This window comes from Mirounga leonina, unplaced genomic scaffold (genome assembly GCF_011800145.1).
Source record: "Mirounga leonina isolate KUSES-001 unplaced genomic scaffold, KU_Mleo_1.0 Mir_53, whole genome shotgun sequence".
NCBI lineage: Eukaryota > Metazoa > Chordata > Mammalia > Carnivora > Phocidae > Mirounga > Mirounga leonina.
Window position 1 is genome coordinate 2892203 of NW_023270807.1, and position 69572 is coordinate 2961774.

Sequence of the window (69572 nt, forward strand, 5' to 3'; positions counted from 1 at the left end):
CTTCTTTAGTGAATTTGGGGGAGTCCCTCAAAGCCCCCAAAGAGTTTCTTTCCTCTGCCAGCTGATGCCTAAAATTCATGGTCCGAGTGTCATCCTTTAGGCATCAGGACTTTAGGAGCCTGGGAAGGGAGGTGGCCCCAGTTTTGCTGACTTCAGTCCCCAGTGAATGTTCCATTCAACAAACAGGCCCCATGGAGACTGGGGACACAGAGGTGAGTGACATCCAGGCCCTGCCACTGAAGCACCCACAGCACTGGCTGAGCAGTCTTGGTACAGTGGGACTGAGACGGCCTGGAACTTGCTGGAAACACAGACTCCTGAGTTCCTGGGAGATTCTTATTTGGGTGGGGCCCTGTTAGCAAACTCCCGAGTGGTCCAGTGCAGACCATCTTTGAGAAACAGTGGCTGGGACAGAAGAAATACTGAAACCATTTAGAATAAGCTATGGCTGAAATTGTTCCAAAGTTGATGAATGCACCACAGCAGTATAAACACACGAGAAATCTCACCACAGCACAAGTTGTTAAAAAACAAAAGCCAAAAAACAAAAACACAGCAATCGAGGGAAACTCTTGGTTCCTGGGATTTAAGAGAAAGCTTTTGCAAGGTGGAAGGTGTTGGCAGAAAGTCCCAGAAGTGGGTGAGAAGGGCAAGATAGGGGGGAAGGTGAACCTAAGAGTTCAAAGAGAACTGTCAAGGCCCTCTTGGTTTGCAACCAGTTGGGCCTGGCATAGGGAAGGGGCCCACGCTCTGTTTTTCAGCGAGAGAAGGAACATAACCACAGGGGGGAGGTGGGGGGGAGGAAGAGGGAGAAGCAGACTCCCCACTGAGCAAGGAATCTGATGGGATTTGATCCCAGGACCCCAGGATCATGACCAGAGCTGAAGGCAGACGCTTGACGACTGAGCCACCCAGGCTCTGTTTTATAAGCTAATCCCTCTCCACCTGCCCCTTTGCTGGGAAGAGCCAGATTTGTATCCTATCCCAACCTAGTTCTCAGAGGTCTTTGGGCTGTTACTGCATAGCTGGATGCTGCTCTGACCTTGTCGTGCAAACAGCCAAAGGTATTTCCCAAGCCTGGGTACATGCAGGACTAGGAGCTGGCTGCCCCCGAGGAGACACAGAGGCACCAATGTCTACTCTCCGGGGACCTAGTTCTGATGCCTGGAACCTGGCTGACCCTCAAACTGAAATTGGCCTTGTGCCTTGTGCCCTATGAACTCCCAGAAAGCATTTACTCAGGTTTCTTTGCAGCTTTGCTCCCCTGTCCAGGCCCAACAGGCACAGATCAGAAATAATCATATCCCAAGAAACCAGTGTATCAGCCTAGTGGCCCTATGTGGGCAGGGGCAAAAAGAGGGGGAGACTGACTCAGGCATTTGGTGGATGAGGAGGGTATTGCTTAGGTCAACAGGAAACACACCCATGGGGAGATCTCTGGGACTAGAGAGAGGTGGCATTGAAGGCCAAATCCTGTGGCCTAAAAGAGGGATAACCCAGTGAGATTTGCATTGTTAGGAAGATCCTTGCCTACAGTATTCATTTTAGCTGATGTCTACCAGGCGCTTATTGGAAGCTCGACCATGTTCTAGATGTTTTATGTGTCTTCACTAATTTGATCTTCAAAAACAACCTAAGGAAATTGTAGCACAGAGAAGTCAAATGATCTGCCAAGCCAGCAAGTAGCAGAGCTCCGCCACCTTTCAGAAGTGAGCATAGGGAGACTGAAGATGTTGGTTGGTTGGGTGGCGAAGCTAGTGAGCATCAGCATGTAGCATCAGCACATTCTCCTGCCCTGGGGATTCTCATTTGAGCTTTTCCCCAGGTTTGAATGCTTAATTTACATATAGGACAGAAAATGAAAATTAAAAAATCAACCACTTGTCCAAAAATGTACAGTCAACCAGGATGAACATGAAGGCAATTTCAGCCTCTTGCCACCCCACTAAGTGATGGTTACCTACTGGCCTCGTGGTCTCACCTCCCACCACATCCTCTCTTGCCCCCTGCTTGGCTGCCCGACTCTTCCTACCACCAAACCTGGGGGTCCAAAAGTTCTCTGGACTTCCATGCTCTTCTCCCTTCTCTCCAATTATCAAAATCTTTCAAGACTCAGTCCAGATCTCACCTCTTGCAGAAAGCCCTCACAGACATCCCTGGTTGGAACAACTCTGTCCCTGGCCTGGGTGCAGAGATAGGATGTTCTTCCAGCATCGGCCATAATTCACTTGGCATTAGGTCACTTCTCAGTGGATCTGTCTCCCTGGCGACTTAAGCATAGAGATTGCTCAGTATGTAGCTGACACCTGCCTGTGTCATGGGCAGGAGGTCATGGTAAGCAGGTCATTAGAAGGTCTTGAGGACCTCTCTCTTCACTGACTTGAAAAAACTTAGGCTTGGAAATCCATATAAATTCCATGTAAAAGGCAAGAAGATAAAATGAAAATAGGATGTATGGGATTTTACTCTCAAAATATATTTTTAAAAATTTTTTTCTATGTCCTATGAAATAAAATAGTTTTGGCATAGCAGACATCTTACATGAATGAAGATAAGCCCTACTTCTTCATTTCATTAAATTTTAATGAGTTCATTCATTCATTCATTCATTCATCAAACATTAACTGAATCTGGTTGCTCAAAAGCTACATAAGTTAGATGGCAAATATTTAAGACAGTGAGTGAGGGAGTGTAGTGAAGGGCTGAACTGTACCGATTCTTCGGCTGAACTGGCTGTGCATAAATCCCGCTCTATCACTTATTAGGCATGCCACTTTATTTGTTTTTAATTTTTTAAAGATTTCATTTATTTTTGCAAAAGAGAGAGAGCATGTGCACAAGTGGGGGGGAGGGGCAGTAGGAGAAGTAGACTCCCCACTGAACAGAGAGCCCAGTGTGGACTCAGATCCCAGGACCCCAGGATCATGACCTATAAGCCAAAGGGAGACACTTAACCGACTGAGCCGCCCAGGAGCCCAGGCATTCCACTTTAGGTAAAGAAGTCACTTAAACTCTCTGTGTATCAGTTTTCCTGCCTATAAGATGGAAATGATAATTACAGTACCTATCAAGGTTGTAAGGATAAAATGAGCTAATATATATTAATAAATATAATTATCTGTTTACATGTAATATATAAATCAGTCAGAATTGTGCCTCCTATGTAGAAATGTTGGCTTTTAAGTCATTATTGTCAGCATTATGTTAAAATGTGGGTTTTTTGGTGGGGGTTTTTTTGTCTTTTTTTTTTTTTAGAGAGAGAATCTCAAGCAGGCTCCACGCCTAGTGTGGAGCCTGATGCAGGGCTTGATCCCATGACCTTGAGATCATGACCTGAGCCAAAATCAAAAGTCAGACGCTTAACTGACTGAGCCATCCAGGCCTCCCTAAAATGTGTTCTAATAGAGAATGAGAAAGACCCCCTCAGTCTAGAAAGATGAGGAGGTCCTTGCTAGGTCAAGGAGGGGATGGGCATTCCAGGCAACAGGAACAGCACATACAAAGTCTCAGATGCGTACACCAGCATAGCCGGTTAGGGGAACCGGGAGGCTGGGACCTAACGTGCAGTGGAGGGCAGGCTGAGAGATGCAGGGGTCATGCATGCTGTGCACGAATGTCAGGCCTTTAGACCTTTGTTCTGATGGTGATGGTGAACCAGCTGTGTGTTTGAGGCAGCTGGTTCTGGCAGCAGAGTGAGGGATGATATAAGGCTGGAGGTGGGACCCTCCCTCCCCCAACTAGAAGCCCCAGGAGGGAGGTGGTAAGAAATGCTGAAGCTGTGGTAGTGAGAAAGGAGAGAATGCATGAGAAGGATGGAACAAGAATCACCCTGGGGATGGGGGACTGACTGGATGGGGTAGGAGAGGACAGATCTGCGGCAGCCCCCCAGTTCCACTCTGGGTTGTTCCGCCCGCGTGGTGGTTCCATGAGACCCAGGCACACATGCACTCTTAGAAGACAGTTGCTGTGTCTTACTCATTTCTGTATCAACCCCTTCACCCTCCCCAGCCACCCCAGCACCGAGCCAGGCCCATGTTGTATGCTCAGTGACAGTAGCCAAATTGGGTGTCACGGAATCCAAGCTTGCTCCCTGCCCAACCCCTAGATTAGGTAATTGTGTCAAACGCAACCACTCCACCTCACCATTCTCTGGATTACTGCTGTGCTGCCCTGGGGGCGGCCAAGAGAAGCTCCCCTCTTCCACTTGAGGGGGCCAGCCTGCCTGGGACCCTGCTGTCAGCCCCAGAACTGCCACATCAACCTTGGGACTGGGCCCTCTGCAAAGCCTTCCTACCTCTCTGCAGGAAGAGACTATGAGCCTAAGGCTTCTGCAGCATCGGGTAGAATGGATGGAATGGAAGCAAGAGCCTGACAGTGGAAGCAGTGAGATCAGCCTCAGCCTCAAGTCTACCGGTCCCGCAAAACGATGGCTCCTTGGAGACATCTGTGCGCAGAAGTGATGGAAACCTTACCCCCCCATTCCCGTCAGCCAGCCAAGCGAGGTGCTGCCCAGAGCGAACCCACCACACCTCGGCTACCCATAGTAAGAGAAATTAAGACAAAAGAGCCTAGCTTGACATAAATCCGAGGCAGCCAGAAGCCAACAATGGAGCACTGTCCTCCCCCCACATTGCCTTGGAGGAGCCTCAGCTGGCAAGTATGAGCTAGCTCACCTGAGAGCTGAAGGTGGAGAAGAGCCCCACATCATGGGAGAGAGAGTGTGTGCACCCAAGGCGCATGTGGGCACCACTGCCTGCCCACGCACCCCCTCGTATCACCCGTGGACACACCCGTGTCTATGCACCGGGGCCCCTGTGTGCGGCTGCGTGTGCCCATGTGCGCATGCGCGATGAATGTGCACGCGTGCGCCGTGCCGCCCAAGGAAGGGGCCGGGGAGTAGGGGGTGCAGGGGGCTACGTCTTTGCAAAGTTGCTAGTCCGTCTGTGCGCAGGTAGGTAGGAGTGGGTTTGGGTGTGGTTGTGGGAACAAGAGCCGTATGTTTGTTGTGAGGGAGGATTTCTGCCCAGGTGTTTGTGAAGGAGGACGGGACAGATGAGGTGGGGCAGCCGTTCTTCCGGCAGAGGCCCTGGCTGTCCTCATTCTTCCTGGGGTCACCTCCCAGGGTGGCTACCTTTGCCGGAAGTGCCCCAGTTTCATGCCCCAGGTTGGGCTGATCTGCCTAGCAGGAAGGCACACTCTCTTTGAGGCCCTGAGGAAGGATAAGCTCCATCTCGGAAAGTTGAAAGGGGCACGTGGAAGCGGGGTTGGGGGGCAGCAAGGAATTCACCCCACTCCTGCAGGGGTGGCTGACAAAAACAGCTGCCTTCCTGGCGGCAGAGGCCCTGCCCTAGGACAGGAGAGTTGCAGCATGAGGGAGGCTCTGCCTGTTCTGGTAGCAGAGACATAGGGGAGACCACTCAATAGATCCCAAATGCTGTGGGGGACTTCAGGGTGCAGCGTGTGAATTAGGTCATAGATGACCGGGAGAATATCAGAGGACGGGAGGGGAAGGGAAAGGGGCATTCCAGGAGGCTGAGAAACCCCAGCAAAGGCACTGAGGTGCGGAAATGCAGGGTACATTCAAGAAAGTGAGAAAACAAGAGCTGAAGGAAATGTAAAGCTCCTCTGGAGGCTGCCTTCCTCCAGAACATGGAAGAAAACCCGGGGCCCAGAGAGAGGAAGTGCTTCTAAGACCTAGAAACAGAAATGAGGTCTTCTGACTTCCAGGTCAGTGCTCTTTCTGCTACTCCAGAAAGCTTGCGGGGAAGAAAGCCAGGGAGTCAGGCTGTTGATTTTGCTTCCTTCGCTTTCTCATCCCCAGTAGGGAGGCCCGAGTCAAGGGTCCATGTTCTTCACCTCCCTCTGTCAGCAGCTTGCTGTGTGATGTGGCACAAGTCACTTTGCCTCTCTGAGCCCTTCATCTCCAGGCAAGGTGGAAGGCCTTGCCTCACCTGGGAATGCTACCTTTCACTCCCTGTGAGCTGACATTTGTCTTAGTCATCCTCCTTTCTTCAGTGCCAAGCAGAAGCTCAAATAAGTGTTTTTAAATGAAGGGAAGAGGAACGACGAGCTCCATGACTCTGGTACCACCCTACCTTGAGAGCCTCAGCCTCTCCCCGGGCAGGACATAGGGTGAAGGAGGCCCAAATCAAAAAGACAGGGAAAGGGAAGGCAGGAGAGAAAAATAACGTAGCTGCACAGAGGCCCTGACTTCTCCCCGTCTCTGGGCAGATGCCCTTGAGAGCACCTTGGCCTTGAAGAAAACTGCTGTGGTGAGAGGGCTGGAGGAGGGGCAAGGACCTCACGCAGAACAAGGGGGGGGAATGGACCCAGGGGGAGCCTGGGCATGCCTCTCCCTCCCTCACTCCTGCTCTCCCCAGTCACTGCCTTTCTGCTCAGAGAAGTGTCCCCAGACCTCCTGTTCCGATCCTGAGAGGTTGGGCTGGCCCTCTCGTTTCTCATGCCAGTGATTCCTTAGTTTTTTCAAATAGAAATATCCCTTCTATTTTGAGACCCCCTTTTCATGTTAAAGATTGTATTGCCCGCTTCCTTCTTCTATGATAGCAGCTGTATTTCTTTCAACCTTGTAAAACACAAATGTGGGTGCATACACAAAACCATCCTATGGCGTAGAAATCAGATACAGGTGGCCCCCGGGGGTGGGGACTGGCTAGGAGGGGATCCCAGGGAGTATAGGGGTATGGAAAATGTTCAAAATCTTAATCTAGGTGACGGTTGCACAGGTCTATATACTTGTCAAAATTCATCAAGCTGTAAACTTAAGATTTGTGCTCTTACTGTATGTAGATTATACCTCAATAAAGTAATGCTAGCATCTAGAAGACACACATACTTGAGGTGCCTGGCTGGCTTAGTAGATCATGGGACTCTTGATCTCAGGGTGGTGAGTTCAAACCCCATGTTGGGTGTGGAGCCTACTTAAAAAAAATTTTTTTTTTAATTAAAAGACACTCATACAGAGAAATATATAGAACAGACATGCTCAGTTTAATGAATTATAAAGCAAGCACCCGTGTAAACACCACCCAGAATGCCTGGTGCCCCCATGTAGTCCACAGTGCTGCCTGGAACCAAGTGGCTCCCCTTGGGCCCCAGCACCCACAGACTGGGCACCTTGGCTGCAGACACCGTGCACTTCCTGCTCCCCAGATGTATAGGGACACAGACACAGAGATGGGTGGAACCCGTGGGCTTTGGAACCTAGAATTTCCCATCAGTACAACCCCAAGCTTGACTATAGCTCCTGTTCTGGTGAGCTGAAGGAACAGAAAACACACCCATTTCCCCTTTCTGGGAGGGGGGTTTCCGTACTGGCCTCCCCAGGCCAAGTCTTGGCTGGGGGGTGGGGGATGTCCCCAGTGAAAGTCAAGGAGAAATGTGCCTTCCCTGCATCCATGCTAAAAATAATCCCAGGCGGTGCTGTCGCCACTGAGCAGCAGGAAGGACAGAATCATGTTTTGCTTTAAACCTAGAAGCAGCTCAGCAGTTGGGGGCGAGGGAGGGGTGGGAGAGGGAGGCTGGGGATCTGAGAACCCTGGCAGTACTCTCCCCACCCCCACCTCCCAGCTGCAGCTGGTCCTCTCAGGGGTGCCTGGGAGGGGGGTGTGAGTATGAGTGTGAGTGTGTGTGTGTGTGTGTGTGTGCGCGCGCACGGTGACAGGGCCTCCCAGCAGAGCAGGAAGCTGGGGAAGGTTGGAGATGGGTGGGGAGGGGTCTCTTTCCTGCTAACTGGAGCGTGTAGGCTGGAAGGGCAGGAGTCCCGTACTCCACAGGGTCCCCACCTCCTCTGAGAAGAGCTCTGTCCCAGCAGCCCACACCTGGCTCCCTCTGCGGCCCCCTGTCCTCCTGCTGTGAGGCGCCTGCCCCTTGGGGGCTCCTGGCACACACAGGGCTGAAGACTGTCACTTCCCAGTCCCGGGCTCTGTCTGGCTTCTGCTCTGCCCAAAGAGATGGGGAGGTCCTCAAGGGCGGGTGTGGTCCAGTGGCGAGGAATTTCCCTGGAAACGGGAAGTACAAGATGTGTCAGTGTGGGATCCCAGCTCAAGGAGTAAGCGACTGAGCACAGGCAAGAGGCACCCCTGGCCACCCTCTCCTGCTCTCTCTCTCTTCCCACAGCTCCCCTGGCTGTCTCATGCATCAGAGGCTTCCCATGGCGACAGGACCATTCGGCAGGTGACCTCAGTTTCCCAAGGTAACAATAAAAAACTATCATGAATTGAATGAAATGAATGTGTGTCGTGTTCCTTGCATTGTACTGTCTTACATGGATTATCTTATTTAATCCTCTCAGCAAGCCTATGTTCTTGGAATTATTACTCTGCCTATTTACAGGTGATGACACTGAGGCTTATGGTGATGAAGTGCTTGTCCTAGGATCCCACTGGTAGTACATGGCAGAGACAGGGCTCAAAGTCATGATTTGGAACAGAGAATGTCCACGATGAATGTCCAGAGAACAATTAAACAAATTTTTGGAAATTGGACCTTCCCAAATAATTTAGGACACATGGTTGCTGTACTTGATACTTCGGTAGAAAACAACAACAACAACAACAACAACAGTGGCTTTAGAGCCAAAATTTTTACTACCAGTTATGATTTTGGCCAAGAAACTTAACCATTCTGAGCCTCAGTCTCCATCTCTACAAAATGGGTACAATAATCCTTGCATAGAATTGCTGTAGAGTAATGAATTTGAACCCAGCATTTTTTCTAAACCTGGAAAACGCCAAGCTCCTTACTGCCTCAGGGTCTTTGCATGTGCTGTTTCCTGTGCCTGGACTCTTCAGCCCCAGATGTTCACATCCCGGTTTGTTCTTGTCATCTCAGTTTCAGCTCAAATGTAACTTTCTTTAGCGCAGCCTTCCCTGACTACCCCATTACCCCCAACTGCAGCACTCTGTTTTTACAATCTGAAATTATCTTGCTAATTTATTTATTTTATTTGTTTATTTGTTTATGGCCTATCCTCCCTCTCCAACTGCCAAGGATATAAGTTTCTTGAGACCTGGGATCTCTGTAGGGTTTAAGGACCCATTCCCAATGCTCAAAGCAGCACCTGGCAAACATCAGAGCTTCCTAAATATTTATGAATGAATGAATGACCGTGCTTTAAAAACAGCATTATTTTCCAGTGTCTGACTCTCTCACAGGCCTCACTAAGCCAAAGGGCAGTAAATGTGGGTTAATGAGGGCTCGAGAGAGGGCTCTGGGCCTGGCCCAGGCCCAGCCCTGGAGCTCCCAGGCTGCAGGGAGCCATGAGGCTGCTTGGGCTTCCGGCTGCTCCAGGATAAAGGTCAGCTCTTTTGCTGGAACATGAGGTTCTGCACCATCTGGGCCTGCCTGTCTCTGGCCTCATCTCCCTGGGTTCCCCAGCCTGTGCTCCATGACCAAGCCAGACCAAACAACTCAAAAGTGCCCACTGGAGAACACAGGCTGCTTCACGCCAGTGTGTCTTTATAGACACCGTTCATTCTACCTGGAACACCCTGCACCCTGGCTCTGCCTGGCTAGCTCCTCTCAGGCTTGAAGACTAGCCTCCTCAGAAGAGTCCTCCCTGACCCCTCTGGCCAAACCCAGTCCCCAACTTCCCAGGGCACCGTAATGATCTTTTTTTGTGCCACTTCCCAAGAAGCCTGGAGATCTCTTGAGGGCAATGACCAGCTTTGGTGCCCCCCCAGGATGAAGCACAGTGCCTGGTGCACACAGTAGGTGATTAATAGATGCTCCGGCACAGCTTTTAGACTTTGGGTTCCCAGGAATTAATACAATTCCTGGAACACACAGTAGGTACTCATTAAGTACCCACTGAATGCATGAACCTTGGCAATCTGACACTGGCATGAGCTGGAGGCAAGGGGTGAGGTGGGCAGGTGAGGGTAGGAATGGAAGATGCTTCCTTGGAAACAAGTCGGTGTCAGAGGGGACCCTAGGACACTTCCCAGGAGAACGAACACGTAAACAGCAAAAATGAAGCGCAAACACGGATGGAGGCATATAAACAGGGCTCTCAGTGAGAAGGATGAGAGAGGAAGGATGAAAGAGGAAGAACTGGGCTCAGAGGGGACAAAATGTGCCCGTGAGAGCCGCAGAAGACAGGAAGCCAGAGACTGGGACAGGCCGACTCGCTACAGGATGTCTGGTGCCCCTGCTTCAGCCTCCAGGGGTAGATAAGGGTGGTGTAGGCCATGTGGTGCTGTGGTCCCTTCCTAGGGTGGTAGGGCTGGGTGAAAGGACACATGTCACAAGATTTTGGGGACATCTTGAGAAACTCTTCCTCTCTTAGCTCAGAAGAGGCCCTGTGTTATGAAACGCAGCACCCAAGATATCACAGTCACAAATCTAGCTTCTTGCTCTTGCGTGAGCAGCTGAGCTGCTCTTGCCTCAGTTTGCCCATCAGGAAAGCGAGTACTATTCTCCTTACTTTAGAAGAACGTTAAGATCACACTGAGTTAGGATATGTCGGTGAAACGTACACGGCCTGACACAAATCCCAGGGATTGACATAATGGTGGGGATTTCTCCCAAAGTCCTGCTGTGCAAGGGTCCTAAGAGAGGACCCTATGCTCACATGGTTCCATGTCACTGAGTGCCACAGATAGACCCGAGTTCAGAGACTCAGCCTCTGGTTTTTTTGTATTCGATGCCAGATCAATACAACAAGGCAAAGTTTATTCCCAGGTGAGGGGGTGAGTGGCAGCCTGAGAGACAACTGAGGATGCCCTCAGCCAGCAAACCTGACCATCCAGCTCCACCACTGAGTATCCTCCGGGGCCTCTACACTTCAGCCTGTCAAATGGGCTGAAAACAGTTTTCTGGCTGTCATATTATATACCTCAAGGCATGCATGGACTCCGAGGAGGCAAACTTCCTGGAATCATTTGAGGAGGAAGGGAATAAGACTCTGAGAAATGGAGGATTTACAATTTAGGTACAGGATCTAAGCAGTCTGGCAGAACATTGAGAAATGCTGGCATTGATGGTAGAGTTAAATGTGAGTCCCAGCTCTGTCACTTCTCTGAGGCTCAGTTTCCTTCAGTGTCAAAGGAGGCTAACAATAGCACCCACCCCCCTGAGTGGTTGCGAAGAATAAATGAGCTTGTGTGCATACAGCCTGAAGCCCAATACTTGGTCCCTGGTAGCAATCGATATTCGCTATTATTGTGAATAATAATATCACCACCTCCTGGGGGAGGAAGCCCTGATCAATCTCTGAACGTTGTTGAAGCTGCTCTGAGGAAGTTAAACTGGTCATGACTCAGAAAATCATTAAGTCACCAAGTGTCAAATTCCATTTTGCAGCTTCTATTAGGAATGTGTGATTCCGGGGGGGGGTTCCGATCCCCCACCCGCCCCACCTCTGCTGTGTTCTCTGTGACTGATGGGGGAGGATCACGGATTAACAGGTCTGCCAAGCTTTTGGGGAGGCAACATAAATAGAGCCTTCAGCTCACTTGTCCAGCCCAACTCAGGAATATTTTTGAAGTGTTTGGGGCAACAAGAGTGGCAAGGAGTAGAGGATCGACCTCAAGGGCCCAGAGAACCATCAGACCCAAATTGGAGGGTCCATGACCTTGGAGGCTATTGCAGGGCTGGGTGATGGGAGAGAGAAAGGGGACTGGGGGTTTTACCCTTTCGGAGTCCCAACTTTTCTCCTCCAGGGTGTTCTCTGCACCCCACTTGACTCAAGGTGGGGTGCAGGGCCCAGGTGGGAGGTGGGCAGATGAGGGCAGGAGTGACTGACTGACAGCGGGATGCCAAAGCTGAAGAAGGAAGTATAAATATAAAGCGGCCAGTGTAGGACTGGACAGAGGCCATATGAAACACACGCTACATTCCGGCCCCAGCGTAACAAACTGTACCAGGCTTTTGGAGAGCTGGGAGCACTGTGGAGGGGAGGGAAGGGAGCAGACGTTCCTTCGAGGTTGGCCCTGCCTCCTCCTCCCCCACTTCTCCCACAAGCTCGGGCACCACAGGGAAAGTCCCGATGTTCCTTTTGCAACCACAGGAAACCTACTATCCCTGCTCACACTCTGTACCCAGTGTTCCTCTCAGCAGCTCCAGACTGGGAGGGAGCTGTGCGTGGGGGAGGGAGAGAGGGCTGGCAGGGGGGTGGGGAATGTAGGCAGCCACAGCAGCCCAGGTAACATGAGGGAGGTGGCAAGCATCCCTTGGGACACTAACTCACAGAGTCCCAGTCTGTAAGCCCTGCAAGGAAGGGCCAGATGGGCAGTGAGGTGTAGGGAAGGAAGTGCCTTGCCCAAGATCACACGGCCAGTTGTTCACCAGGGTGGGACCAGAGTGCATCCAGAGCTGGGCAGCACTGGGTAGCTCTCTTGGGTGTACTGTGCAGGCGTGGCAGGCCAGGGAACAGGCAGTGCCCGGGAACCGAGGGTGGGGAGCCCAGATCCAAGGCTGCCTCTATGCTCTGGTTAGCTCTGGGCAGGTCTGACTTGGGCACCAGCCCCTCCACTCCTTCCAAACCTACCCTCCTCCCCCATCTAAATATTAGAGATAATGCATGGAAAGTGGCTAGCACGGAGGCTGGCTTTTGGTGATGTCAACTAGAATGAGTCACCTCCACGCCTCGTCTCTCCTCCTCCACACACACAGCTCAAGGCCTAGAACCTCCTGGGATCTCTCTCCCATATCACCACCTCCTTCCTGAGTCTCTATAGCTCTTAACGTTTGGTACTCACCACCTGCTGCCTTGGGTTATTATTTAACCTCACCTCACGAGCTGTGTGTTTGTCTCTTCAACTGGTCTGCAATCTGCCCAAGGGCAGGAAATCATTTCAATACACCCAACATTTACTGAACATCAACTCCAGTGCCAAGCCTGGCCTGTGGGGGATGAGCTCAAGTGATGGGGGGGAGGCCTCAAAGAGGCAGACTTTGTTTCTGCCTCAAGGACTTTTTAATCTGGTTAGAAGAACAGGATTAGTAAACAGATCACTAGAATATGAGACAGGCAACACGCTGTGCCCTGAGAAAGGTACAGACTGAATGTGCTGGGCATTGGGAGGGGAGAGGAATCAGATTTGGCTGGCGCTGTTTCAAGCAGGCTTTAGCAGTTGGAGCTTAAGAGATGGGTAGACTCGGAGGATGGGCGCTGGTGGCAGGAGAAATGGCACAGCACACTGTGGAGGTTGGAAGGTGGGAGATAAAGGGCTCTCAGAACTGTGTCTTCAACTTTCTAATGACGTCCTTAGCAGGACCCAACAGAGCCTTCCATATGGTAGGTGCTCAGGAGACAAGTCCTTTGTCCCCTCCTCGGTTTGGAGACGGTGGAACCTTCAGGAACTGCACTCAATGACGTCTTTCTCTAGACGGATGGGTAAAGAGAAAACATGGCTCTGAATAAATCCGGGTTTGGGGCTGGAACAAAGGGAGGGGTCACGTTCCAGTTTGGGGTCGTCTCCTCCACCCGGCCGTCCTGGGCTCTTCGTAGTCCTGGCGCCCCGCCAGGGGTTTCCCAAGCTATCCCAGAGGGCTGGGCTTGGTTCGCCAGCCCCTGGGAATCCCTGGAGTCTCCAGGCTGGTGTGAAGAGCGGTCCGGGAAGGGGGTCCGAGGCCCGTGGAGGCTCCTCCGGGGGATCGCTCGCATTGGCCCCCTCCAGCGGGCTTCCGTTGTCACGTGACTGCATCCCAGGTCTTCCAAGTGTGGGGCCGGCGCGTTCGCAGCTATCCTCCGGACTGGACCGAGCGGTATTGGGGCCGGGCGGCAGCCTGGGCGGCTCCGTCTCCCTCCGGGAGCTACCAACACCTGCCCCCCCACCCCGCCCCCGCCAGCTGTGGTGTTCGGGCCTCGCACACGCTTGGGCTTCCACAGCGGGGTGCAGGTGGGGGATGGAGAGGTCTGAGGGCTGTAAGGCTGGAGCCCGGGCTGGGCGGCGCCCCCCTCCCCCCGCCGGCCGGGCGCGCGTCTCCGGGGCTCCGCACCGGCCCCCGGCCGCCCCTAGTCCGGCCCCAGCGCGCACTCGCAGGGCTGCGGCGGCGGGGAGGCTGCGCGCCGAGCGCAAGCCGCGAGCACAAACAGGGCGAGGAGGCTGGTGTGAGCGCCTGGGCCCGGTGCCAGCGCGCCGGGGCTGGAACACAATGTCCCGAGCGGGCGGGCGAGCGGGGAGCGAGAACAGCCTGACTCAGCAGCTGGGTAAGTGGGTGTGCTCGCTCACCAGATCAACCGCTCTTGCAGCCTGCGGTCAGCGACGACCCAACTCTCGGAGGCTCCCTCGAGCGGGGTGGGGGGGGGTGGGGCGGGGACGGGGGACGGGAGGGGGGAAGGCGGGCGCACGACCGGCTCCCCTGTTCCCGCCCCTGCCTGCCGCGCGGGACCTCCACGTGGCCCGTTTGCGCATCCCTCTGCCTTCTCGCTCCTGCATTTCCAGCGTCGCACGGCCCCCAGCCCGAGCGGAGCAGGCCCGGCCCACCCGGGAGGGGCGCTGTCCTCCAGCCACTGGGCAGGTGTGGCCCGGCCTGCAGCTTCTGTGTACAAGTCCCGTTTCCCCCAAAGCCCACCACTCTGGGAGGCCTCTGGAGGTCTTGGTGTGGGGGATGTAACTCATCGCCACAGATGGGGGTAGAAATTTGTTCTAGGGTGGTGGGGAGCACAGGAAGAGGATGCTGAGAGAAATGGGATATAGGGCAAGAAGACCTCCCCCACCTCTGTCCTTGGCTAACCCAGAGTTTAGAGTCTCTTCCTGTCCCCTCCCCTCCCCTCCCCTCAAAACCACTAGGCCCCTGAAGATTTCCTCAGAGGGAGGGTGAAACAGGTGGGGAGGTGCTTTGAAGCCTGAGACCCTGCTTCTCTGCCTTACCCACCCTCCCACCCAAAGCCACAACAAAGACCCATGAATCCTGCCACCCAGCCACAAAATTTCTCCTTCCTCCTCTGTGCCTGCTGTCCTGGTGGGGCCACTTCGAGGCTGACAGCCCAGGGCAGGGAGCTCAGATGGCAGCTCAGAGCAGGACTCTTCCTGGAGGCGGAGACCTGTCCCACACCCTAGCCTCCTGGGGTGTCTGCTAGGTGCCCCAGGGGACACGCTGTGCCTGGAGTGTGCCAGGGCTGGCAGGGAGGGGCTCCGTCCTCTGCTGAGTTCCAGGAAAGCCCTGGCAGCCAGCGCAGGCCTGGGCTCCAGGGCCGTGGAGGGTGGGGCTGGGGGAGGGACCCCAGGCAGCTGACCTGCCTCACCTGGGCCTCATGCCCCTGGGCCATCTGACGGCATCTCTGGCATCCTCTGAGGAGATGGATGCTGATGCAGGCCTGGGCCATGGACCCCCTTCCCACACAGATAGTCATTTTCCCCATATATGTGCTCACCCAGCCAGTGCTCACCGAATCTCCCAGCCAGGAGGTAACTTAACTGTCATCAACTCCAACCTTCTACCTAATGTGTGAAATCTGTCCATGATATCCCAGGTCAGTCATTGTTCTGAAGCTTTCTGCATACCTACGGTGACAGGGACATTCTCACAAGGCAGCCCACTGCCCTTCTGGACTTCCCTATCTCCAAGTCCAGTCACCCATGGAACACCTGCCCTCACATGACCTGGAAGTGACTGAACTCGTCCTCATGTGGCTCACACCAGCTCTTCCCCATTGCCCACTATGACTCTCCCATCCCCCAAACTCACCACGAAGGTGGGTTAATTTTTAACTATTTTCTCTCCTTCACCATCCTATACCTGATCTACCAAATTCCTCCCTTTGTTGTTTTTATTACAAGATGTATTTATTGTTCCTTATTTTTCTCATTCGCCTCTTCTCTATCCCCATAGGTTCCACCTTTGGCTCAAATTCCCACAGCCTCTGCCACACCTTTCTGACCTACGTTTTTCCTTTCTCCTGCCTAGCCTACTGGACTAATGTTTCTCAAACGCTGTGTATTGTGTATGCTTTCAGCTTCAAGTTCCTCAACCAAGCACACTGGGTACACCAGCTGCTCAGCTGTGTGTTCCACATGAAGGGACCCGGACTCATTCATGGTGTGCCCAAATCACAGAGGCCAGCTCTGGGCCTGGTCCCTAGCAGAAGGGCAGCAGATGTTAGTCAAGTGACCAACCCACTTGGTTGTGCTTTCTCATCTTTCTCTCCTGACGCGGTCTCCCCATTCCCATTGAACCTGTTGGTTCCTGGTACTTGCTCAGGCCCTTTGGTTTTGAAAAGTCACAATTTTTTATCTACCAAATCTTCAGAGAGGGGTGGGGAAGGGAGAAGCTGACAGCCAAGTCAACGTCAAGGAGTCTGTGCCAAATGCCAACTGCAGAGACTTTGAGTGCAGAGTGGAATGAGTGCAGCTGCCCTGCTGGAAGCTTCCCTAAGAAATGAAACCCACAGAGGAGGGGGGAAGGCCGAAAGGTGAGTGGCCCAACCAGTGACTTCGGGTTTACAGAGGGATCTTTTCACAACTGGAGAGTCCAGCCTGCATAGCTCTGGTCCCTGGTCTGATGCCCTTAGATTGTTCTTTCTTGGCACTGCATTGTGCGTGCGCGCACATGCGCGTGCACACACACACAGTCCCCGTGATCCTGGCCCCAGCACTTCAAAATCTACCTCCTGCAGGAAGGCTCTGATAATTTCCACGCAATTTTGATCATTTTGTCAGCTTCCCTCTGAGCCTTAGGAGCTGCCTTCAATCTCTTCTCTATTCTGTTGCTTACTTATGTCCTGTAGTATTTTCAACCCCATAGATTATAAGCTCCTTCACGGCAGTGATAGAATCTCTCATTTGCTTATTTAATATAATCTATCTATTTTGAGAAGGAAGCATGAGGTAGGACACTCCAGCTTTGGAGGCCATGTAAACCTGAATCTGGATTCCAATACTTGGCTGTTTGGCCTTGGGCAAGTCTCTCAACCTCTCTGAGCCAGTTTCTTCATCTATAAAAGTCGCTAGTGATACTTACTTTGCAGAACGAGGTGCAAAGACTACACAGAGACTACAAAGGGGCAAGAAAGTGCCTGTTGCATAGTGATCAGACAATGGCTTATCTTCCTTCCCTGTATGGTTGGAGCCTTTCCTGTATTGGGGGACAAAGTTCCTTAACTAGTCCCCCCCCCATACTGGAACACTTCTAAGCGTGAAAAAGGATACTAGTAATCATTACACCGGTTCCACAGACGTGACCCGGAGCGAAAGGCCATCCTACCCTAACGCACAATGACGGGTGAGGGCAGGGTTCGGATCCCCAGCCGCCCTAGCCCAGCGCCTAAGCAGGGCGCCAAGCAGAGCTCAAGCTCAATGAGCGTTTGTTGAATGAGCAGTACCGGTCCTCCCCTCAGTTTCTTGCAGCAGCAGCGAGTGGAGAAACAGATTGAAAAGCCCGCCCCCGCCGCCTCCCCACCCCCACCCGGGTCCCAAAGCCTCGGGTAGCCTCCTTTCTCTAAGGTCTTCTCCAGCCCGCTTCCCCGCCCTCGGTTGCCTTGGAAACAGTGACGTGTGCGTGAGGGGCGTGACCTCTCTCCATCCTCTCCCGGAGTCCCTGGCCCCTTCCTACCCTGACCTGGGGAGAGGATGAGATTGGGGTCCTCGACCCTACCGTCCGCCTCCGGGCCTGGAGCTAACCACGCCCACATGGCCGCCCCCCTCCCGCAGGCGCGTGGCTCGCTCGAGGGCGGCCAGCCCACCCGGCGCCGCTGAACTGGCGGGGGTCCGGAGAATGCGGGCTTCAGCCTTTGGGATTTCCTTCCACCACTTCACCCCCGCCGGGCCAATGGATCCCGAGAACGCGGGCCGGCGCTGAGCCCAGGCCCGCCCCTTCCCGGGCAGCCCTAGGGCACGCTCCGCGTCTTGGGGGGTAGGCGGGAAGGGTGGGAGCCCAGAGGACGCCGGGGAGCCGCGGAGTGCGGCAGGGGAGGGGTTAAACAAGGTGCCGGCGCCGGGCGCGGCGGGAGTGGGGGAAGGGAGCGAAGGGAAAGTGAGAGCGGGGGCGGGGGCGGGGTGGGGGACGGGGACGGGAGCGAAAGAACATCCTGTGCCCGCCGCCGGATGCGCGCCTGGGGAGGAGGTAGTCCGGGGAGGGGGGGCAAGAGTGGGGGAGGCCCGGGGCGGGGAAAGGCGCGGCCTCCGCCCCCCCACCCGGCCCTCCTCTTCTGGGGGCGCCGCTCCCAGTGCTTCCGTCGCGTTTCTCCCCGTCCCCACGCCTTCGCTGGAGTAACGAGCTGCCAAGAGGCCCCCGAATCTGATTCCTAGGCCGGGGTAAGCGCCAGCTGGGGAGGGGACGGTCTCGGAGAGTGTGGGGTCCATGTCAGGGCACGGGCGGCACCCCCAGCCTTTCGCCTCTCTACTTTCTGGCTTTCTACCGGGGGTGGAGGGGGAGCTCGCAGGTATGGATTGCCCCCCCACACCCCCGTTCACCGAGAGTCACAACAGACGTTCTTTCCTTAGTCTGACAGCCGCACTTCCTGTAGGTGTCAATAGACCCGTATTCCGGAGGAGGAAACTGAGGCTCAGATTATGGAATTTGCCCAAATCCAAGCTCACAGGGACTCCAGTGAGCTTTTCACTATAGAGTACGCTAATTTCCCCTTGGCTTCTCCTGTGCATACAAGCGCCACCCCTCTCCAGAATCACCCACCATAATGGTCTAGCACTGTGTCTTGCACGGTAGGCCCCCAGTAGCATATTAGGCTTTTCTAATTAACTAGGCTGAAACACTCATTACCAGAGCTGGGAGTCTGAGGTTTCATTGGTGGGGAACGGGCTGGTAAGTATTTGGGGGGGAGGGCTTCAAAGAGGGCTCCAGAGTTGCTCGAGGCAATTAAGTGGATTAGGGTTGTGGAGAGGGATTAGTCTGAAGAAGAGCAGAGTGGGAGGGGTAGACCAGAAGAATAATATGTCTTTCGGATGTCACTGAGGCCCACCATCTGTGTACTCACTGTTTTCCCACACCCAACATTTTTGTCTAGGTGAAACCTGCTTGTAATAATTATTACAGTTGACATTTAATGGGCTCCGCATACTGGGTACTGTTTCAAGTACTTAATCTTCACAAACAACCCCATGAGGCAGACATTATTATTCCCATTTTACAGGTGTGGAAAGTCAAGTGCAAAGAGAGCACAAAGCTAAGTGGCTGAACTGGTTTTGAACCCCGGCAGTCTGGCGAGAGCCCACACTCTCCTTCACTAAAGTAAACCATGATGGGAATATCAGCTTTGAATGTAGAAAGCCAGTGCACTTGACAGAGGGGTGTGCGCTCGGACAACCCAGGTCTTTTTGCCTTGGTGAGGACAGGTAAGAAACTTGGAGGCTGACTGTGTGTATATGGAATCTCAGACTTCTCTCTAGTCAGTGATTCCAGATCTTTGGATTTGACAGACGAAACAAAGCAAGAAAACAAAAGCCACGTGCCTACAAAGTTGCAGCTTTAATTTATGCACCCTAAGAACACTCAGAACACAACTATCGTCTATTAGCACCATCATTTCATAAAAGCAAGTGCATTTGAATTCTCAAAATAAGAAACTGACCCCCGCCAGTTCATCTAAATCAAAAGCAGTCATTCCCGAGAAGGGACAGTCTTCACACCAACAAATGGACTTCCCTCTGTGTTTTTTACATTGTGCTGTGGACTAATGAAATATCACTCTGGGGATGGCCTCGGCCTCTTCATCCCTCTGCATCATTTGAGAGCAGAACCAAAAGAAGTGGGCTTTAGGTGTAGCAGGAAGGAGTTAGGTTAAAGCCAAGAAGGAACACTCATTTGGAAGCTTTTAAAGAACAGGTGAGCACTGCATTTGCTTAGGAAAAGAGGGTTGCAGAATCAAGTCCATGGACTGGAGAGGTCAGCAGCTATGGGTCCTACCCCAGGGAAGGGCGGGAACCTTGTTCTGAAGGACCTGTCCTCAGATCCACTAGGGTAGCCTTGGAACCTAAAGCGGTCCCATCAGGCAGCCATTTCCTGCCTGGAGTTCATGGGGCATCCATGGGCCTCTGTTACCCCTCCTTGCAGAGTCCATGTAGTCATCCACCTTGGGGCTGGGTTGAGTGCTACAAATGAGCTTGAGGAGGGCCGAGGACAGTGGAGAGGAAAGGAAAAGAACAGCCACCTGGGAGTGTTGCCTACAGCCTGGGGTGTGATGGGTGAAGGCTCTGAGCAGTCAGGCCTGGCTGGCTGCGGCAGCCTTGAGGATGCTATTTCCCTATCTCCCCGCCTCCTTCAAGCCCAGGTGTAGCCCATGACCTAGAACCTTCCAAGAGGAGCTCAAAGCCAGGCAGGTGAAGACCTGTTCTGGTGCAACGATGCTCCATGCTGGCTCTGGGCCTGAGCCTGGCTCAGGGCCTGTCACCTCCCTGTTCTGTACGAGGAGGCGAGGCCACAGGTATGGGGACAAGTGGGGAAGGAGAGAAAGAGAGAAGGGTTTGCTCTCACCTGCCCCATCCTATTGGGGGAGACCAAGTCCTCCAAAGGTGGACTCTCATGTTTCTGGGATGGTGGCATTTTCTGACTGCACAGGAGGCCTTCAGACCTCATCTCATCCTGTAGGGATGGCGTGGGGTGGGGTGCCGAGCACTGGGGTGCGGGGCACTGGACTGTGGTACTCCCAGATTTAGGCCCCCATCATGTAAAGGCATACATCTACCCAAATTGTAATCCTGGAGTTATAGAATGGTAAATGTGGATACCTCCAGGTTGCAAACAGTCACAGATTGTGACCCAGCAAGGGCAGTCGCTCCTCCAGGGTCACACTGGTTAAATGGGCCTGGAGCCCCCATAACCAGATTTCTCAAGTCCTCAAAGAATGACAGAAGTCATGATTTGAGCACCTACTAAGTGCAAGACTCTACTGGATGTTGGAGATGCAGAGAGAGCTGCCCTCAAGAGCTTCTGGCCAGACAGGTAGATCCTACCCACTACAGGGGAACTACAGTTTCTGGAAGGTGATGGGTTTGCCTGAGGACTGCAAAACTTCATAAAGTGCTCCCCTTGATGGACGGGGGTCCTGCCTGCAGAAACACCCTGAGGCCCAGCAGTGAATCTGTGGTGAAGAAATCAAAGATGGGAGGCCAGAGAGTGAGAGAATGGTATTGCCAATGGGCACATCCCGAACACCCCTCCCAGAAACTTCCAAAGGAACCAGCCCAGAAATCGGGCCTCTGCTGCCCTCTAATGGAGGAAATCAGCCTCTAGAGCTGCCTGCTGGGGCCCAACCAACCTGGCTTCCCTAAGGAAAAGGGGATGCGAAGGACCTTCCTGTCCCCCCCTCCAGACTTTTTATTCCCATAGTCTTGAGCTTCATTTCCGACAGCCTGTGAAGCTGAACCTTCTTCTCCCCTTCCCAGCACTCCTGGCTGCCCCGTTTCCTGATCACCGCCCTCTATCCCGTTTCCCTAGTTTCCTTTGTTGCCCAGGTTCTGATTCTGGTATCCTGGTTCCTGGCCCTGCCAGAGTTCTGGTTCCAGAAGGCCCTTGCCAGGTGCCTTGGGCCTAGCTCCCACCCGGGCGCAAGGCCACACTGAAGACATGGGTATGAGCATCCCCCAGTACCTGGGGCAAATGGACATCCGAAAAGGTGTAGTGGGCTTGGCCACAGGTGCTGGGTTCATCTACCTGCTCTACAAGGCCATCAGGGCTGGTATCAAATGCCAACCGCCCCTCTACACTGCCTCACCCATCTGCATCGCCCGTGAGTGTACGGGCCCTGGGGAGAGGGCTCTGCCCCAGGAGGCACCTGCTCCCGAGGCCTCCAGTGTGGGAGGGCCCAAAGGTGACTCCTCCAAGTTCCTCTGTCCTTCCTTCCTCTTCTCCATCTGCCTCAACCCACCATAGAGATGCTAGCTCAGAGTCCCCAGGGAGTAGCTGGCACTCGAGTGGATCCTCAGGACTCATTTGGCAGGTCTCCAGATTCTGCCTTCACTCTAGCTCCCAGGATGCCCCTGCTCGGAGGCTTGGCATTAGCAGTTCTCCCTAAGGGAACATTGGGCCACCTGCATGCCCAGAGCCTCCACTAGTCCACACGACAACTTTGTGCAAAGTAGAAAAAGGCACCCTTCTGCAAGATGAGTTATTGCCGTCTGTTGGGATATCACTGCCATGTACTGATTATGATGAGATAGGACACATGACTGCCGTAGGCCAGAAAATTGTTATAGTAAATATCCCAAACTAGGACACTTACGATCTGAATGATACCTCATTCGACATAGCACCCCTCCTGCCACACGCACGGCTCAGCTGTACTTGGTGGTCCTGCCTAGAGCAAGAAGGCCCCTTCAGAAAAGGCAAGGCAGCCCTGTCCCCAGGTCCCTCTCCCCAACTTCCCGACCCCATTCTCTGATCACTTCTGAGTCCACAGCCTGAACTGGGCTGGGGTGGCTGTCTAGGCCTGGCAGTCGAGCGAGAGCGGCACGGGCGGGACTCGGGTGAGCTCCGGAGGCTCCTCAACTCTTTGGAGCATAAACAGGATGAGTACGCCAAGAGCATGATCCTGCACAGTATCACGCGCTGTGTGTACTTGCTGGAGGCTGAGGTGAGCGGGAGACAGCCGGAGGTCCCTCCCAGCCAGCCCAATCCCTGGGGGCTACGCCTGATCCTTACCCCCTTGGCTGGCCAGACCCTGTCCTGGGACCTGTTTCTCTGGCTGATGGCGGGAGGGCTGGTGCTGAGGGGTCTTGGTGATACGGGGGGCAGTGGGTCCAGGACACCCGCTTCTCCTGCCTCTTGCGTCTCTCCTGGCCCACTCTAGGCCTCTTCTTGTACTACTGATGACATCAGCTTGGTGGGCTCCATGCTGGATGACAAGGACAACAGTGTCAAAATCCAAGCTCTGAACACACTTAAAGCTTTCTCTGGCATCAGAAAATTCAGGCTTAAAATCCAGGTGAGTGCAGAGGCAAGTGGTGGGGTAGAGCGCACAGGATGTCTGTAGTCCATGGGTTCTTTAATGGGCATAGGATAAATGGTCATGTTCCAGAAGTTGTTTGGGTCTGTGTTTGTAATCCAGAAATAATGCTTTTCCTTGTAATTAAGTGAGACCCTCCTCAAGGGTCACAAATCTTTGAATCTCAGGCTGAAACTGAACTGGGGTGCTAGGAGTATCTCTGAGCCCCAAACAGCAGAAAGCACTGAGGTTCTTTCTGATATCAACTAATTCTACATCACCAGTGGGGGTGTTCTACAGTTCAACTCAATTCTGACACTGTCTACCTAGGGTTAGTGCAGGTCCCACAGGTAAAGGACAAAGGACAGCCCCACAAGACACCCCCCCCTCCACTTCCCATGCCAGTCACAAGTGCCAGTACATTTGGCTATAAATTTGGACTTCCTCCTCTGGTTTGGTAATTCACTAGAATGATTCACAGAACTCAAGAAAACACTTTACTTACATTTACCAGTTTATTATGAAATACACAACTGAGGAGCAGTCAAATGGAAGAGTCATGTAGGGCAAAGTATGGGGGAAGGGTGCAAAGCTTCTGGGCCTTCTCTAGACAAGCCACCCTGTTAGCACCTTGATGTGTTCACCAACCCAGAAGTTTGCTGAGCCCTGTCGTTTAGGGGTATTTATGGAGGTTTCATTATGTAGGTGTGATTGATTAATCATTGGCCATTGGTGAGTGAACTCAATCTCTAACCCCTCCCTTCCTTCTTCAACCCTCTAATCATGGCTTGACCTTTCTGGCCATTAGCGCCCCCATCCGGAAGCTGTCTACCATCCACCAAGAGTCACCTAATCAGCATAAGCTCTGGGGTAACTGAGAGGAGCTTATTATGAATAACAAAGGGCCCTTCTATCAGGCAATTGCAAGGATTTTTAAAAAAAGATTTTATTTTAGAGAGAGACAGCACACAGGGAGGGGCAGTGGGAAGGAGAGGCAGAAAATCTCAAGCGGACTCTTGTGCTGAGCTCCTAAAATCCTGAGATGGGACCTGAGCCGAAACCGAGTTGGATGCCCAAACGACTATGCCACCCAGGCACCCCACAAATGCATGGATTTTAGGAGCTCTGTGCCTAGAACCAGGGACAAGGATCAGATATACCACGCCCCGTGCTGTGTTGGTCTGATACCTGGTGGCTGGGCCACTGATGCCTTCATTACCACCATGTAGAGAAAATATAAGCCACGAAATGTTCCCAGGCTTACCCATTTCCACACCCATCCTTTCCTGCTAATGCTATGGAAAAATGGCTTTCTTCCTGTCTAGGGTCAACGTTAGTCTCAGTCCTGGATCCCATCCCCTTTAATAGCCTCTCTCCTTAATTAGCCTCTTTGTCTGATATGGACTTCCCCCCACTCCTTCCCATTAGTATTCAACATGCTCTAATCCTTCCAATCTTAAAAAAGACCCCCCCTTCCTTCCTTGACTTCCAAATTTCTCTCTAGCAAATGGTCTCTCCTGAATTAAAAGTAAGTAAAATATTGAAAACTTACATTTTATATGTGTACAATGGAAAGAACTATAAAACAAAATGCATGGCTGAGAGGGGCGCCTGGGTGGCTCAGTTGGTTAAGCGACTGCCTTCGGCTCAGGACATGATCCCGGAGTCCTGGGATCGAGCCCCACATCGGGCTCCCCCTTCTCTGTGGGGAGCCTGCTTCTCTCTCTGCCTCTGCCTGCCACTCCCCCTGCTTGTGCTCATTCTCTCTCTCTCTGTCAAATAAATAAATAAAATCTTTAAAAAAAAATGCATGGCTGAGAAATAGAACGTGATCAACAGGTTGGATGTTCCCGATGCCCCTCCCCAATCCCAAACTCTCCCCCAAACAGAGGCAATTATTTCCTGCATGTTGTGCATCAATTCCTTGATTTTCTGTATAGTTTTGCCATATATTCAGGTATCATATTCCAGCAAGCCAAGGCAGATAATAAATGAATGGGCAAAATGTAATTTGGGATGTTTTTAAGCTCCATATATCTGGAAGTACGCAGTTTGTATTCTGTGGTTTGCCTTTTCCCCCCAACATTGAAAGATTCACCTTTATTGGTGTGGATAGCTCTGTTTCCTTATTTTCCACCGCTGTATAGTATTCTACTTCATGAATATCCTGCAATTTTATTTATCCATTTGCCCATGGGTAGGCCCTGAAATTGTTTCCACATTGTGCCATGAGTGTTCTTGTACACATCTCCGTTGAGGATATAAGAGACTCTCTAGGATCTGTATGCAGGAGTAGAATGGCTGGGTGAAAATGTATGCCCAACTTCTCAAGAAGGATTGTATCAATTTACAAGCTCTACCGGCTCTGCATGAGTGTTCCCGTTGCATTATATTTCCTCCCCCAAGCTTGGTATTTTCACACTTTGATTTTTTGCATCAAGCTTTTTTGGAGAGGGGCACCTGGCTGGCTCAGTCAGTAGAGCATGTGACTCTTGATCTCGGGGTCATGAGTTCAAGCCCCATGTTGAGTGTGAAGCCTACTTAAAAATAGAAAGGAAAAAAAAAACTTTTTTTGGGAAAAAAAGGTCTCTAGGTCTCCACTTGCTGGCCACCTCTACTTTATCCCTTAAGTCTCTGAGTTTCCATAAGTCTGTAAATCTCAAACATATCAGAATTGCCCACAGAGCTGGTTAAAAATGAAGATTCCAGGGCCCCACACCTAGAGAGTCTAGTTCAGCAGGGGAGCTATGTTTTTCACAAGCCTCCCAGGAGACTCTGATGCAGCTGGCCTGGGCAATACTTTCCCCAGGGTGTCCTGGGGACCTGATCCCTGTTCTCTCTCTGGGTAAAAGCAGCCACTCACTGGCCTCAGTTTTCATCTAGATGTGCTTTCCTGCATCTCTGTCCATAGCCTGGGAACTCCCCCAACCCCAGGGCCAATTGCCCCACTTAGATATCCTAGGGGCCCTCTAGCCCAGCATGTCCAAAATGGACCTACCTTGCCCCCATTCTCTAAGTCAGACCACTCTGTCCAAAGGGATCTGATCCCATCAACCCCTTGCTTGGTATTCCTCAGGGCTCTCAGCATAAAGTGCATGATCCTCCACCTCCTTGCCCCAGCCCTAGCCATTCACACTGTATGTTTCATGCTCTCCCACTCCCCGGCCCTTGCACCTGCTGTTCCCTCTGCCTGAAACACCACCCAGACTAACTCTAGAGAAAAATAAAGTAGGACCATAAGGAAGCTGGTATGGGGGTGGTGGTACAGTTTCAAAAGAGAAAATCTTTGGGACTTAGAGCTTGATGAAGAGTTCTTAGAAATAACACCAAAAGCATGATCTGTAAGAGAAAAAATGGATACATTGGACTTCATCAAAACTAAAGACATGCCTCGTGGAGGAACCTCTTAAGAGGATGAAAAGACAAGCTGCAGACAGGGAGAAAACATTTGCAAAGCACATATGTGACAAAGGACTCCTATCTAGGTCATATAAAGAGCTCTCAAGACTCCATATTTTTAAAAATCCAATTAGAAAATGGGCAAAAGACATAGAGATACAGCATTGAAGAAGATCTAAGAGTTGCAGATAAGCCCATGAAAAGATGTTTAACATCAGTAGGGATTAGGGAAATGCAAATTACCACCACAATGAGACAGCACTATACTCCTATTAAATAGTCCAAACTCAAAATTTGTGACAATACCAAATGCTGGTGAAGATAGAAATGGGCTCTCTCGTATGTTGCTGGTGGGAATATAAAATGGTACAGCACCCACTCCAGAAAATAGTTTGGCCGTTTCTTTAAAAAATGAACTATCAGGGTGCCTGGGTGGCTCAGTCAGTTGAGCATCCAACTCTTGATCTCAGTTCTGGTCTTGATCTTAGGGTCATGAGTTCAGGCCCCTGCATTGGGCTCCATGCTGGGCATGGAGCCTACTTAAAAAAAAATAAAAAATGAAAGATACATTTATCATACAACTCAACAGTTGCACTCTGAAGCATTTATCCTAGAGAAATGAAAACATATCTGCACAAAAGCCTGTATGCAATTGTTTGTAGCCATTTCACTTGTACTAGTCAAAAACTGGAAACAACCAAAATGTCTCTCAATAGATAAATGGTTAAACTGTGCTAATCCATACCATGGAACCCTCAGAAATAAAGGGGAATGAACTATTGATACAACAACTTGGATCTCAAGGGCATTCTACTGAGTGAAAAACCAATCTCAGAAGGTCACAAAGTAGGACTCAACATGTAACATTCTCAAAGGGACAAAAATATAGAGATGGAAAACAGATGAGTGGTTACCAATTGTGAGGGCTGGTTTTGGTGGTGGGGGGGGGATGTGACTATAATGGAGTCCCGTGAGGGAGATCTCTGTGGTGAGGGGACAACTCTGATGGAATAATCTGTTGATAGCAGTGATGGTTACATGAATCCACATATGTGACAAAATGACAGAGACTGTGCACACACCCTGTACCAATACTAATTTCCTAGTGTTGATACTGTATATAATAACATAAGGTTAACCATTGAGGGAATCTGGGTGAAGCGCCCACAGGATGTCTCTGGGCTATTTTTGCAACTTCCTGAGAACTTATAATTATTCGAAAATAAAAAGTTTCAAAATAAAAAGTGAGTTGCCTGTGACAGTGCTGTGGAGAAGAATGAAATAAAGATAGAGAATAAGGAAGGCTGGGTGGGGAGTGGTTGCCATCTTAAAAAAGGGAGTGGTTGGGAAGACCTTACTGGGAAGGTGACATTAAAGCAAAGTCTTGAAGGAGGTAAGAGAGTGAGCTATGACTATCTGGAGGGAGAGCATTCTAAGTAGAGAAAACAGGCTGTGCAAAAACAAGATAAGTGTGTACTTGGCATGCTCAAAGAATGACTAAGAGACCATTGTGATGTCAACCGTGGGAGCAAAAAAGAGAATAGGAGATAAGGTCAAAGAAATTGTGAGGGGAGAGCGGCAGAGCAGACTGGACCTTGTAAGCCACTGTAAGGACTTTAGCTCTTACCCTGGATGAGCTAGGGACTTGAGCAGAAGAGTGACATGTCTAACATGTCTGCTGTTCTGAAAATGGATGCAGAGGGGAGGATGGAAGCAGGGAGACAGGAGGCTATTGAAGAAGTCCAGGTGAGAACTGATGGTGGCTTGGCACGGGGTGGTAGGAACAGCTTGACTGTTGACAGATTTTGAAGGTAGAGCCAACGGGATTTTCTGAAGGACTAGAAAAGCAGTGTGAGGAGAAACAAAGTAGTTAAAGAGGACCACAGATTTTTGACCTGAGTAGTGAGAAGGGAGGTGTGACCAAAAGCAGAGACAGGGAAGGTGGTGAGAGACACAGGTTTGGGGGCTGGGTATGTGTTAACTCTGAGAGGTCTAGCAAGCATTCTGGGAAGGGGCGCCTGGCTGGTTCAGTTAGTGGAGCATGCAACTCTTGATCTCGGAGTTGTGTGTTTGAGCCCCACGTTGAGTATAGAGATTACATAAATATAACATCTTAAAAAAAAGAAAAAAGTGGGTGCCTGGGTGGCTCAGATGGTTAAGCATCTGCCTTCTGCTCAGGTCATGATCTCAGGGTCCTGGGATCGAGTCCCGCATCGGGTTCCCTGCTCAGTGCAGAGCCTGCTTCTCCCTCTCCCTTTGCCACTCCCTCTGCTTGTGCTCTTCTATCTCTCTGTCAAATAAATAAATAAAATCTTTATTAAAAAAAAAGCATTATGGGAAGAAGTGGAATTGGCACTGGAATATATGAGTCTGGAGTTTTCCCATAGAGGTCTGGGCTAGGGACAGAAATTTGAAAGGCCTCAGCATCAACAGTGTTTAACACTGAGTCTGGATAATATCACTAAGAGAGTGAGGAAGATAGAGAAGAAAAGGTTGGGCAGAAGAACCAGGAAAGAAGTCTGTGGAAGAGAAGCCAGGTGCAGAAAGGAGGCAGGTGTGGCCAACTAGATCAAGTAATGTTGAGAGTGTAAGTTAAAGGGAGTTGTCTACTGGGTTTGGGCTTGGGCATCATAGGTAGGGGGAGGGAAGAGTGAACTCAGAGGCTGGGATAGTGTTGGGGACCACCACATAAAAGCAGACCCTTATCTCCCTACCCCCTCAACCCCCCAGGAACACACCGTCAAGGTACTGGAACTGATCTCCACCATCTGGGATTCGGAGCTGCATGTTGCCGGCCTCAGACTCCTCAACAGCCTCCCACTGCCTGACTATGTACATCCACAGCTGCGACGGGTGATGCCTGCCTTGATGGAGATCCTGCAGTCAGAATATATCCTGGCACAGGTGCCTAAGGACCATGGCCCAGGCCCTGCCCCTCCTACCAGCCCTGGCACAGCACCTAGAGGGAGGAGCAGAGATTTGTGCCTTCCCTGCTCAGGCCCACATTTACCTGCCTTCTCATACTTTACTCGTTCTTTTATTCAGGTGCAAGCCATACGATTGCTGAGCTACCTAGCACAGAAGAACGACCTTCTGTATGATATTCTCAACTGCCAGGTGAGAAAGGAACTGAAGAAGGATTAATGGATACCAACTCAGATACTGAGGAAGGAAGAATCATGGATTCTCCAGGCAGACTTAGTCCTAACAAGATCGTCTTGTTTCTCTTCCTGCCTTTGTACTAGATATATTGAAAACTATCCCCTCTTCAATTCTCCCAATAGAATGAGAATTAATTTTGTTGAGAGGGGGATTCTCCTTTAAGGGGCTTTCTGAACTCTGAGAGCCACGAATCCAGGTGATAAAACAAAAGTAAATGTAGGTATTTTCATATTAGAGAAAAATTACTTATAACAAAAACCATTATTAGGAATAGACAGGGTCACTACATAATAACAGTTCAGAAGGATAAAGGACCTCTAAACTTCTATGAACCTAATAACATAACCTCAAAATTTATATGGCAAAACTTGATAGAATGACAAGGAAATTTTTTTTCTTTTTTTTCAGTTTTAGTGAGGTATAATGAAGAGATAGAATTGTAAAATATTTAAAATGTACATAGTGGTGATTTGATATATATATATACATTGTGAAAGGATTCTCACCATCTAGTTGATTAACACATCTATCACTTCACGTATTTATCTTTTTGTGTGTGAGAATATTTACGTTTCTACTCTCAGCAAATTTCAATTATCTAATACAGTGTTATTAACTTTAATCACTATGTTTTACATTAGATCTTCAGACTTTATTCATCTTTTTTTTTTTTTTAAGAGAGAGAGAGCACAAGTGGCAGGGGGAGGAGTAGAGGGAGAGAGAGAATCTCAAGCAGGCTCCACAGCCAGTGTGGCTCCCAACACAGGACTCGATCTCAGGACACTGAGATCATGACCTGAACCAAAATCAAGAGTCGGACGCTCAACCGACTGAGCCACCCAGGCACCCCCAGACCTTATTCAATTTATAGCTAAAAGTTTATACCCTTGTACCAAAGTCTTCCTATTTCTTCTACACCACCAGCCCCTAGCAACCACTTTCCTACTCTGTTTCCGAGTGTGACTTTTTTTTTTTTTTTTTTTGGATTCCACCAATAAGTGATACCATGCAGTATTTGCCTTTCTCTGTCTGGCTTATCTCACTTATCATAATGTCCTCAAAGTTCATCCATATTGTCACAAATGACAGGATTTCCTTCTTTCTCATGGCTGAATAATTATAAGGAAAAATTGTCACATCTACCATCACAACGGAAGATTTGGGAGATGTATTTTTTCAGCAATTAATAGATAAAAACCTAAAACAAGTAAGGGTATATTTACTGGGAATAATATAAATAAGCCTGAGCCATTAGACACACCTAGAACATTTTACAATTAGTTAAGTGTATATTCCTCTCAAGCACACAAAATATTTCTAAAAATCAGCCACATGCTAAGCTTTAATGTTTGACTCAACCAATTTCCCAGAATCAATATTATGATCCTATCTCTCATGTTTTATGACCACAGTGCAATTATGTTAGAGAATGATAATGAAAGGAAAACTAAAAAATTCCTATACAGTTGAATCTGAAACTTGGGTGTACTGGGGAGTTGCAGCAATAGGAAGATGGAAGAAGAAGAACCTCAGAACATGTCTTGGATTTCTTTGCCATTGTCGCTCTACTCCCCTCACAGGTGCACTCCAACTTCCTGAACCTGTTTCAGTCCACCCAGCCAGGGAGTCTGCTGTTCGAGGTACTGGTGTTTGCTGAGCGGCTAAGTGAGGGCCAGAATTCACCCCACTACCGTGCCGTGAAGTGGCATTACAATGAACAATCTCTTCATGAAGCTCTCTTTGGGGATGAGTCCCGACTGGCAGACCGGCTGCTCGCCCTGGTCATCCACCCTGAGGAGGAGGTTCAGATCCAGGCCTGCAGGGTCATAGTCAGCCTGCAGTGCTCCCAGGATGTGGGAGTCCGGCCCTCCTCCTGCCGGCCCAGTCATTCCTACTTTAATAGCGGGGAATAAAATTAAGGAGAGCCCATAAATGACTATGGGAGAAAAGCTTGACGAAGTTTCTGTCTAGGGCCTTCCAGGGGCTGGGTGTAGATTTCATCCAGCATAATCCCTACCCAGAGCATGGTGAAGCATGGGCACATCTCCCAAAACACATCCCCACTTCCCTGTTTTGGGGACAGATTGCCTTCTCCTCTTGCTATTTTTCAAATTTGAATGTGGAACCAATGCTCTCAGGGAGTTTCAGAGAGAAGGCATGTTTGGGGGAACTGAGACCAAAGATAATCAACAGGACATGGTATTGCATTGGATTCCTTAGGATGGGCTAGGCTGTGCCACAGTAACAAACAACCTCCAAATCTTAGTGGTAAAAAATGACAAGGTTATTTCTTTATCATAGCCCCTAGCAGGTCAGCTGGGGGTGGGGGGACAGGTGTCTTTTCCAAATCGTCTTCTCTCAGTGCCCAAGGCTGAGAGTGGCTCTTATTGTGTATCCTCAACTCCTAGAGAAGGAACAGGGAATGTGGCAGTGATCCCTGGCTCTTAAAAGTTACACCAGAAATGATGCTCACTACTTCTGCTCACATTTCACTAGCCAAAGGGGGTAGGGAAGATCAGTCTTACCATGTGTCCAAGGAAGAGCTGAAAGTATTTGGTGACAGCATTAATGACAGAGACTGCAGGCATACTGGAAGAGAGAGCTTTGGAATAAGACTCTCAGGTTCAAATCCCAGCTCTGTCACTAGCTGTGTGACCTTGGGCAAGCCATTAACCCTATTTGGCCCTCAGTGCTCCCTTCACCTGTAAAATGAATATAATAATAGTACTTATGTCATGAGGCTGTTGGGAGGATTATATGGGGATTATAGGAATTAATGAATGTAAGGTGCAGTGTTCTGCGTGCAAAGATCAAAGACTGAGAGAGTGAAAGATTAACACTGGAAAGGTCCTTAGAGCACCAAGTCTGATGTTTCTCCAGTCTCTTTGGGTTACAGGCACTGGGGAGTCCCAGAACGCTCTATGAAAGCACCCTGAAATGCCACTGGAACTTAGCTTTAGAAACCAGAGTGACTATGTGAGTAATATAAAACCATAACCATGAAGTCTCCAGAAACAAGAAGACTGTCAAACAAAATATGGTCCCCTATTTTCAGATTTTCCCAGTTTCACCTATTTTCATTGCATTTCCCGCTTGTTCATTCGCTGTGTTATCTGTGAGCCCTTGCTTGAAAACAAGCAGTAGTGGTTGCTACTGGGTTAAGAAAACCTTATGGAGAAAACCCTAAAATTGGAGCTGCTCCATCTGCTACTACTTGATTCAGGAGGAAGAACATGTTGGCCCAGCTATGGAACCCTGTTGTTCTTCAGGGGCAGGATTTAAAAACCACGGTCTAGTCCAAGGCCAACCCTGGCATTTTGCTGAAGGAAAAAACAAACCCAAAGAGGGAAAGTGACTTGCTCAAGGTAACATGATTGGTCTGGGGCCGAAATAGGGTTAGAACCCCCTAGTCTTGGGCTTTTTGCTTTCCTATTCTTTGGCCTGAGGCCCATGGGAGTGGACCATAGATTCTAAGCCAGAATCTGTGGTAGGCGAGAAAGACAGTGCTTCTGGCTTTTAGGAGTCCATTTAGGACTGAACTACTTGAGGATATTTGTCCCCACTGAATTCCTGACCCAGGACTTCATCCCTTGGGTGGGTCGGGGGAGGGTTGTTGATGAGGATAGGCTGAACAGAGAGCCAGCCTCATCACCATCTCCCAAAGTCTGACTTGTCACCCTGAGAAGACATCACTACCAGATCTGAATCATCAGCCCTTGTCTCTCTCCTGAGTTCAGGCCTGAGGCTGTTCCTTCCTGCTTCTTGGATACACTGCAGTCACCCCAATGGAACTTGTTAAAAGCCAACATCATCCTATCTACCCCTCATTCAGCTCCCTGTGTTCCCATGTCACCAGCTAAGCATTGGGCATCACCTTCAACTCACCACATCCAACCAGCCATTCCGAACATCCCACATCTCTCCAAGTTCTTCACTTTCCACTGCTGCTACCCTATTCCCTACATCAGGACTTTTGGGTATCATTTTCTACTTCTGTTCTCCATTTTCTCCAGCCCAACACATTCCAGGCTAATCTCAGAACCCCACATTGCATCATTCTCAAAAACATTCAGGGGTTTCCTACTGTCATGGTGAACTTCTTCTCAGCCCCAAAGCTAAGTCTCACGATCTGACAAGTATAATTGTACTTACAACAAAAGTAGGTTGAGTTTTAGCTTCAAAGACATGGTCACTGGCCCCCTTTTTTAACATGATAGCACCAGATGAATTAGCTTTGTATTTAAGGCCCTTCAGGATCTGGTCATATTGCTTGCCACTAGCCTACCATATAAAATCCCTTCTCCAGCCAAACTGGAGTGAACTAGAAGTCCCTGCTGACCTGATCCTACCACGTGTGGTCTTGCCTCTAAGCTTTTGATACAGTGCTCCCCCTGGCTACAGTGCCCTTCTCTCTTTTCCACTGGGCTGTGTCCTATAGTGTCATCAGAGTTGAATTACGTCCTACTGCAGCCTGGAGCCGCCTTCAACTGGCCTTTGCTGCTTCCTGCAGCACTTCATATTTGAACCTTTCATTTAGATCAAAATTAAATCTTTGATCTTATAAACTTTGTTCTTTTTGTAGTAGGTCATATCTGACTCCTTATAAAAGCCTTGAGGGAAGAACCTGCTCTGCATAGGCACATGGTAAAAATTGGCTGATGGTAATGAAAGGGGAGTTGGCAGTGGGCAATGAGATGGGGAGGGGTGGTTTGGTTATTTGTTGCTGTATAACAAACTATGACCAAATTTAGCGTGTCACTCTAGGTCCAATCAAGAGAAAGAAACCACACAGTGATTTGAACAGTGATTTGATTAGGGAAATTTTAATATAATTATTTATGACAACAGGGGATTAGAGTAACAAAAAACTTGGTTAGTAAAGAGTAAAGAATACATGAATAATAGATGTCAGAGCAGCCCCTACCCCCCAGGGCTGAGGCTTAGGATAGGGCACCCAAGGGAGAGACACCCCTCACCCCCACTAAAGCTGAAATCCAGACCTTGTTGAGAACATAGCCCATGGCTCACCAGATGGCAGAAAAGTCACTGTACTCTCATGAGAGTGGAACTTGCCAGAAATCTGGCCTCTAGGATGCCAGGGAGTTCTTCACAAGGAGGTGCCAAATCAAAGGCTAGAAAACTGGGCTCCTGGGTGGCTCAGATGGTTGGGCGTCTGCCTTCGGCTCGGGTCATGATCTCAGAGACCTGGGATCGAGCCCCACATCGGGCTCCCTGCTCAGGGGGGAGTCTGCTTCTCCCTCTCCCTCCACCCCTCCCCCTGCTCACGCTCTCTGGCTCACACGCACATGCTTTCTCTCTCCCTCTGAAATGAATAAATTAAAAAATCTTTTTTTAAAAAGTCTAGAAAACTGCCTGAGTAGGGTACACAGGAAGCTGCTCCCCACTGGGCGCTGCTGGCCTCTATGTACTGCAGAAGCCTGGTGCTCAAGACCTTGTGAGTGCTGCAGGAGCCTCATGCCGGAGACGCCAAGTACACAGCAGGTGCTGGGTGCTGGAGAAGCTGCAAACGCTGCAGGAGGTGGAGGCACTCTGCTTACATGACTGCCCAAGGTGGGCAGTGCCAGGAGAAGCTGCTAGCTGCTGGTGCTGCTGGTCGCTCCAGGCACTGGGCACTGGTGAAGGTGCTTACTCTGCAGGAGCTTGCCAATTACACACACTAGAACCAGGAAGCAGAAACCTTTTCCTCCTGCAATGTCCCTTCAGCTCTCTTCCTCTTAGCAATTTAAAAGATCAGTAAGCATTTGTTGGCTCTCACAGGAATCCAGAAGCATCTTAGCTGGGCGGTGCTGATTCGGTCAAGCTATGGTTGTTGTCAAACTTTTGCCCGGGGCTGCAGTTATCCAAACGCTTGACTGGGGCTGGAGGATCCACTTTCAAGATGGCTCATTTATTTGGCTGGCAGGTTGATGCTGGCTGTTGGCAGGAGGCCTCAGTTTCTGGCTTCCCCTAGAAGTGAATCATCCAAGAGAAAGCGGGGGAAAGCTGCAATAATTTTTCTGACTTAACTTCAGGAGTCGTACATTATCACTCCACTACATTCTATTCATTAGAAGTGATTCACTGATACAGCCCACATTTAAGGAAGGGAGAATTAGGCTCTTTTTTTACATTTAAATTTTTTTAATCTTTTTTTTTTTTTTTTAAGTAGGCTCCATGCCCAATGTGGAGCCCAACACGGGGTTTGAACTCACTACGCTGAGATCAAGACCTGAGCTGAGATCTAGAGTCAGACACTTAACTGACTGAGCCACCCAGGTGCCCCTAGGCTCTACCTTTTGAAGGGAAGAGTGGCAAAGAATTTGTGAACATTTAAGAACCACCCCAGGTGGCATCGATCAACCAGGACTAATGGAATACCTACTGTGTGCTTAGCAGCTAGATGCATCTATCTCCCCCTACAGAAGTTCGCTTTCAAAGAAAAGAGAAATTTCATAGCTGATAGTTGCCATCATATCTCTTCCCTCAGGCTTCCTCTCAGATGGTTAGCTTTTTTCTTTACTTTTTTACCTTCAGGCAATTACATTTCCAAGGAAATTTCCATCTTTTCAGTTGATTCTGAGAAGGCTTCATAGAAGAGAGGGGCTTGCATTGAATCTCTGAAGAGGAGGGGGGAGGAGAAGAAAGAGAGGGAGTTCTCCAGGGTGGGAAAACTTTGGCACTCGCTACAACTTCTTTGCCGATGAGTAACAGATTTCAAGGTGAATGAGCAAGAAGCAAACAAATAATAATAGAAAAACAGAAATGTGATTTCTTAAAATAGTTTATGTATTGTTGCTTGAGATGCAGTGGCCTAGATACATACAATAGAGTGAGAAGAGGGAAGGAAGGCAGAGAATTTTACCAAAAAGGAAACTAATCAGTTTCCCTCAGATGGGACTATGGTAGGGGCTGGCTTGCTGGTAGATGACAGTTAGCCAGCCAGACTGCCAATTATAAGACAAGGGAACTTCAGCTGTCCCCACAAGATGACCTCCAGCAGGATCTTGGTACAGTGTTCTCAAGGAAACCGGACTGGGGTCCCCGGCTTTGTCCTAAGGCTTAAAGCAGAGCCTCTCCTCTCTCAACTCACATGTTACCACTAACTGCTCCCTGAGCTCAAAGCAGTAAGAACTTCATTGCTGTTATGAGTGAAGAAACAAGAGAGAGGAGAGAGATTGATTTATCTTTTGTGAAATAGGAATCCTTTAATCATCAGCAAATATAACATTTATATCTCTCCAATAATAATAGATGGCAAGTGTGGTGGACAGCCTTCTAAATGACCCCAGTGACCCCCACTTCCCAAATATGCCTTGTGTAATCTGCTCCCCTTGAATGTGACCTGGACCTAGTGACTTGCTTCTAACCAACAGAAGATGGCAAAGGAAGAGACTTTTTTTTTTTAAGATTTTATTTATTTGAGAGAGAGAGAGCACGAACGGAGGGATGGGCATAGAGAGAGGGAGAAACAGACTCCCTGCTGAGCAGGGAGCCCGACTCAGGGCTCAATCCCAGGACCCTGGGATCATGACCTGAGCCAAAGGCAGATGCTTAACCAACTGAGCCATCCAGGTGCCCCGAGACTGTTACTTTTAAGATTAGATTACAAAAGACTATGACTTCCATCTTGCTTCCATTCTGTCTTGCCTTTCACTTGCTCATGCTCATGAAGACTGCTGCCATGCTACAAGCTGTCCTATGGAGAGGTCTATGTGGCAAGGAACCTGAGCAGGACTCAGGCCAAAGCCTGTGAAGAACTGAGACTGTCAGTCTAACAGCCTGCAAGGAACCAAAGCCTGCCAACCACCACTTGAGGAAGCTTGGAAACAGATCCACCCCGTTCAAGCCTGAAGATGACCGTGGCTTCAGCTAACACCTTGACAGCAACCCTGTGAGAGACCCAGAGCCACAGGACCTAGCTACACTGTGATTGGATTCCTGACACACACAGACTGTGAAATAAGAAATGATGTGTTAAGCCACTAAGCTTTGGGGTATTTCATTATGCAACGATAGGTAACAAATAACAAATGATTGTTGCCTGGGTCCAGTCACTGGGTCGGTTCTCTTCTTTCAAAACAAGAATGAGAACAAAAAATCTGCAACAGTGCACTCAAGTGTGGGAGCTTAATGTCTGTGATCCCTGCCCACAAGAAACTATAGCCATTTGAATGTCCTGGAACATGATATGGTTTCCTTTGAGAGGAATAAGAAGTGAGTGGATAGAGAACTTTCCTCCTCCATGACACCTGGCCCCACTAAGTCAAAAGATAAATCAACACCCCAGCCTGGGAGGTCCCCCTTCCTCTCTGCTGTCTTCCTCTCCTCTTAACCCTCTGCCCCAGAGCTTCTCAGTCATTGCCACCTTAAAACACCTCTTTTCCTTGAGTTGGGCCAGGAAGTCCCATAGCCAAAACTAAGTGATGCATGTCTTTCCTTAATTGGGAGGAAAAAGTAAGTGAATAGATATTTTTCTCCTAAATGTTTGGCACTTACTACAGCTTATCTGCTGATGAGTAAGAGATTTCAAAATGAATGAGAACAGAGCAAACAAATAATAATAGAAGAACAGAAATGTGATTTCTTAAAATAGTTTATGTATTGTTGTCTGAGAAGCAGTGACCTAGATACATACAATAGAGTGAGAAGAGGGAAGGAAGGCAGAGAAAGAGAGCGGAGTTCATGAACTTGGATTATATCTTTGGTCATTTCCTGGTGTTCTACAGAGAGCACCAGAAGGTCCAAGTGGTCAGAGCAAGTGTGAGAACCTCAGCTACTTCCACGAGAGCTAACAGATTCCTCAGATTTGACCCCAGGGTGGAACCTCAGGGGAAATTCCCCAAGGCTGGAGGTAACCCAGGTCACATTATTGGAAGGCAGGGAAGAGGCACTATGTAACGAATCCTGTTTCCTAAGGCTGGAAACCATCAAGGCTAACTGCAGAGCTCCAGTGACATCTTCTGGACACATGGCTGGCAAATATTTGTTGTTTCCAAGGGGTGTAAATGTGGGTACTGTGTTTGGCCCAGCCCTGTCAGTCTGAGCTCACAATGACAAAGGCAAGTGAATCCTCACTGTAAGGCCTCTCCATTCTCATATCACACTGGGTGCTTGTATGCTGGGGGATGCTGGAGTCAAATGTGAGTCCAGGAGGTAGAGAAGGTGTGGTATGGAGATTGCATGATTAAGGAGATTAGAGACAGGACTCTTGGGCACGAATGGGAATTACCTTGTGAGATTAGAAAGCATACCCCTGGCAAACACACACACAACATAGACTGCTAGACTGCTGCCGTGCCTCATTTTTTGCAGGGCACATGGCTGCCTAGAATAGATACTACATTTCCAAGCTTCCCTTGCAGCTAGGTTTGGCCATGTGACTATGACTGGCCAAAGGAATGGAAGAGTCCTCAAAGGCAGGATTCAAACCCTTTCTTCCCCCATTCTCCATTCTGCTGCCTGAAACAGGAACAGCTTGATAAGCAATCTTGGACCTTGCTGATTAAAACAATACTCATAGGGGGCGCCCGGGTGGCTCAGTTGGTTAAGCAACTGCCTTCGGCTCAGGTCATGATCCTGGGGTCCTGGGATCGAGTCCCACATCAGGCTTCCTTTGCTCTGCGGGGAACCTGCTTCTCTCTCTGCCTCTGCCTGCCACTCCCCCTGCTTGTGCTCTCTCTCTCTGTCAGATAAAGAAATAAAATCTTTAAAAAAACAAAACAAAACAATACTCATAGATGCCAGAGCAGCCTGGGCCACTGAGGCTGTAGCTGCCATATCAGCCCTGGACTATGCATGCTTGGAATGTTACATGAAAGAGAAATAAATCTCTGTCTTATATTAAGCCATTTATTTTGCAGTTTCTTTTACCATGTCTACACCTATTGGTATATCCTATAGCCCTGTCTTGGTAAATGAGATTACATTATTAGTGATTTGTTTTACAATTTACTTATTAGACAGACATTGATTGAGCTCTGAGTGCTCTTATTGTATCCTCTTAAATAGGAGCTGGCAGCTGAGCACAGAGCTGGGTACCAGAGGGGAGAGCGAGTTTGGTCCATCAAGGGACACAGAAAGGGGAGGTGAGCTCATCTATCTGCCTGTCTTTCCCAGGACCATCTCTTGCCTTGGTTTCCACAAGCGGCAGATATCATCTTTTGTCCGTGAAGCGACTGTTTTTAGGGAGAGGAACTATGATTACCATGGAAGTCTAGAGGGGAGGAGCAAGTTCAAGTTACAGTGAGCAAAGCCGATAATGGCACAGAGCAGAGGGAGCATTCCCTCTTGATGGCTGCTAGAAGAAAGTGACAGAGCAGCTTCCACTGACCTTCCAGAGAGTGGGCCAGGATGGGTGCATAAGAACAGCGCAGTTGGTAAGGCGGAAGGCTGTGCGGCATGGGATTTCCTCACCAAATTGCCGGAGGAGAGGAAAAACCCTGACCAACAAACTTGTGATTTTAAAAAAGCCAACATATTAAATACATATGAAAGAGCAGCATAGAAATATCAGGCATAGGTTGGTGTTCAGAGCAACATGCAGCTGTAAAATTTGAAAAACCAACAGGGAGTAGAAACCTACCTTCACACCAGGTGACCTGTACCACTTCCGGACATTTGTCCCTGGCTTGGGGGGGTGGGGCGGAGCTGCTGTCAGTTGGCTTGTTTAGCTTCTGTTTCACCTCCTCCTGGTGTGACTTCCTGGATAGCTGGGCTGGAAAGCGAAACGTTAGACTACCACACCCAGGACTCCAGATGTGATTTAGGTGTCACTGATCACATGCACTGCCTAAGAACTGACGTGCATGGAGGTAAGTGGGGCAGAAGGGTTTGTGTGGGAGGCATTCTTTTTTTTGGCTAGGGCAGATATCGTAGCCATGACACAGCCAATCATTTTTGGCAGCCGCTCCCTGATCCCTAGGTCACAGCTGAGGTGTGTGTTCCTGGTGCTGACGGTGGCAGGTGGCCTCCTGACTCCTACCTTCCTGATGGAGACTGAGGTAGTAGCTTCCTTGGCAGCTCAGTTCTGCAGTGTTTTGGGGGTTTCGTTCCTGGAGGCTCAGTCTGGATCTCGCTCCTCCAGTCCTTTCAGTGACCTTGTAAGTCCCCAGTTATCTGTCTTACATCCCTTTCTGCTTAGAACAGGTACAGTGGTGTCTGTTAGCTGCAACTGAAGCCTGATGACAACGTGCTTAACGTAAAGCATGTGTCACTATGTGTTTGGTGAATGAATGAATCAGTGGGCAAATGGAGACCGAGAGATGTCTACGGTCAAGTCAGCTGGACTCAATAGAGCGGTGAAATCAATTTGGTGGATTCTAACCAACATTTTTTTTTTTAAAAGATTTTATTTATTTATTTGAGACAGAGAGAATGAGAGAGAGAGAGCACATGAGAGGGGGGAGGGTCAGAGGGAGAAGCAGACTCTCTGCCGAGCAGGGAGCCCGATGCGGGACTCGATCCCGGGACTCCAGGATCATGACGTGAACCGAAGGCAGTCGCTTAACCAACTGAGCCACCCAGGCGCCCCTCTAACCAACATTTTTAAAGATTTTATTTATTTTAGAGAGAGAGAGAGAGCCTGAGTGGGGGAAGGGGCAGAGGATGAAGGACAGGGAGAGAGAAAGAATCCCAAGCAGAGCCCACACTGAGTGGGGAGCCTCCATCTCACAACCCTGAGCTGAAACCAAGAGTCAGATGCTAAACTGACTGAGCCATCCAGGCGCCCCCTAACCAACATTTTTAAAAGATGGAATAGAATGAATAATCTCAGAACAGATCACATATAGTAAATGTAAGTGTTATTTTGTGAAACTTTAGTTGCATACACACATACACACACATTTGCAGTGATGATAATCCAAATATTCAACCACCAGCATGACACAGACATCAACTGGTTGGAATGGATGTTAACAATATCTATGGGTTGTCTGAATACCAGTATAAAATGTATCTCTTTTAGTAAAAAAAAAAAAAAAAGCGAAATTCATTGGTCTATGAACTGTAGCCTAATGCTTTTGGGGAATGCGAGGCAGTGGGCACATGTTTCTACGCAACCTTTCTTTGGCATTGTCCCTGGCCAAAGGAACATGTCCATGACTCACTCCTGCCCCTGGGGGAGCATTTCCTGGATCTAGAGCAATCCTCACGTGTCACAACTTGGGCTATTCTGGGTATCTGTGTTTCTGCCTGCCAACATCCATCCCCATTTGTCAGGAACCAGCAATCCCCCATCTCCCCACTGCCACCACCAGCCCATGTGTCCATTGAGGAGCCACCTCAACTGGGGTTACCCTCATGGCCCTGCAAGTTTCCCAAAGCACTGACTGCCCTGACTGCACCATGTCCTTCCACAAGCAGACAGCCTGTCCTCACTGCTGTGCTCATTCTTACCTCCAAATCTTTGCTCACCCTGAACCCCTGATTGGAAGGCCTTTATTCTCAGCTTGCCTGAATCCTAGTCTCTCTTCAAGGCTTTGAAAAAGAGCACTGCCCCCTCCTGCTGGCATCCAGGGCTGTCCTGGGCATTCCACATAGGACCTTGGTGTCTCCACCCCTTCACCCCCAAATATTTCCCACTGCCCATCTTCTCTAGGAAGCTTTGGCTGGGCTGTCTCCACATCTCAAACTCTTTCAGGCACCTCCTTATTCATCATTCTCCCCAGATTACCTTAGGAGTTCCTTCAGGAATGAATTGAGTAACAGACAATTTCCACTACAGTTTTTTCCAGAATTTTATTTTGGATTTGCACAGACTGATAAAACTTCTGGGGCCCCTGGGTGGTTCAGTCAGTTGAGCCTCCGACTCTTGTTTTCAGCTCAGGTCATGATCTCTCGGTCATGAGATCAACCTTGTGTCAGGCTCTGCGCTCAGCTCGGAGTCTGCTTCAGATTCTCTCTCCCCTCCAGCTCTCTCTCTCAAATAAATAAAATAAATAAATAAAATCTTAAAAAAAAAAAACTTCCAAAAAACTTTGGGGGTTGACAGATTTTGCACATTAACAATGTGTATATAACAACCATGTAACAACAGGGAAAACCAAACAAAACTACCATTGTATTATTGCCATTGTTTCATAAAAACACATTTGAACCACCAAAAAAGTAGGAAGGGCATAATTTTAGAACACAGAAGCATTCTTTAAATTTATCTTTAACAAAAAACCCTACATTACCCTCATTTTCATCATTTTGCTGTAGACCGGTGACAACATTGTCATGGAAACCACTAGAAAGGTGCAGGAAAGAAGAAAGACACTGGAGAATGTCAGAGGAAGGAAGGTGAAGGGACAGAGAACAGGGGTTCTCTGTCTTAAAAAAACTTTTTAAGCCATGCACATAGAATTTCAGGGGCTCCACCATCCCCTCAGGGCCTTCAGTGAACTTCCCAGGGGCCCTTGGACCCCAGATCAAGAATCCCAGCTTGCCAATCCTGACGCACAGTGGCTGGCCCTAGCCTCCAGATCTGCCCTTTTCTGAGCAGTTAGAAGTATTTTCCAGTTTTCTAACACTCACAAGGGCATGACCAAATACTTCAGGGAAGGAGGGAACTCTGTACAAAGAATTATGAGTGCCTGGGGATCCCCTCTAGTTCACAATGGGGCTGGGAGAGATGGTGAGCTTCGTGGATGGGTAACTAGCTGCCCCAAGCAGCAGACTATGGGTCTGAAGAGAGCTGTAGATCACGACTCCTGGAGGGAGAGGACACAGTAATGACAAGAATCCCTTTATTGGGAACAAAGCCTTCTGACCACCTACCACAGGGTGGGACAGTGGTAAGAGCTTGGGCTCAATAGCTAGAATGCCCTGCATTTATATCTGGCTCTGTGACTTAATTGTGTTATTTGGGCAAGTTATTGTGCCTTGAACTTTTGGGTTCCTCATCTGTAAAATGAGGATAAGAGTTATGCAGCAGAAATGATAGAATACACTGAATACTCCGGGACTTCCTTGAATTTCCCAGCCTCCCCTGCAGAAGGCTGAGGTCAGGTGACTAGTTCTGGCCAAGGGTCTGTGAGTGGAAGAGGCGTGTGTCGCTCCTGGCTGAGGCATTTAAGTGTCCGTGTACTTCCTCCATCTCTCTCTCCCACCTTCTAGCATGACCCTGGAGGCCAGTCTTCCAGATGATGCAGCTACAAGACGGAAGAGAGGTCTTCTGTCCCATATCAGATTTTACATGAGTGGTAAATAAGACATTACTGGGCCAAGCCACTGAAATTTCAGGAGCTCTCTGTTGTGACAGCGAGTATTAATTACCCTGACTGAAACAGCGAGAGCTAAATGGGATTATGGATCCCAAACCCTCTGTTATTCTCAGAGAAAAGCCTTAAGACCCCTATATTAGTCAGCCCAGCTGCCATGACAAAATATCATAGACTGAGTAGCTTAAATGACAGAGATGTATTTCTCACAGTTCTGAAAACTAGAACCCCTAAATCAGGGTGTCATCATGGTCAGGTTCTGGTGAGACCCCTCTTCCTGGCTTGCAGATGGCTGCATTTTTGTGCCGTGTCCTCGAATAGCAGAGACAAAGAGACAGCAAGCTCTCTGGTGTCTTTTTTTTTTTTTTAAAGTAATTTCTACCACCAGTGTGGGGCTCAAACTCATGACTCCAGATCAAGAGTAGCATGCTCTATCAAGTGAACCAGTCAGGTGCCCCTCTGGTGTCTCTTCCTATCGGGGCACTAAACCCCTTAGGGGGGAACCCCCATGACCTCATCTAAACCTAATCACTTCCCAAAGTCCCCACCTCCACCTATATCATTACATTGGGGGGCAGGGCTTCAACATATGAATTTGGGAGGGGCATAATTAAGTCTGTAGCACCCCCTACTAAGCCAGGGCTTCTTACATCTCTTCTTAAGAACAAATTTTTTAAAAGATTTATTTATTTATTTTAGAGAGAGGGAGAGAGAGAGAGCAAGCAGGGGGAGGGGCAGAGGGAGAGGGAGAGAGAGAATGTCAAGCAGAGTCCCCGCTGAGCACGGAGCCTGATGGGAGGCTCAATCTAACGACCCTGAGATCACGACCTGAGCTGAAATCAAGAGTGGGACGCCTAACCCACTGAGCCACCCAGGCGCCCCAAGAGCAAATTTTTAAAAGCAGAAGCGGGCAAAGGTGAAGTGAGGTGGGGTTTTCTTGGAGAGGGACATCCTGAGGAAGGCCTACCTCCCCCACAGTTCCACTGATTGCTACATTCCACTGTCCCTTAACCCCCTCTCCCTTCTGAGTCTTCCTCTCTCCTCCCCTCCATTTTGTCCGCAGCCCTGACTTTCATACATTTCACAGACAAATTCTTAGACAATTAACGGCTCATCAAGACCGACAACTCCTAGGTCTTGGAGGCCGTCTCGTCTTACCTCCTGATTCTTACTGACAACAAGACTGGACCTGGAGAGGGCGTGAGAAGCACCAGAAGTCGGCACTAGCTCCTCCAAAAGATACAGGGTGGGGGGCAATTGGGGGCACCAAGGACAAAGAGAAAGAGAGAGTCAGACTGTTAGGAAGGAAGCTCCTTTCATTTCAGTATATCGACTGCATAATTTTTCAAAACAAAATTTTCTTTCACAGATTTTATTTTATTTATTTATTTGTCAGAGAGAGAGAGACAGAAAGAGCACAAGCAGGGGGAGCGGCAGGCAGAAGGAGAAGCAGGCTTCCCACTGAGCAGGGAGCCCGATGCGGGGCTCGATCCCAGGACCCTGGGATCATGACCTGAGCTGAAGGCAGACACTTAATGACTGAGCCACCCAGGTGTCCCTCACAGGTGGGTTTTTTTTCAATTTGGAAGTAATACCCATGGAGGCCCCTAGAACCCCTAAAATGTACAATCCAGCCTGTCCAAGGCTTGAATCAGGGTGTCACCGGAGCTCTTTTCCTTATTCCATTGCTTCCCAGGGCCTGAGAGAGTCCTTGGCAGTGCTGGAAAGGGCTTCAGTCCGCCTCCACTCCTGAGCAGCCTGTGACCATTAACTTCTTCACCCCCCACCCCCGGCCCAGGGCGCTCCCCTGGGGCGCCGGGTCACGTGCCAGGCAAGGGGTTTATCACTGGGGCCCCTGGATCCCCAGCAGAGCCTCGAACCTGAACCTTGATGCCCAGGCCCATGGCCACAGCCTTCGTGCTCCTTGTGGGGGTCCTGCTCCCTTGCTGGGGCGAGTTCCTGCCCTTTAAAAAGAAGTTCATGAAGGTGAGCCCAAAGAGCATTTCGAACCTTCCACTGTAGTCGAGGGTGGTGGCCCTGGCATCATAGAGCAGCCAGGAGGCACCAGTTGGGTTTGGAGAGCAAATAAGGGGTGGGTGTGGATACCATCCCCAAAAGGGGACTGGTTCCCAGGGCTGGAAGCTTAATGTGTCCCCCCTAAAGGGCTTCAAAACCCTGCTTCACCTCCCTGGTGGCCCTGGAGGTAAAAGAAAGTGGTCTTATGACCAGCACCATGCCCTCCCCCCTCAGCCAACGCCCCCCCCACCGCTGTCTCAGACCTGGCCCCCCAGCCGTGCCTTACCCACCCTAATCCCCTCTCCCCCCTCCCCTGAGCACAATCACTGTTCCTTCCCTTCCCCATCTCTCTCGCCCTCCCTTTCTTTCCACCCACCCCACCAAAGTGTGATCTGGGAGCATTTGTCCCCTAGCCCAGGTTGGCTGGGGGGGGGGGGTGCCCAGGGAAGGAAGTACTAACCCCCCCTCCTCTCCTGCTCCTCTGGGGAGGGTGCAGGGGGGTGGGCACCTGGTGGTCACCATCTCGTGGCTTCTCTTCCTGGACCCCTGGGGCCTTGGCGATACCACGCATCCTCCCTCCCCTTCCCACACAGCCAGAGAGCTGGTGACACGAGAGTTGTCCCCACAGGTGAATGGGGCTGAGTGCTCCCACCACTCTGAGTGTTCCAGTGACTGCTGCCTAATAGACCTGGACGGTGCTGGTGCCTTCTGTGCCCCTAAGGCCAGAATCGCCATGCTGTGCTTGTTCCAGGTGAGGCTCTGGGCGGGGCGGCCAACTCTGCCATGAAAGGTCGGGGAGGTTACAGAAGCCCACGTGGCTGCCCTGCTTTCCCACCCTCTGCTTGGAGTGCTCTCAGCCCTTCCTCCACCCGGCGAGCTCCTATTCATCCCGCAGTCCAACTCCAGTCACCTCCTCGGGGAAGCCTTCTCTCCTCGGAACTCCCCTGAGCTCATACCCTCAGCGCAGCGTGGGTCTCCCCCCAGTTCGCTTTGTGTTCTGTCTGCCTCCACCACCGGCTGGAGCTCTTCCAGGGTGGGCTTGCAGCATGTTCATCTTTGAACGCCCTACCTCCCAACTTAGTATCTGCACATAGTAGGTGTTCAACGAATGTTTGTTGAATGAACATCTCTACTCTGATGCATTGAGGCAAAGTAGATGGGAAGAGACTTTTCCCTACCAATCCCCACCTCCCTCATTTTTTGAGAGGAGCAGGGCGCTGTGGTGGCTGGACCATAGCTTTGGAGTGGGACCTGAGTTTGGCTTATTTATTTATTTTAAGATTTTATTTATTTATTTATTTGACAGAGAGAGAGAGAGAGAGCAAGTGTGAGAGCACAAGCAGGGGGAACGGCAGGCAGAAGGAGAGAGAGAAGCAGGGTCCCCGCTGAGCAGGGAGCCTGATGCGGGGCTCGATCCCAGGAAGCTGGGATCATGACCCAAGCTGAAGGCCGACGCTTAACGACTGAGCCACCCAGGCGCCCCTGGATTTGAGTTTAAATCCTGAGTTTTCCACTCCCTGTCTTTGTGACCTCAGCCAGGTCACTTCTGCTCTCTGAGCCTTAGGTTCCTCATCTGTAAAATGGGGCTAAAGCGACAACCTCACCGGGTTGTCCTGGCAACGACAGTGTTCATCCAAGCTTGGTTATGAGCCGGCAGAGATGCAGAATGCAGCGTACATGTTGTTACTGCTTGTCATTTCTTATCTGGCCCTGGGCCCAGATCTTTCTAGAAGAATGGGCTCGGCCTCCATGTCCCTGTCTGGGGAGCAGCCAATGCCCAGGGAAGCAACCAGTCCCCTGACTCTACAGCTGGGGTGGCCAGAGGGTCTTTTCATTATGGGCCCTTGCTCTATTTTATTTAGTCCTCATGGTCACCCTGTGGGGCAGGTTACTACTATTATCCCCATTCGACAGATGAGGAAACTGGAACCAAGAAGCTCATTAACCTGCCTAAGGTCATAAAGCTATCTGCTGTAGAGCTGACAGACCTCAGGTCGGCTCACCCCTTCACTCGTGCTTCTGTCCCCGAGACAACCCCTTTGTTCCCTGCACCTCGGTCCCTCCCAACTCTTGTTCGCATTTCCCACAGACCAAGGGAGCCATCAACATCATATGCCCCTGCCAAAGTGGCTTGAGCTGCATATCCAAGGACCCAGGCTGTTCCCGCCGGTGCCATTTGATTTAGAGGCGGACACAGGCTGGTTGCGGACCCCCTTCCCTCCCTCGGGGCCAGGGGCCCGAAGAGCCCCCATCTTGCTCACAGTCCAGCTCCTGAGACATTAAAGTCACTTCCTGACTCTGGCCTCTGTCTGCACTTCCTGGGAGAGGGAACCTGGTAGGGATTATTCCAGTCTGGGGGCGGGAAAGTTCAGTTCTATCTGGAGGTGGGGTGGTCTCAGGGCGGAACTGCAGGAAGGGAACGGGGTAGAGGTAGGTGAGTGAAGAGGCTGGGTCCAGGAGGGGCATGGAGGGCTGTATGGGAAAGGCAGGGTTGAGGGATATGGTGGGGTGCCCATGGATAAGTATGTGGTAGAAAGGACTGGAAGGGAATATTGAAATGCTTTCCAAGGGGAGCACAAGGGTGGAGATCATTGAGAGAATGTTGATGAGAATGTGTGCAAAGTATAAATGCAAAAATGTTCATGCCTATGGTAGGAAAGACCTGGTGCACTGAGGTCTCCACTCTCTCAGATATTATCAGTTCCATTTTATGCGTAAAGAAACTGAGGCTCAGAGAGCTACATGACTCTCAAGGTCACACCATGGGGGAATCAATGAGGAGTCTTTCTGCTGCAAGTATCCAAAACAACCCAAACTGGTCTAGATGATCAGGAAATTCATCGGTGGTCAGAACTGGGAGTTCAATGGCAGGTGGGCCTCAGGTCTGGCTGAATCCAGCAGCTCCATGGCCCTGAGGATGGATTCCTTCTCAGTAGCTACAAAAGTTCCAGGTGTCTCCTATCAGTAACACCTAGGATTTCTTGAGCACTTAGTTCCACACACTGTGCAAAGTGCTTTCTTAGCTATATTAACTCATTTTATTGTTACAACAACTTTAGAGTAGGTACTATAATTATCCCTATTTTACAAATAGGGGGGCACCTGGCTGTCTCAGTCAGAAGAGCATACGACTCTTCATCTCAGGGTCATGAGATGGAGCCCCATGTTGGGTGTAAAGATCACTAAAAGAAATAAATAAATAAACCTATTTTACAAATAGGGTGTTGAGTACCCTTCTCAGGGGTTCAGAGTAAGGGATGGGGCTGGGATTTGAACTCAGGCTGTCTTGCTCCAGAGGACAGGCTCTTAATCACAGATCCACCTCACACGCACATCACATCTTCCAGAGAAAGGAAACAGCTCTGTCCCACACTTTCGCAGCAAACCACCTGAGACTGATTCTGACTGGATTGGCTCAGTCCGCATGTTCACCCTTGAACCAATCGTTGTGGGAGAATTAGCTGATAGGCTTCACCTGGGTCGCATGCGGGGGTGGAGTCAGCCTCCCTGGGAATATTCTGTTGGGGGTGGGTGCTGGTTTTACCTGGTGTCCCCACAGCTGAGAGGGCACCTACTCGGAGCCCCACCCCCGTTCCTGGCAGATCCTGATGAAGATGCCTGGCCTCAGCTCTGGATGTCTGGACCCACTCACCGGGGTCAGGCTGGAACCCTGGGACCCTGCCTTGCCCCCAAGTTCAGTTTGTCCTGGGAGCCACCCTGCCCCGGACGCGCTCGCCGCCTATCATTTGACATAAGGACAGTGTAGCTCAGAGATCCTTTGCCTCACACAGAAATCAGGACTTGCTTTTTCCTATATTATTTTATCTCCATCATTTCCCCCATGTCACTGAAGTCTTCTTTAAAACATTAATACTGCCTAATTTTATTGTATTATGTGGACCATATCTTGCTCAACCGTTTCTCTCTGGGTAGATATGAAGATCATTTCCAAATCCAAACCAATCATTTAGGATACAAGTTTCTGGCTAAGGAAACAAAACCCTGCTGAAATGATAGCTCAAGCAAGGTAGATGATTTCTCCCACACGTGCTGGTGGATGAAGGCTCTGCTGGGTGAGGTTGTCCTTGAGTCCACTGCCTTCTATCTTCCTGCTCCACCATCTGCTGCTCTCCTCCCTTCCTCCCCCTTTTCCCCCTCTTCCTCTCCTTTCTCCTTTCTCCTCCCTCCTCCCCCTCCCCTTTGTTTCTTTCTTTGTTGACTTATAGGGGTTAATATGCAGAATCAGAGGCATTGTTTTTCTGCATCTGGACATTCAAATATTAACATGTTCCTCACATGGAGGTTTTAGAGGAATAATCTTAATGCTGAAAAGGCAAAACTCCTGTCCACCTTCATATAACCACATCTTTTCCCTCCCATCTGATCAGCCTTTTCTCTGCCCAGACACGGGCTCTCATCCTCTCTCTCAGAAGCCTTATTTCTGGGGCGCCTGGGTGGCTCAGTCATTAAGTGTCTGCCTTCGGCTCAGGTCATGATCCCAGGGTCCTGGGATCCAGCCCCGCATCGGGCTCTCCGCTCGGCGTGGAGCCTGCTTCTCCCTCTCCCACTCCCCCTGCTTGTGTTCCCTCTCTAGCTGTCTCTCTCTCTCTGTCAAATAAATAAAATAAAATCTTTAAAAAAAAAAAAAAGCCTTATTTCTAAGGTGAGGTCTTTACCCCACAGTTTCCTTCTTTTTTTTTTTTTTTTTTTCCAATACAAGGCAAGAGACAATGCTATGAATTCAAGTCCCATTTCATTTTCTTCATCCTTGGCACTAGAAGGATTGCTTTCCTGCAGGTTGCTTGCGCTGTGTGAACATTTCTAGCCAGTGAAGTGACAGGTGTAACTTCTGGGCCAAAGCAGAGAAGCCCAAGTGTGACACAAGAAAAAGGAAGATTCCGTTTTGATGACTGGCCAGTGACAGCTTTCTAGCCCCTTGGCCACATCCCGGCAAGCCGATAGAAAAGCACCTGCCCCCTCCCTTGGTGCTGCTGGGCAGTGCAGACCACACAACCCCCGGCCTGCTCAGGGGAACCCTCAGTCTGGCTCCATCGCCTAGCCACAGTAAAAACCAAAGCCACACACCTGTTCATCCTTGCCGCTCACACCCCCTCACACCTCCTCCTGTGTTCGCGTAATAAATCTTTTCCTTTGATCTTGGTATGTGCGTGATCTGTCCCAACATCCAAACCAATATGGGATGAGAGTTGATTTCCGCCTCCATGAGGTGTCCGGGTGTAAGGAGAAGGTGCAGTTTGAAACACGGTGCTTACGGATCAAGTGAAATTTCAAGAAAGACCTAAAGGTATGGAATATTATAATATTCTCACTTATTCAGCACTTATGCATTCAGCACCTACTGTGTGTGAGGATTTTAGCCCTAGGGGCTAAGAAATATGGCAGTGAACAAAATAGGCAAAGAGCCTTGCCCCCCTGGAACTGAAGTTCTAGCAGGAGGTAGAAAGTTAAAAAATAAAAAGAGAGAGCGAGAGAAAGATGAAAATAATTTCAGAGAATCCTGGTGTTGTGAACATAGTGAGGCAAGCTGATGGGGGCTGCGGTAGCTGGGTGTTCAGGGAGGCCTCAGGGGGAGATAGCCAGACAGAGCTCACAGGGCAGCATGTTCTGGGCAGAGGGACCAGCAAATGCAAATGGCCGGGGGCCAGGTGAATCTGGTGGATTCAGAGGCCCAGTGGTGGCTGCCGGGTGTGTGTGTGTGTGTGTGTGTGTGTGTGTGTGTGTGTGTGTTGGCGGTGAGGCAGCAAGAGAGCTAGTGATGGACAGGCAGCCCTGGGATGAAGAAGCCCTGCAAGTCCCATAAAGCATTTCGGTATCTAAATGCCCTGGGAAGTCCTTGGAGGCTTTGAAGCAAGGGAATGATGTGATGGGTTTTACCTTTTAAAAAAGATTCTTCCTGGGGCACCTGGGTGGCTCAGATGGTTAAGCATCTGCCTTCGGCTCAGGTCAGGATCCCAGGGTCCTGGGATCGAGCCCCGCATCGGCTCCCTGCTTAGCGGGGGGCCTGCTTCTCCCCTTCCCTCTACTTCTCCCCCTGCTCATATTCTCTCTCTCTCTGTATCTCTGTATCTCGAACGAATAAATAAAAAAAAAAAACTTAAAAAAAAAAAGATTCTTCCTGTTCTGGGAAGAATTGGGGAAAGTGGGGGTGGGGATGGGGGAGACCCTTACGAGGTGGAGGTCAGAGTCCTGGGCTGGGTTACCAGGAAGTGTGGAATCAGGGAGACCAGTAAGAGGCTATTGCCAATCCAGTCCTCTCCTGCTTTATTTCCTTTACAGTACTTAGTCAAACATAATAGATATGGTCATACATATATAATTAGTAATTATTAATTAATGCTATCTAACACATATATGTTAGGTAAAAATCATGTACAGTGAAATGCCCAAATCTTGATTTCACATTAAAATCAGTGAATTTAAAACCCATGCAAACACCCTCATAACCACCACCCAGAACAAGATATTTCCAGCACCCCACAAGGCTCCCTTACACTCACTGCCAGTCACTAGGTCCCAAAGGTAACACCCTCCAGACCTCTTTTGTTGTAGATTGGTTTTGCTTATTTTTGAACTTCATATAATGGAATCACACAGTATTTTTTGTTTATGGTTTCCTTCGCTCAATGTTTTGTCTGTGACACCCTATCTATTTCACTTTTTTATTATCTGTCTTCTCCGCTAGAGCTGCGCGTGCCTTCGTCCAATAGCGTAGTTAGGAGTCCCACGAGTTACTTAAGTCACAATTAATTAAAATTAAGGAAAATTGAAAATTCAGCTCCTCAGTCCCCTTCGCCCCATTTCAAGTGCTCATTAGCCATATGTGGCCAGTGATTACCAAATTGGAACATGCAGAAAAAAGCACATTTTTGTCATTGCCAAAAGTTCTATGGGCCAGCTGCTCTGGAATGTCAGCTCCAGGAGGGCAGAACATGGCATTTCTGGGCGTTTCTGTTTGTTTCGTTCTCCGCTGTATTCCCAGTGCCCGAAACGCTGCCTGGATACAGTAGGTGCTCAGTACTGAATACTTGTTGAATGACTACAGAATTTGTCTGACAGATGACGGTGGCAGTGAGAGATCATGTAATGTCCTAAGCCCCAGCACTGGGGATCACTGATGTGTGTGTGTGTTGGAGGAGGGAGCCTGTGGGTGACAGGCGAGCTCCGCTTTAAGGGTAAGTAGGAGTTCGCAGAGAGAAGGTTGTGCAGCGGAAGGAACCGCCGGAGCAAAGGCGGGAAGGCCTGGGTCAGCAGGTGCGTGCGAGAGAAGTAACCTATTTGGGGGACACTAAAGGCAAACCTGTAAAATCTCTTTAGCCCCTTCTGGCACAAGGGAGGTCCCGCCGGCGCCCCCGCGCGGACATCCCGCGTGCCCAGCTCCAGGCCGCCGGGCCAGGAGGGAGTGGGGGCGGTGGTGAGGGCGCAGCGCGGGGATTGGGGTGGGGGAGCCTGCAGGTAGGAAGACCGGGGGCGCCGGGGCTGAAGGGTCAGAGAGACAGGAAGCTTAGGCTCCGGCTTTTCCCCTGTTGGGGCATGAATGAAAGTCCCCCAGAGAAGAAGACTTGAGCTCCCCTCCCCACCCCAATGGGCTTCAGCCTATTCCATAATCCACCCTCCAAAAGTTCAGTGTATACCTGAACTCTTGGTTCCCCTGACCTTAAGTATCAGAAATGTGAAAGGAAATGTACAAGACAAATGTGTATAAAGAATTGCCAGCGTCAGTTAGTAGAGCATGCAACGCTTGATCTCCGGGTCATGGGTCCGAGCCCCACATCGGGTGTAGAGATTACTTTAAAAAAAAAAAAAGATTTGTCCGTGTTTATGGGGCATTTACTATATGCCAGGGGCAGTGCTAGATGCCTTACATATATGATCTCATTTAATCCTACAAAAAACCTTATGAGGGGTCAGAACGGTTATCACCCCTATTTTACAGGGGGGAGTGGGAGCCCGAGACGGATTGAACAACTTGCTCCCAGTCACACAGCTTGAAAGTGATGAATTGGACTCTTCTGGGAAAGCAGAAGAGAAAGGAGGGATGAGAAAGAAAGGAAAGCCAAGGAAAGAGCTTGAGGAAAAGAAAGATTGGAGCACCTGCTGTGCTGTGGGGATATGCGGGGAAAGAATGAATCAAGAGGAGTTTCAGGAAGTCGTATGGCAGGTTGTGAGGCTTTTCGAGCCAGATGCTAGCTCTCCGGCTGTGTGTGTCGTGAGTTCTCAGCAGAAGCAGGCTTCAAGGAAGCCCTGCTCTATTTGGGTGACATTTTGGAGATAAGTAATTCAGATTTTGGACCCAAAGTTCCATACTCGGCTACACTTCTGATTAAGCGAGCCCCAGACCTGAGCCAAGGGTGCCCTCCAGGATGCCAGGCTCATGGTGCAAGAGCTCAGGAGTTGAGATGGAAGCTGAGGTTTACTTAGAGCACCCCCTGTAAGTCATAGCAACACTGTAACCCATGTCTTGGTAGAAATTGCTCCTGTACTCAATGTATCAGACAGATACTCGGTGCTATGTGTACATCAAAAAGACACAGGGTTACAGTCCATGGTGGTACACGAGCTCCCCTTATTTGGAGAAAGTCTATGAAACGCCCTTGGAAGGAGAGATTGCAGGCTGGAAACCCAGGCTCCAAGGATACCAATGTCTTCAAATTTAGAAGGGGAGGGGAGAGATACGGCGCTGATATGATTCAACTAGTTTCATGCAAGGGAGGAAAACTTTTCCTCTACCCTCTTAGGTTCAGTTTTTGGGGTCTGCAAATCAAACTGACAAAAGACAGATTGGCAAGAGAAAAGACATGTTTTTGGGGTTTGTGGGGTTTTTTAAGATTTATTTATTTGTGTGAGAGAGAGTGAGCAGGGGAAGGGGCAAAGGGAGAGGGAGACAAGTAGACTCCCTGCCAAGCGGGAAGCCAGATGTGGGGCTTGATCCCAGGACCCCAAGATTATTACCTGAGCTGAAATCAAGAGTCGGACGCTTAACTGACTGAGCCACTCAGGTGCCCTAAGACAGATTTTTATTCACATACATATGTGGGGGGAATTTACAGAAAAAGTGACTCAATGAAGCAGTTGGAATTTGGGGCATATATACCATCTTAACTGGAGAAGGCGAGTGGGAAAAGGACACTTTGGAAAATGGCTTCTTAAGCGGGGGAGGGATCGGAAGAAAGGCCCTTAGGGGAAAATGAATTACTTTCAAGAAAGATAAATGGGCCCTTAGGAGAGTAGATGACAACAGATACGATAGTTTTGTGACAATGTCTATTTAGGTGTGGTGCTGACTTCTCCAGTGGTAAGACTCCAGTGATAAGATTTAATCTTTCCTGGTTGCAAGAAACCTCCCCCGGAGGGAATTTATGAGTTGAGTTCTTTTGGGAGGCTCTACTTTTAGGCAGATAAGGGGCTTCAGAAAAAACGCCTGTTCTCAATATGCCTTCAGCTTTAAAATAGCAGCACTATTCAGTGGAAGTGAAATGGGAGCCTCATAGGTAATTTTATATTTTCTAATGGCCATATTTCAAAAGTGGAACCAATTTTGATTAATATATTTTATTTATTTATTTTAAAAAATTCTTTATTTAAGGAGCGCGTGGGTGGCTCAGTCATTAAGCAGCTGCCTTCGGCTCAGGTCGTGATCCCAGGGTCCTGAGATTGAGCCCTGTGTCTGGGCTCCCTGCTCAGCGGGAAGCCTGCTTCTCCTTCTCCCCCTCCCCCTGCTTGTGTTGCCTCTCTAGCTGTCTCTCTCTGTCAAATAAATAAATAAAATCTTAAAAACAATTCTTTTATTTAAGTTCAATTTAGGTAACATATACTGTATTATTAGTTTCAGGGGTAGAATTTAGTGATTCATCAGTTGCATATGGCACCCAGTGCCCATCACATCATGTGCCCTTCTTTTTTTTTTTTTTTAAAGATTTTTATTTATTTATTTGACAGAGAGACAGCAAGAGCAGGAGCACAAGCAGGGGGAGTGGGAGAGGGAGAAGCAGGCCTCCCGCCGAGCAGGGAGCCCGATGCGGGACTCGATCCCAGGACCCTGGGATCATGACCTGAGCCGAAGGCAGACGCTTAACGACTGAGCCACCCAGGCGCCCCATCATGTGCCCTTCTTAATACCCATCATCCAGCTACCCCATCCCCCCGCCCCCCTCCCCTCCAGCAACCCTCAGTTTGTTTCCTGTAGTTAAGAGTTTCTTATGGCTTTTCTTCCTCTTTGTTTACATCTTATTTTATTTTTCCTTCCCTTTCCTATGTTCATCTGTTTTTTTTCTTAAATTCCACATGTGAGTGAAATCATGTGGTATTTGTCTTTGACTGACTTATTTCGCTTAGCATGATACCCACTAGTCCCATCCGTGTCGTTGCAAATGGCAAGATTTCTTTCCTTTTGATGGCTGAGTAATATTCCTGTGTGTGTGTGTGTGTGTGTGTGTATACACCACATCTTCTTTATCCATTCATCTGTCAATGGACATCTGGGCTCTTTCCCTGTTTTGGCTATTGTGGACATTGCTGCTATAAACACTGGGGTGCGTGTGCCCCTTCAAATCACTATGTTTGTAACCTAGTAGTGCAACTGCTGGGTCATAGGATAATATATTTAATTATAACCCAATCAAAAATGTTATTTCAACCTCTAAAACATTTGAGATATTTTACATTCTTTTTTTGGTAATAGGTCTTCCAAATCCAGTTTGTACTTTACACTTACCCCAATTCAAGTGAGCCATACGTCAAGGGCTCAATATGTGGCTAATTGATACCATATTAGACAGCATATGTCTACAAGGTCCAGCATTAGGAATTTTTTTATGGATTCAAGCTGCCAATACCCCTGCCTGCTTCTATAGCTGAATTTCTAGCAGATATAGGAAAAAAGTTACAGCAAGATAGGGAGCTCCTGGGATTAGGATATTATTAGGATTATTAGGATATTAAGGTGGGACATGTCAATGGCAAGGCTACAACCTATAGGACATTTTTTTTAGAGAGAGAGAGAGTGAGCATGCGGGAGTGGGGGTGTGGGGTGGGGTGGGGTGGGGAGGGGCAGAGGGAGAGGGGAGAGAATCTTCAGCAGGCTCCATGCCCAGTTTGGAGGCTGACACAGGGCTCAATCCAAGCCAGTCATGGCGATCCCATTCCTTATGCCCAGCACTTGCTTTCCCAGCCTCCCTTGTGGCCAGAGGTGGTCATGTGACCCAGTTGGAGCCATTGCGATAAGGAGAAGTCAGCCTGGAGGCTTTCGGGCGAGATAAGGCATGCTAGGAGAAACACTCTGTCCTCACCCCCCTATGCACCCACCCTCTACTCCATGCTTCCTAACTTAGAATATGGTGAGAGAACATGACATTAGGAGCTTCTGTGAAGGCATCTGCCAGTTGGGAGGAGGTTCCAGAACTGCAGGGCAGCCAGCATCCAAACAGACGCCAGCACTTCCCATCTCCAGACTTCTGGGTTTGTGAGAGATGTGTGTCCCTAGTCGTTTAAGCCATAATGACATGGATTTTTTGTTCCTTTCAGGTAAATCCAGTCCTAACTCAGAAACCTAATGGTTACTCTAAGGCTTCATTGATCACAAACTACAAAATCCTGGGGCTGGAAGAGCATCTCAGTTTTAATTAGCTCACTCTCTTCCTTCTTTGTGTGAATCTTCTCTCCTGCATCCCCACTGAGGGTCAATGAACCTCCACTTGCATATTTCGGTGACGGGGACCTCAGTACTGCCTAAGGCAACCCAGGCTTGGTGGCTCCAGGGGGTATAACATTTTTGTATTAAACCAAAACCAAATTTCCTACAATTCTACCCATTTGTCTGAGTAGTTGGGAAAGAACGAGGAATTGTAGAAAGGGTAGGGGGGTGGAGTTAGATGGGTGTAGAGCCAACTTTTTCTAATTATGTGACATTGAGCAAGTCACTGAACCTCTCTGAACGATCGTTCATCTATAAAGAAAATAAATTCTCCCTCCTGGATCATTGTGAGAATTTGCTAGCACAGAGTCAGTCCGAAGCAATTGTTAGTGGTCTGAGCCCTTAACACATGGGTTGTGTCAGCTAGGGGGGCACATCTGGGAATTGGGCCCAGAACGAAGGTATGAGCCCAGGACAAGGACTGGGAAGTTTTGATGCAGGGCAGGAATATGGACCGTTCTAACTCCCCACTAGAAGTGTGTGCATGTGTGTGCGTGCACATGCTCCTGTCTGAGAATTTGAGGGCCAAGAAGGGCATCCCAGGAAGGTGTGATTGGTCCCCAGATGGAGAGATTCCCAGCATGCCTGCTTCACAACCTTGTCTCCAGGCTGCCCAGTCTCATTCCACCTGGTCCCAGACCCAGCCGTCCTTCCTCTGACCTATTTGGCAACTGCCCTGATGAGGCAAAGGCTTGATGTGACATCAAGGAAGACACTGACTCAGCAAGAACATTCAGGGGCCGGGGGAAGGTTGCAGGAAGAGCTTTAATTGCGGAGAATCCAATCAGAAAAGGCAGGTGCTGGTCAAGGGGGGCGGGCAGCCAGGGAGAAGTGGTGGAGGAGGAGCGTCCTTCAGGGTTTTACTCCCTGGAGCGTCCAGCATCGTTGCAGATGCCGAAGTTGGTATTGGTGATGGAGCCTATGATGGTCTTATCACCCTCGCAGGTCAGACCCCGCTCACAGGGACACTTTTTGTAAACCCCATAGAGCGTCTGCAAAGACACAGAGCCAGTGGAGTCACAGGCTGTGGGGGGCCACTTTGGGCACAGCCTGCCCCCGGGCCCGACCCAGAGAGCCCCAGGCCAGTCTCTCTTTTTAGTCTGTCTCCTCCCGACTGCCACGCGAGGGGGCGCTGTGGGCCTGGAGGACCCAGGTTCTGGTTCCCACTCTGAGCCTCATCTGCGCTTACTAAACTAGAGCTCTCTGGAGAGCCTCTATTTACCCATCCGCGCAATGGGGGTGACAAATCCCCGACCGCACCCATCTCACTGGCCAGTTGGGAGGCTCAAAAGAGACGAGAGGCTGGGGAAGTGCAGCCTGTTAATCTCCCTGTCTCGGGCTCAGCGTCCAGCGTCCAGGCTGACCCTCCTCCCTCCCTGATGCTCCCCCGAAGCCCGAGGGCCCTCCTCCTGCGAACTGCCCCCTCTTCCCGCCGGCACCCACCTTGGCAGAGCACTCGCTGTTCTCGCTGGCCTTGGGCTCGCAGCGGGCCAGGCTCAGCACCGTGTCGTGGCGGCAGCACTTGCTCTTACACTGGGCGCTGTTCAGGCAGAGCTCGCCGTTTTCCTGCAGCGGCAGCCGGTTAGCCCGGGGCCCTTCCCCGTGGTCCCTGCTCCCCCTCCCCCCCCCCGCCCCCCCCGCCGCCACCGTCTCCCGCTGCCAGGGCCTCCCCTGGCGCGGGCGTGTGTAGGGGAACCCAGCCCGTGGGGCCGGCGGCCCGTCTGCCTCCCCGCACCGCCCCCCGCACTCGTGGGAGACGCGGGCAGGGGCGAGGCTGCGAGACGGGGCACCGGTTCTAGTACCCGCCGCACTACCAACTCCCGGGGTGACCCGGGCAAGTCACTGCCCCACCCTCTGCCTCAGTGGTCCCTGGGAATGTGCCCAGGTGACCCAGAACTGGGTCTCCAGACGTCTCTGGTGCCGCAGTCCACCGAGGAGCCTGTGAAGGTGGACACCATCTCCCTGGAAAACTCCCTCCCTCCCTGGACAGGCTTGTACCTAGAACCTCAGGCGGATCCTGGCCCCGCTGAGCCCTGCAAGGCCCTGAGTTAAGAACCTTTGGGTAGAGAGGCGGCTTGGGGCAGTGGGAGAGCGCGGCTCTGGGGCCACCAGTCCGGGCTCGGATCCCCGCTCCATGCTTTCCAGCCGCGGGACCTCAGGCAGGCAGGTGGCTTCACCTTCCTCTACAACTGTTCCATCGGAATACGGGTCGATGCTAACGGTAGCTGTCTCCCGTGGTTGGTACGAGAACCAAGTGAGTAAATGTTCCTGAGGCATTTAGAGCTGTGTCTGTGTGTCACTCGAGGTCAGAAGCCAGAATCACTGGGGGAGCTTTTTATACAGCTGGAGCCAGGTTTCCAGGGCAGGAGCCTAGGGCTCTGGATTTTTAGAAGGCTCCCTCAGCCGGGTCAAACCACGGCTCTGCTACTCCCCGCTGATCAGCCTTGTCTGAGGACCTCGGGGGGCGGGGAAGAGGCACAGGGCAGACACGGGCAGTAACGGGAGAGATGCTCACCTCTCAGCCTCCGGGCAGCCCCAGGTGGAGACATTAGAGGTGAAGATCTAAGTTTCAAAAATCCCCACCTGGATCTTCAGATGACTCCTCCCCCGACGTCCGTCTTACCAGGTTGATAATGATCCCCCGAGGGTCAGGAACTGCGTAGACCACGGCGAGGGCAACGAGCAGCAGGGCAAGGACCTTCTCCATGACGAACGGCACAGCTGGATCAGGGAGCCACTGGCAGGTCAGGTGGCAGAAGACAGCCAGCTAGGGTGGTGGGGCTATAAAAGGGGCCCTGTCCACATGTGACCCTCCTTCCCCATCCCACAGGGCTTGACGTGAACAGAGGCCCAGCTGTGGCCAGTCACCTGGGGGGAGTGTCCGTGATAAAGAGACTGGGCAGCACCTGGCACCTTTTGTGTGTGTGTGTGGGGGGGGGTGATACTGCATCGTGGTTGGGTGTGGACTCTGGAACACTTTTACTTGTATAAGTTATAAGCTGGGCAAGCTATCTGTTGTGAGTCTCAGTCTCTCCTTACCTGTCAACTGGGAATCATTTCAAGAGTTGGGGCGGGGGGAGGCTGAGGGAATGAATATGTTGGATATATCTTAACACACATATATCTCACTCTGGGTGTACTTCCCTCCTGCCCTCAACCAGGGGGCTGCCTCCATGAGTGATCTCAGGGGCCCTTAGGACAGTCTTCCTCAAACGATTCTTTCCTGTTTCCTTTGCACTTCCCTTAATATCTGCAATCCCAGAATTAAAGACTCACTCCTTCAGTGAAGGCTTCCACTCACCCCGTCCACTACCCAAGGCCACATGTGAGCACGAACAGTAGTCAGTCCTGGCTGAGAACGAGGAGGTCTGGTGAGCTTCAGGTGGCCCTGGGCTGGAGGCTGGGAAGGGCACAGCTGCCAGAGTGTGCTCAGGTGTGGGACCAGAGCGGCTTTCCCTGGAGGACTGGTCATTGTGGCCAAGGAGCCCCCGCCCCACCCCATTCCAGGGCGTGGAAGACCGCTCCACTGCGCAGGCCCCAGATTGGGTTGCTGAGAGCAAAGCTTTGATCCAGACAGACTTGGCTCCCAAACTCAGTACTCACAAGCTATGTGGCCCTGGGCAAGTCATTTTAATTTGTAAGCAGTCTGAGCCTCCGTTACCTCATCTACCCAAGGAAGATGATGGCTCCTTCTCTGTAAGGTCAGGATTGAACAATGTATGTGGGAGTGCCTGGCGGGTAGTAGGTGCTCCGCCCATGTAATATCAGCCCCCTCCCGTCCCCCTTACACCACGAGAGGGTGGAATATAGGGGAGCAGCTCGAGAACCAGCCAGGAGACCCTCAAAATGGGAGAAACCCATCAAGTCCAGACACAGAAATACCACTGATTAAAGAAACACTGTTCTCTCTTATATTGTGGATCTCAGTGTTTAAAACCACTTCTCCCCCATGAGCTCATTCTGGCCCCTTCTTCGCTACCCCCCCATACCCCTGTGAGCTGAGCCACAGGGAGGGTAATTACGCTTTCCTTCTCACAGGTTCAAGGCTGGGGAAGGAACTGGAGGAGCTATTTCTGTCTGTGAAGGGAGCTGTGAAAAATGCATCAGTCCTGTCCCCAACTGGTCACAGTCAGCTTCCCAGAGGAGAAAGAGTGGGTTTTTCCCTTTTAAAGGAAGAGTATAGCAAAGAGAACTTTGACCAATGTTAGTGCTTCCAAAACATAAGCAAAAATTAGATTTTTTTTAAGGAGCCTCCGCGCCCAGTGTGGAGCGCCACACAGGCCCGGAACTTACGACCCTGAGATCAAAACCTGAGCTGAGATCAAGAGTTGGACACTTAACTGATGGAGCCACCCAGGTGCTCCAATTAGATGCTTTTTGTACCAAAACCTAAGAAGGTTTAACCACCCCTTTCCCCATCTAAAGAGTGTTGTGCTTTGGGTTTGTCCCCTTCAGAAAGGAACCCCACATGCAATGGATTAACTTCAGAGGCATAATGTTGAGTGAGGAAAGCCATGGACAAAACATACAGACTGTGTATTACATTTACATGTGGTTCAAGAAAAGGCAAAACTGGGCGCCTGGGTGGCTCAGTTGGTTAAGCATCTACTCAGGTCATGATCCTAGCTGGGATCATGAGTCCCGCATCGGGCTCCAGTCCTGCACTGGGCTCCCTGCTCAATGGGGAGTCTGCTTCTCTCTGTCACATAAATAAATAAAATCTAAAAAAAAAAAAAAAAAAAGCAAAACTATCCTTTGGTGATGAGAGTCTGCAGGTCTACCCCTGGGGAGGGCAGCTGACAGGGAGGGGGCGGGAGGAAGACTTCTGGAATGTTAGAACTGTTCTAAATCTTGATTTGGGTTGTTGGTAACACATATGTAAAAATCCATCTAGTGATTCACTTAAGATTTGAGTATTTTACTGTATGTAATGTAGATACCACACCTCAATGTTTTTAAAAAGGAGAATTCCCCCTGGTCAAGTCCTACCACGTGGATGGTGAGGGTTGAGGTGGTGTCATGCCTCCTGGTGAGTGGGGTTGGGGCACAGTGGCTGTAGACCTAAAAATGTGGCCAATTTCTCTTGGGTGTCACCTGCTCTACATTCTCCAAGATCTCCCCAGACACACAAGGATGGGTCTCTAGCAGCCATGCTAATAAATGAGCCCGTCTTTGCTCTCCACCATAGTGGACTGGACAAGGGATGGACACCTGACCCAAGTGCCTCTCCTGGGATGTAGACTTGCATCCAATAGCTCGCCTTCAAGCTGATCTGGAACATGAAACTAGTGAAGCCCAGGAAGGCAGTTTTCTGATGTGCTGATGAAGAAATGGAGAAAGCTGGTCTGCAGAGGGGTGGATGAATGGATCAGCCATTCAGGAAGAAGCGGTGGCAGCCATACCTCGACTTCTGATGGATTTCCATGGCTGGCTGCATCCCTGCCCCTGTGGGGCCTGAAACTCCCCTGTATTCCTGTAACACATCCCCTTTGCTTAAGCCACAAGCACAGACAACTCAATTCTGTGAAGGGGCTCAGAGCTCTGGATCAAGGTCAGATGTGCGACAACTCTGGGGTCAGAGCAGGGAGCAGATGTGCAATCCACTCAAGATTCAAATTCCCCATTGAGAGACTCAGCTTGTGTCCTCCAACCCCCTACGCATGATCTGCACTGGGGAGAGCCCTAAGGTGGACAGCCCCACCTGGTCCTCATGAAATGGGGAGGGACAATCCTCCAAACAGAGAGTGGGTTTCTGTTACCAAAGAGAGGGGAAGGATTCTGGGCAGACCAGAACAATGGATACCCCCTCCATCCCACTGGTGGCCGCCTAGCCCACAGATAATCCCAAGAAGTAGATTCAAGTTACAATTGGGGTGTGTGACAGTCGTGACTTCCAGATTTTCTCTGGCTATCCAATCTCCACCATGTTTAGGGGAGGGTAGGAAGTGAGGCCTGCAGTGACTGTCAGGTTGGCAGGCTCTTTAATTCCATACTCAGCCTCTAGGGTTCCTCTCACCATCCCTCTCTCCTGAGCAAGGGGGGATGGAGAATGGAGGGAACTTATGGCTTCAAGGAAGCAGACGCAGGGGGCTCTATGATCTGGGCCCTCAGTGGCTGCTATGAGCATATCTCTGCTTCCATCTCATCTTTCTGGTCCTGCTGAGTGTGTGATCTGTTCTCTTAGTACAGTCCCTCCCTTTGGCCAACAACCATGTGAACTCCTTTTTTTTTCTTCCATATTTATAACCCCCACCCCTTGCCAGCGCTCCCTTCAAACGTTGCAACTCTCCTGTGTCCGACCTAGGAGGTGGCTAGGGAGGTCGCCCCGGGGTCTCACCAGCCACTGCCCCAGCGTTATGTCCTGCATGTCTGTGTGATGTCACCCCTCTTTTAGTTTGGTCATGATCACGTCTCGATATTTTGAAATTTCGGGACTGAATTGTAAAGTTTGTGACCGTCAAAGAAGAAAGAAAAGATTGTTGGTAAGAGATATAAATATATACGTGACACAGCAAGGAAGAAAATCTGGGTAGGTAGTAGAGTCCTTTTTGCAGACGCCACGTGGCTGTAAATAATACTCATGATTTTCATCCTCTATCTGCCAGTCCATGTTCCTTTTTTTTAAGATTTTATTTTTTATTTAATTTAATTTAAATTTTACTCAGTTAACATACAGTGCAATATTGGTTTCTGGAATAGAATTCAGTGATGCATCACTTACGTACAACACCCAGTGCTCATCACAAAAAGTGCCCTCCTTAATACCCATCACCCATCTAGCCCATCCCCCAGCCACCTCCCTCCATCAACCCTCAATTTGTTCTCTATCGTTAAAAGTCTCTTGGGGCTCCTAGGTGGCTCAGTCACTTAAGGGGCTGCCTTTAGCTCAGATTGTGATCCTGCGGTCCTGGGATCGAGCCCTGAGTTGGGCTCCCTGCTCAGCGGGGAGTCTGCTTCTCCCTCTCCCTCTGCTGCTCCCCCTGCTTGTGCTCTCTGGCTCTTTCTCTCAAATAAATAAATAAAATCTTAAAAAAAAAAAAGTCTTATGGGAGCACCTGGGTGGCTCAGTCGGTTAAGCGTCTGCCTTCTGCTCAGGTCATGATCCTGAGCTCTACGTGCACTCCTTCTGTTCACTCTGTGTATTAGCACTCTCTCCCCCACTGGTTTGTCAGGATTCGGCACCCTACCAACACTAGTAATCTCTTTTAAAATATTACATTATAATCAACGCAGAAAAAATCACCCCTTACAGTGTACAGTTCTATAAGTTTTGACAAATGCATACATCATGTCACCACCACCACCACAACCAAGATACAGAACACTTCCATTGTCCTAAAAAATTTCCTTGGACTGCCAGAGCCATGCTGGCAAAGGCAAATATGCTTTATTTTCTATAGTTTTGCCTTTTCCATAATGTAGTAGAGATGAAATCACACAGTATGTACTTAAATTTTTTTTTTTTTTTTTGGCATGGCTTCCTAGCATAATGCATTTGAGATTCACGCATGCTGTGGCAGGTTTAGGGAGTTCATTTATAATGCTGACTAGTAGTCTGTTGTGTGAATGGAACCACAGTGTGTTTATCCATTCCCAGGCTGAAGGACAGTTGGATTATTTCTGAAAAGTTTTGGGCAATTATTAATAAAGCTGTTATATATAGGGGCGCCTGGATGGCTCAGTGGTTTAAGCATCTGATTTTTTATCTCAGCTCAGGTCTTGATCTCAGGGTCTTGAGTTCAAGCTCTGGGTTGGGCTCCACACTGGGTGTGGAGCCTACTTAAAAAAACAAAACAAAAAAGGGGCACCTGGGTGGCTCATCCAGTTGAGCACTGGACTCTTGATTTTGGCTCAGGTCATGATCTCGGGGTCGCGGGATCAAGTGTTGCATAGGGTTCCACGCCTAGCAGGGAGTCTACTTGGGATTCTCTCTCTCCCTCTGCCCCTCCCCCCTATGCTCGCTTTCTCTCTCTCAAATAAATAAAATAAATCTTTAAAAAGAGAGAGAAAATAAAGCTGTTGTAAATACTCATGTGTAGGTTTCTGTGTGTGTGCAAGTTTTCATTTGTCTGGGACAAATAAGAGTGAGATGGCTGAGTCTCATGGCAAATGTTTTTTTAATTTCCAAAATATGTCAGACTGTTTTCCAAAGGGACTGAACCAATATGCATTCCTACCAGCAAAGTAAAAATGTTCTAATTGCTTTCCACATCCTCACCAGCACTTGGCTTTGCTGATTTTTTGGGGGTTTTTTTGTCTTCTTTGGTTTTGACTTTTAAAAAAATTTTTTTAAAGATTTCTTTAATTGAGAGAGAAAGAGAGAGAGAGTTGGGGGAGGCGCAGAGGCAGAGACTCTTCAAGCAGACTCCCCGCTGAGTCTCTCTCTTTACAGGAGAGGTGGTATACTATCTGAAACTGCCATAACAAATGGCTACACACTTGGTGGCTTGAAACAACAGAAATTTGTTCTCTTACAATTCTGGAGGCCAAAAGTTGAAATCAAGGTGTCAGCAGGGCTGTGCTTTTTACAGAAGCTCTAGGGGAGAATCCGTTCCATGCCTCTTCTAGCTTCTGGTGGTTGCCAGTTTCCTTGGCTGAAACCACATCATTCTAGTCTCTACCTCAATGGCTATGTCACCTCTGTGTGTCTCTTAGAAGGACACTTGTCATTGGAATTAGGGCCAGCCTAGATAATCTAGTAGGACCTCGTTATCTCAAAATACTTAATTTAATTATACCTGCAAAGAACCTTTTCTAAATAAGGTAAATTTCACAGGTTCTGGGCATTAGGATATGGTTCTTTGGGGGTAGATAATTATAGCAGTAGAAGTTCTACCTTCCAGGAAGATTTCCCTTCCTCGCTGTCCCCAGGGCTGTCCTGCGTGAGGCTGTCATGCCCCAGCAGGCCACTGCCATCTGGCCAGCACACCATCAGAACTCTCTCTGGAGTGGGAGAAGAGGCTCCACTGTCTCCCAGGACTCAAACAGCAGGGTATCACCCCCACATAGGAAGGGGGTTAAGATGCTGGTAGGCCAAAATCAAAAATAAACAATGTGACAGATGCCCACTAGAGATAGGAGTCCCCTCCACCCATGCCTGCATCTTTTGAGTCACTGATAGTGACTCATTTCTACAGTTCTCCTGGGACATAAAACTGTTTTTGATTTATTATTTGGGGAGTAAGAGGGAGCCAAGGACTTTCACTTAGTTCTTCCTAGTACATTAACCTTTAGTTCAAGGGTCAGGGGGCCCAGGTGAGGATTTGACCAGTTCCTGAGGAACATAGGATGGATTTCACGCCTTGCAGTTCTGTACTCCCACATCCCCTGAATCTTATTTTAATGGTCCTATGCCTTGTAGCAACAGACCTTAAAAGATTCTTTGAGCTATAGCACATAAAGGTCTTGACTTTCTTTTTTTTTTTTAAGATTTTATTTTTAAGTAATCTGTATACCCAACGTGGGGCTCAAACTCACAACCCTGAGAACAAGAGTTGCAGATTCCTCCAACTGAGCCAGCCAGGCACCCCTTATTTTATTTCTTGAATCAATAATCTAGATTATTTAAGTTTACCTTGCTTGATATCATTCAATGCCATTATAAGCAGCCACCCCACTCTGTGTTCCTAATTTCTTCATTCCCCTTATTCATTTATTTATTTAATTTATTTATTTTTGGTAGGCTCTACACCCAGCATGGGGCTTGAACTCACAACCCCTTGACCGAGAGTCACATGCTCTATGGACTGAGCCAGCCAGCAGCCCCTTCTTTATTCCCTTCAAATCTGTTTTGACCAAAGCCACTCAGCTCCCAGAACTTGACCCTCAGAGGACACATGATCTCTGGTGTTCACAGCTGATAATTTTATTAGCTATTTCTCCTCTGTGTGCTGTGGGATGCTGTTTTCTCAATACTGACCATAAACAGGAATCTCAGAAACTTTTGCCTAAAGCCTGGGCCTGAAGCCATCTTTCTGGTGCCAATACTTGGATCAGTTAGGGCTCTTTGATGCCAACAGCCAAAACCTACCCTGGCTAATGAAATAAAAAGAGAAGGAAATAGAAGGATATTGGGTGGGTCACAGAGCTGAGGAAGGAACAGGGTAACCTGTCTTGGAGTGGGAATCGGGGTGTCTCTGAAGCTCCCACAATAGGAGCTCATGGATCGTTTGTTAAGGATGTTGCCAAGACTGGGGCGCCTGGGTGGCTCAGACGGTTGGGCGTCTGCCTTCGGCTCAGGTCATGATCCCAGGGTCCTGGGATCGAGCCCTGCATCGGGCTCCCTGCTTGGTGGGGAATCTGCTTCTCCCTCTCCCTCTGCCTGCTTCTTCCCCTGCTTGTACACTCTCTCTCTCTGTCAAAAATAAATAAAATCTTTAAAAAAAAAAAAAAAAGGATGTTGCCAAGACCTGACTAAGCAATAGCTGTTTTCCTTTTGTCAGTCTAACCACCAATTCAGATTCTCCAGGTAAAGACAGATGGCCTAGTTTGGGTCACCCACCCATCCTTGTCTCTAGAATCTGCAAGCCCTGTGATTGGCTGTCTCACCAGAGCCTCAGGAAGCAGGAGAGTCTGCTCTCAGAGGCAGGGAAAGTTGTGCTGGACAAGCCAAATATGGCCCCAGCCTCTGGCCTTCTCTGAGTGGGGAAAGACACGGTCCCTGCTCTAGGGAAGCTGCCAGTCCGATGGTGGAGACACAGCCTGTGCCCTCAATGACCCTCCAGTCTGATGGGAAGACTAGTCACAAAACTAAAGAGATTTAAGAGAAAGAGGAAATGTAAGTAATGGCACAGATATGTTCAAGACAGGGTTTTGGAAAAAAAAAAAAAGAAGACAGGGTTTTGGGGTTTTTTAGTAGTGAAAAACCAGAAACGGCTAAAATACCCTAAAAAAGGGAAATGATTAATTAAATAATTAAATGATTACATACTCTGTATCAATATACAAGCATTAAAATCAGGTTTTTGAAAAAATAGTAATATGAGAAAATATTAGTGGTGTAATACTAAGTGAAAAAAATTGGATACTAAATTGTCCAACTGTGTAAAGCAGTATATACAGAAGGAGGGAAATACACCAAATAAACATTTTGAGTACTTTTATATGTGAGGCCTTGAGGCCAATACATATATTATTTTACTAACTCTTATGTGATAGATACTATTTTTTAAAAGATTTTATTTATTTTAGGGAAAGAGAGGAGCAGAGGGAGAGGGACAAGCAGACTCGCCACTGAGTGTGGAGCTCCACATGGGGCTTGATCTCAGGACTGAACTGAAACCAAGAGTCAGATACTCAACCACCGACTGAGCTACCCAGGAGACCCTGTGATAGATACTATCCTCCCCATTTTATAGATGAAGAGACTGAGGCTTGGGTAGGTTAACTCCATGGATGGTCACATAGGTAGTAAGTGGCTAACGCAATCCAGATCGGTCTAAAGCCAAAGTCTGTGTTTTTAAGATGATCTTGGCTCTCCTGAGCTCCCAATGTTGGGGTTATGAGTGATTTATATTCTTTTATGTAACTTTCCTGAATTGTCCTTTCTACATCAAACATGTATCTACCTATGCAGTCAGGAGAAATATATATTTTGAAAAAGAGTGTTAAAAAAGAAATATGCAACAAAAACATATAAACAGGAGAAAGATACTGTATTGAACAAAAACATGTGTAAGTTCTGGGAGCTTCCTTTGCAGTACTTTGTAGTGTTTGTTATCACACTATCAGTCTGCATTGCCAATATACATACATATATGTAAATATCTCACTGTCTTTGAGGGCAGGGGCCCTGTCATTTTTATCTCTGTGGTAGGGAATTGCTTAGGGAAGATATCCTCCAACATAGGGCTTAGGACATAATAGGCTCTTAGTAATTGTGGAATGAGAGAAACCACAGAGACGAGAAGCCGGTGACCGGAAGACACAATCAGAAAAGGTTTTGCTGGACTCCAGGGGGTTGGGAGTTCTGAGAGGGCGACTAAGGAGCCAGGGAGGGGTTGGATGGGGACGGGGTGGGGGTGGGGGTGAGGGTGGGAATGAGGCTGAGGCTGAGGCTGGAGGTGGGGGGACGACAGTGCTCAGGAGGAGGTTTTGGTTGTGAGGCAGGTATTGAGCGGGAGGAATGTGACAGCGACAGTCGCAGGCCCAGCCTCCCAATTTTTGTCGTCCCCCCCGCCTCGCGCTCAGGAGGGTGAAGACGGGTCTCAGTTCCCTATGGCGGGAGCGCGCGGTGGGC

The 69572-nt window shown here is 49.5% G+C and overlaps 3 protein-coding genes across 4 annotated transcripts; 2 read left to right on the top strand and 1 right to left on the bottom strand.

Moving 5' to 3' along the window:
• Nucleotides 1-21227: 21227 nt before the first annotated feature.
• Nucleotides 21228-32593, top strand: ARMC12 (armadillo repeat containing 12). Its single transcript, XM_034991661.1, has 6 exons — nucleotides 21228-21730; nucleotides 22347-22492; nucleotides 22709-22843; nucleotides 28973-29146; nucleotides 29288-29359; nucleotides 30985-32593. The coding sequence occupies exons 1-6, from the start codon at nucleotides 21487-21489 to the stop codon at nucleotides 31315-31317; spliced, it is 1104 nt and encodes a 367-aa protein (XP_034847552.1). The 5' UTR covers nucleotides 21228-21486; the 3' UTR covers nucleotides 31318-32593.
• Nucleotides 32594-43505: 10912 nt separating this feature from the next.
• Nucleotides 43506-47829, top strand: CLPSL2 (colipase like 2). Its single transcript, XM_034990805.1, has 3 exons — nucleotides 43506-43590; nucleotides 46218-46375; nucleotides 47714-47829. The coding sequence occupies exons 1-3, from the start codon at nucleotides 43506-43508 to the stop codon at nucleotides 47807-47809; spliced, it is 339 nt and encodes a 112-aa protein (XP_034846696.1). The 3' UTR covers nucleotides 47810-47829.
• Nucleotides 47830-57769: 9940 nt separating this feature from the next.
• CLPS (colipase) lies at nucleotides 57770-60089 on the bottom strand. Of its 2 annotated transcripts, XM_034990825.1 has the most exons (3): nucleotides 59958-60089; nucleotides 58778-58900; nucleotides 57770-58326 (listed from the first exon to the last, which is right to left on the bottom strand). In XM_034990825.1, exons 1-3 carry the CDS (start codon nucleotides 60039-60041, stop codon nucleotides 58195-58197), a joined length of 339 nt encoding a protein of 112 aa, XP_034846716.1. In that variant the 5' UTR covers nucleotides 60042-60089; the 3' UTR covers nucleotides 57770-58194. The 2 variants fall into 2 exon arrangements, with proteins under 2 accessions (XP_034846716.1, XP_034846717.1); XM_034990826.1 differs by lacking the exon at nucleotides 58778-58900 and having other exon boundaries at nucleotides 59958-60041.
• Nucleotides 60090-69572: the final 9483 nt, after the last annotated feature.

Excerpts from the sequence above, each read along its gene's own strand:
- ARMC12 (XM_034991661.1), top strand. The coding sequence starts at position 21,487 with ATGGGTATGAGCATCCCCCAGTACCTGGGGCAAATGGACATCCGAAAA. Across the intron at positions 29,147-29,287 it reads CAGAATATATCCTGGCACAG|GTGCAAGCCATACGATTGCT; the intron begins GTGCCTAAGGAC and ends TCTTTTATTCAG. Across the intron at positions 29,360-30,984 it reads ATGATATTCTCAACTGCCAG|GTGCACTCCAACTTCCTGAA; the intron begins GTGAGAAAGGAA and ends CTCCCCTCACAG.
- CLPSL2 (XM_034990805.1), top strand. The coding sequence starts at position 43,506 with ATGACCCTGGAGGCCAGTCTTCCAGATGATGCAGCTACAAGACGGAAG. Across the intron at positions 43,591-46,217 it reads TATCAGATTTTACATGAGTG|CCAGAGAGCTGGTGACACGA; the intron begins GTAAATAAGACA and ends CTTCCCACACAG. Across the intron at positions 46,376-47,713 it reads CCATGCTGTGCTTGTTCCAG|ACCAAGGGAGCCATCAACAT; the intron begins GTGAGGCTCTGG and ends CATTTCCCACAG.
- CLPS (XM_034990825.1), bottom strand. The coding sequence starts at position 60,041 with ATGGAGAAGGTCCTTGCCCTGCTGCTCGTTGCCCTCGCCGTGGTCTAC. Across the intron at positions 58,901-59,957 it reads GGGGGATCATTATCAACCTG|GAAAACGGCGAGCTCTGCCT; the intron begins GTAAGACGGACG and ends CTGCCGCTGCAG. Across the intron at positions 58,327-58,777 it reads ACAGCGAGTGCTCTGCCAAG|ACGCTCTATGGGGTTTACAA; the intron begins GTGGGTGCCGGC and ends GTGTCTTTGCAG.